Here is a 71245-nt window from a genome sequence, read left to right on the forward strand (position 1 = left end):
AAGTAAAGTGTGATGTTGCCTGATAAAGCTGCCGGCCAAAACTGTGTCAGGATGAATCTGCGACGTTTACAATTAAATTTAAGAAAGGAAAAGTGATCAAATTGTGCACGGGGACTCGGGTACGGTACGGTACGGTACGGCTCACGTGGGCATTAAAATAACACCAAAATTGTTTGTTATGAATTGTTTGTTAGTGTTACAGTACCAAGTTGTCCAGTGGAAAAGGGTTATAATTAGAACATTTACATTTTCAGCCCTCCCATGCCTGCCTACACACACACACACACACACATCAACAGTGACGCACTCGTCACCCCCCTCATCCCCCAATCCTTCCCAGGAGTGTGTGTGTGTGTGTGTGTGTGTGTGTGTGCGCGTCTCTCTCCAGATGTCCCAGGCTCTTTGTTGCCGTGGAGATTCAGCTGGCCACGGCTCCCTCATTAGTGTCCACTGATCCATATGTCATACTGAAGATAGCCTTTGATCAGCACCGAACGCGGGAACGTTCACCCGAGTCGTGTTCACAAAACTACGACACAATCCTCTCCGTGACCAGCTGAGGAATAATAAACATCGTCAGACATGCTCAGAACAAGACGAAAAAAGAGCATGTGTTTGTTTTGGACTCGGTCAGCACTTTACAGACTAAAGCTGGACAAGTTTGGTTTTTTATTTACACTCCCAAGAAAACGCATCTAAACGGTACAGAGAACGATCTTCTGCTGAGATACACCATGGAGTCCTGTGGTTTGTTTACAGTTCCAGTGAATAAAACGTGATTTTGAGCTTCATTAGGTTTTGCTTCTCGGTATATTCAAACCAAAAAAACTGATTTATGGGGTTTTTTGTGACTTTAGAGTTTTATGATTTTAAAGTTTTTCCACACATAATCAGTTTGTCCGATTCACAAATTCATAATTAAACAAACAAACAAAAGAAAGAAAAAAGCCTTGGATGTCAAGCATCCAGAGCTGGAAACGTCCTCAGAAAGTTCTTTTATTCGTTGGTCAGTTAAATGGAAATGGAACAGTGTAAAACAAAGCTTTACCAAGTGAGCTTAGAAATCACAAAAATCTCCTGAGAGATCTCCTGAGATCTCTTGAGAAATCTCCCGGCTCTAAATAAATGTTAAGATACTTGTATAAATATCTAGTTTAAAATATTTGTTGTGTCACACACAGCATATTCTTTTTTTTGTTTATCAGTTTGAATCTCAATCATTCATGGCATTTCTGTAGTACTACAGCTCTGTGCTTTGGCACAGTTTAGCAGCTCACATCTGATTCACTTCCTGTAGGTTAGTCGATTCAGAGTCGTTCGAATTCACAGAACGAATCACGAAGAGCTTTGGACCAATCACGTTTGATATGCAAATTAAACAGAATAATACATCATACATAACCACAGAACATACGCAATATACTATCTAATAAACTTAGCTCCCAAACAAAATTGTGGTTGCCATGGTAACATATTATTTTGACTAAGATACTAAAAAATCCAAGTTCTTAGGCAAGCTAACTAGCGGTGTTCTAGCCAGCTAGTTCATCCAGGACATTTTTTTTTTTTTAAATACCATCCTCGTAAATATTCATATATCCTCCCAGGTCGGTTTAGTAGTTTAATGGTTATTAACGACATATTAATCATTAATTAACGATTATGAATGATTTAAACTCCCAGGAACCATGGGAGCTGTAGTTACTAAATTATTCAAAGTGATTAGTAAATAATGCTTTTGAGATGAAGAATCGGGTTAACGGTTTAATTAACGTGCAGGGAAACTTCTTGAAAAATGTTTAAATATTTAATTATGATATTAAAATATAAAATATAACATTGACTGCTTTAATGTGAATAACTGAATATTATTATTATTAATAATAATAATACTAAAAAGGTCAGTGTTTAAAGGATTAATTGGTTTTAAAATGTATGGGTTAGAAGCTTTTTTGTTTTTTGAGTAAAAGACAGGAGAAACAAGTCGATTATAAAGAGTCTCAGACGTTATGTAACTTGCAAACTACTACAGCGACAGTGAAATATCGCTTTGGCACGGCACGATCCTGAACCCGATGCACCAAGAGAAGCCTTCTTTAAGGATTTCCAGAGCCACGATTCTCGACAGTTTTTCCAGTTTCTGCTCATTTCTGTGGCCGCGAGGCTGCGGCCTCCTCGTTTCCACCCTAAAAAGCAGGATGACTTCGCGGTGAAGGAACACAAACGGAGCTGCACTTCCCTCACAGAGTCAACGGCAGCCTGCAGGGAGGGAAGACTGGAACATATGTGGCCTGGCACGTACTAAACCACAAAATCCATACACCAATTGCCGGACACTTGTACTCAGCATGAGGCAGGGAGGGATAAACAGATAAATTGGTCGAGAAAATGAATGAAGGGGGGAGAGAGAGAGAAAAAAAAAAGAAATGACGAAGTTCCATGAAAAGCCGGCGGGATCATAAGAGCGCCACCCGTTCCAGGCGAGTTCCCATGGAGACAAGGGGCCTGGTACACAATGTGAGGTGAGAAAATGAGGGAGAGAGAAAGGAGGGGAAGTAAAGAGAGGGAAAAAAGAGAGGGGACTACGTGGACTGGGATGTGTGCGTGTAATGAGGCACACTTGAGAATTAAACGGAAATAAAAATAGGTGATAGATGTCCGGAGAGGTGAGGAAAGAGAGAGAGAGAGAGAGAGAGAAGCCAGGAAAAGAAATTTTATCTACTTCCTCTTTATTAAAAATGTTTAATCACAATGTAGACCAGACATAATTTTAGTTACTTCATCTCTTTTCAATTTTTAATTTCAATGAAATGAAAAACTCTCTCTTACAACTCTAGATATTTCACTACAAAATAAAATCTATACAATTTTTAATTTGTCACTTTCAGGAGAATGAGTAACATTATTTCGATGACTCATCCTGTTCTAGTCTTGCGGTTGTCCAATCAAAGGCTCCCCAGACTGAATATGCCCCGCCCCCGGTGGTGTCCCTTGCTCTACAGTAGCAGCTCATTAGCAGTAAATGGTAAAATGGTTCATTGGTGTGTTTTTGTGGCACTGAGACCGAGTCTTCCAGCACTTTACAAAACCAGGTCTTGGAGTTAATTCATGTGGAAGGGGGCGGAGTTTGTGCGAATTGATTAATGAATTAATTATAGGTAGTGTTTGTTCAAGGGTGCTACTTCAGACTGAGTCTTTATATGCCACTGAAGCTTCTCTAACAGTAAGCCATTATTTTATTTAGCATCTAGATCTAAATTTTTAGATCTCTAGATCTTTGTTGTTGTTGTTGTTTACATTTGGAGGGAGTGTGGTATATAATTTTCCTTCATTTTTATTGGTTTCAGTAATGTATTTATAGTTCATTAAGTCGTATTATTATCACTAGCTGCTCTGTAAATCAGTCAAGTTCTTCAACACACCCATTACTTTGACTTCCTGTTCATAAAGGAAATACATTGACATACAAAATCAAATCCCAGCTCTCCAGCTTTAAACTTAACACAAGTTAATCAGGAAGTGAACTGAAATCAAAAGTCAGAATACAGAGAAGGTCAATACACCGAGGTATCAGGAAGTAGGAAGAGACCTAGTGTCATTTCCAGGAAACTATCACGAGGTGTTGATATGTATGTTCCTGGAAATGACGCGTGTCTGAACACAACAAATCATTACCAGGAAAAAGGATAAAGAGATATGTGTCCTTCGATTTGAAACATTAGGGCGGTGAAGAGATATCAGGAGATATCGGAAATTCCGATTCCGTTGCCGGAGTGACCATCCAGGTCTCGATCCTGCTTCGGTGTAAAGTTTGTGAGTCCGGCATTCATCTGAACACTTACTCATATTTAGCTCTAATTATCTAAGTGTATTTTATCCTTGTGTGCAATATTACAGCTCTACACTAGTATTTGTACAGTATTTGTATTTATTTATTCTTTTTTACAGTTTATAAAACAGTGTTTATATTTCTTTCTTTTTCTCATATTTTATTTTCATGTTTTTATATTTCTTTCTTTTTCTCTTATATTTTTATTTTCATTAGAGCAACTGTAACATGGCAAAGGTATTTCCCCCTGGGATTAATAAAGTTCTTTGAATCTTGAATCTTGAATCTTAAGCTACTCAGTCATTATTGTCCCTTGTCAGATTTTCCAAATTCCGAGTGTTACTTCCTGATTGTTTTCCTGTTTGGAACCATTCCTCATTACCCACCTTTGCTTTATTTGTCCACAATTCTACTTCCTGAGTCGGATTAATAAAATAAAAAATAAAACCCGACCGTTCTCACATGTATATCCTCCAGCCTCTCTTTCATGCAGGAAAGAATTCAGGAAGCACGATTTATCGATTTTATTTGTACCCCCTTTTTCAACAGTAGACACCATTTCCGAGCTGCTTTACAGAAAATCCGGATGTAAATTTAGATCCCTAATGAGCAAGTCGCAAAAGTCGTGCTGAGACAAGAAGAAGAAAGCTTGAGAGGAACCAGACTCAGAGGCAAGAACTTCTCCTGTGTGACACCAGATAGCGGGATTATAATAGTAACAGTAGAGAAGCAGTATGCAAATGAGAGAAAACCAGTATGAATAGGGGGCTTTAGAGGAGGATAGCAGAACAGGTTATGATCACAGCTACAACGATTTCACCGGATCGTGCGTCTCGAATAAAATACAGAAAGGTTATGCAGATACGTCCAGTTTATTAAAGACTTTTATTTATTATATTCTTGTGTAAATCCACAAGAGTCTAAATTCTCTCTCTTTCTTTCTATGTATATATATATATATATATATATATATATATATATATATATATATATATGTTTGTGTGTATATGTGTGTGTGTGTGTGTGCTGTCCTGCGCCCGCTCCTGCGGGAACTTCAAAATGTTTACTTGGCTCTTTTAGCACCACTCACCATAAACCTCCAGGTCTTTATGGAGGGCAGTAAACGGAGAAGAAAATGGAAAACAAAGAGCATGTCCATGCGTAAGTCTTCCCCTCTTTGATCTCTCTATCCTTTCAACTACTTCAGTTCATTTAAAGAGTTCTGCTTTCAGAAAAGTATTATCTTCCCCCTCTCTCTCTCTCTCTCTCTCTCTCTCTCTCTCTCACTCTCTCCACTCTTCTCTTTTACTCTTTATCTCCTTTCCCCTGTCTATTCTGTGCCCAGTTTTTTTTCCTGTTGGCATGGCTCCTGTTTGTTTTCAGCCATTTTGGGGACTGGCAGTGCTCGTAACAAACTGCTTAAATGGCGTCCTCTTGCTCTCCCTCTCTCTTTCTCCCTCCCTCGCTTGCTCCCTTGCTCGTTCGCTCGCTACGCTATCACCCGGCTTTGTGTAATATGGGCTACGGCGAGTGCGTGAGTGTGTGCGTGTATGAAGAACAATATTAAAAAAGCAAAAGGGAAAAAAAGGGGGGACTGGAATTAAAATGATGAGAGAGGGGTGGGTGATAAAAAGGAGAAAAAAAAAACAAAACAGTGGGATAGCTGGTGAAACGAGGGGAAAGAAGGAACACCCTGGAATCGTGTGTCCGAGTCAAAGTGAAGTGCGAGAGGGAGAAAGACTGTGTGGTGCGAGAGCAGGCGAGAGAGAAAAGAAGGAGAGAAGGAGGGGGAGATTCGGGAGTGCGAGAGTCGTCCCTGCCCTCCGTCTCTACATAGTGCTGCCTGTGTGTGCGCTGCCTGCGCTCTCTTGTTCACGCGCACACACACACACACAGGCGCAGACAAGCATACACACACACACACACACACACACACAGAACGAGGGAGGGCGAGAGAGAGAGAGAGAGAGAGAGAGAGAGAGAACAGATCGCAGCAGAGATGCAGCAGGAGGTTTTTCGAGGTACGTAGTCTTGTTGTGTGCTTGCCTGGCGGAGAAATGAAGAGACCGTCAGACTCTTTTCTCTTTTCTCGTTCTTCTCTTCTTCCTGTTCCTCCGCGCTCTTCATCTTCACCACCATCCTGTCGAGTGTTGTTGTTGTTGTTGTTGTTGTTGTTTGGGTTCTGCGTAGGACACGAGAAGGGAGACGAGAGGAGTGTTGTCCTGTTTGTGTGTTCACGAGCATGCCTGTGTGCGTGCGTCTGTGCGTATGTGGAAGTGCGACTGTGTGTGTGTGTGTGTGTGTGTGTGTGTGTGTGGTGCTAAACAAGGCCTGCCTCCCTTATCCTCTCCTCTCGCGGCTCAACCACGCAGTTCTTTTTCACGGCCGATGAGTCACTCCGATTTAACAGAAACTAAGATGTGTTTTTTGTTTCTAGAGAGATATATTCTACAGATTTTACTCTCTTCGTTATTTGCGTTACTTTGTGTTTTATAGCAAGTGTATGGTTAGTTGTTAATGACTAAAATGGTACAAGTTTTTGGTATGTAAATATGTGAATGTTCAGATGTGAAAAATAAGATTTATAAAATGGCCACGCTGTGTTTCCCCCCTTGTGTTTCTTTTTCTCATTTTCTGGAACGTACAAATGCTTCAAAAGTACACCGGGTTCCTGGTTTTTTTGTTTTGTTTTGTTTTGTTTTTTTTGTCCATACAGCCTGAGTGAAATGGGCTGAGGGCTCAGAGGGATCATGATGTAGGAGTGAGCAGTTTGCTCATTTACTAAACATTTCTCTGGGTGTGTGTGTGTCTGTGTGTGTGTGTATGTGTTGGGGTGGGGGGGTGTTTTTGGTTGCGTTTGAGCTCGTCATTGCTTAAATGGTGACGAACATTTTTTGCATTTTGTCATTATCTAGTCCCCAGATTTTCATCCTAACATGATGACGAAGTGTTTGTTGGGATTCCCTGCCAAGTTTATTCTAAACCACAAAGATAGCTAGAACACTATTGGTATCGTTCTTCATCTTCTTCCTATCTATTTTGTTTGACTTTTGCAGTTAAAGAATTATGTGAGTCATTTGTAGACCATGTCGAGCGTGGCTTTTTCCATGGGTACAGCCACTGGAGCGTGGCCTATCGAGATACACGTTCAGCACCTGAGCATCTTAAAGATATAGGACAAGATTTGATGCCTCTTCCACTTCTTAACCCATCCATACCTCTCGCTCTCACTCTGTTCTTTTTCACCCCTCACTGCCGATCTACTCCTTTCCACCATCTCCCCTCTCCTCCCCTTCCCTCTGGCTGGCTCAACCATGTTTTTTGGCCAGGGGGGTTGTTCAGAGTTCAGGATCTAGTCACAGCCCCCTTTTCACAGTCCGGCTCTGCCCAGTCCGGAGTTTGCAGGCCTGATGGAAACCGAAGGCCTTCACTTGTCCAGAGTGCTCTTTTTCTTCTTAATGTCTAATAAAAAAATACGAATACATCCGCAGTATAGAGAACATCTAGGAACGAGTCTTCTTTACGGACATGACATCACAGATTTCCTTCTCTCCAAACCTATTCCGTTTAGTTTATAACGAGTTGCGTATGACAAAGATAGAGACAAATGAATGTTTGTTTTGCTTCATTACTTTTTCAGGACGTTTTAAGGGTGGTACAGACAGTCCCTCGAATGTTTGTCTCTCTAACAGTTTCAGGCGGTTGCATATTCGAGTAGAGGGGGAGCTGGAGCGCTGGGGATGAAAGGGAGGGTGGCAGTAAAGCCCCTGTCACGCTTGGCCAGCCTCTTGAGCTAAGGATGGCTTGTTGAGAGGCAGTGTGTGCGTCATGCACAAAGGGTGACGGAAACAGGGACAGATGCATTTCCTCATCCATAGCACAAAACAAATTTTGACATGTGGAACCCCTTGTAAGCATTTCCCTCCCTGTTCTAAGCCTGTCGCGTTTACATGGATTGAAACAGGTGCAATGTTGTGCACTTTTTCTTTAATATTTAATATATATCATTGATTGGATTGATCAAAATTTTACTGCTAGCCCTGACCAGTTTTGCTTTTCTTCTTGAATACTTCCTGTCACTGTAGATTATGTAAGATGTATAATTGCAGCCCTGTTTTTTGGTACTTCCTTTGCACTGTCAGTGGCTATGTTTGTGATGTTTGGGTGACACTACCTGTCAGGTGGCTTGTTTACATTCAAACCGGTTGGAATGTGCCTGCAAATGTGCTAGGTGTGTGCATGGCTGTGGTAGAGAGTATGTGCTTGTGTGTGCTTGTCCCTGTTAATGTGTGTGTGTGTGTGTGAGTGAGCGTGTATGTGTGTGTGCGTGTGTGTGTGTGTGTGTGTGTGCGCGTGTGTCTTGTGTGTTTGGCTGTTCCTGTCTCTGGCCTGGCTCTTTTTCACCGCCTCTCTCCGTCTCTCTCTCTCGCTCTCTCGCTCTGCAATAACAGTGCTGACCTAGTTTCAGTGTGTTCAGGGCTGCTTGTGGAATTTTACAGAGGCCTGCCTGCCTGGCTAAAACACAGGCAGAAAATCATGACTGGGGATTTTTCATGTGTAACATAAGTGCAAATACTTAAATAAAGTGTCCATGGTTTTTTAAAAAATATATACAAAGACAGAATTTACCCAGCTAACGCATATATTTTGATGAAAAATTCCAGATTGCTATTAAAGTCTATGCAAATCGTTCTGGTTATTGAACTTGGGGTTTCTGCACCAAATGATATAGAACGGGTGGATTAGAGGTATTATCCCTCCAATTCCCCCACCCCAACACGCCACCGCCATTCTCTGTCATGTCCTCAACATGCGGCCTAGCATGTATTTATCGAAATATACTATCGATGCCTTTAGTTTTTAAGCTGGGGAATGATAAAAATAACTTTGTTTGAGAAGAAGAAGAAGCGAAAGTATTGCTGTGAAGTGTTACAGATTGCTACGACTCTTTCCAACATTGTAATAATGAAACTTAAAATGAGGATGACTAAAACAAAGATTGACACTGTCTATTTATAATTTAATTGAAATGCATGATTTATACTGCTTGATGACATTACTCATGATAAACTTTGGCTCTCCAGTTGCAATGTTTTTGTCATCTTTATACCTTTAATAGATTCTTGCATACAAGCTTATTTAAACACTTTTCTGTATGTTTTTCAGGTTTGGGGGCGGGGTCATGGTGTCCAGAATGGACGGCTGGCACCCACTCCACGCCAGCGTCATACCCTTGGAGCTAAATGAACAGCACCTGGCTGGCCCTGCTTCAATTAATGAGAAGACTCGATTTTACATCCATTTAAAAATCATCGCTGTGTACAACATCCACATCCAAGGATTGAGCTTTTCTCGAACTGACACTCCTCCTTTCTTGAATGCCTGCCAATCTTCCATTCCAGTGGTGGACACAGTTCTAAGTTTTACCTCGCTCTGTTCAGTACTTCTGAACTTGCTGAACTGCATTTACGTGTCTTGCTTCCTTAAGGGTCTGTTTGAAGTGGGTGGCCTGAAAAAGTGTCTCAAAGGACTAAAGGAAAAGACTCAAATGAAACACAGAAATAAACAGATGAGAGCAGACAGGATGGGAGAAGGGACAGATGAAGTGGACGGTACCAAAACGACAAGGATCTCTCTTAGTTTTCCGATCAGCACTGGACTGCCTAGTTTCTCTGCACAAAAGCACTGTCCAATAATTCATCCCCCTTCATCTTCTATAGCATTTGATCGAGATGCTTCGAACAGCACTGCATGGAAGGAGGAAACTCTCAGAGACAAACCATTGTCCAAAGGATCAAAATCAGACTACCTATCCTGCTCTTCCTCCTCCACTCACCCCATAGATTTGACTGCACCTGTCAGTAAGAACTGCAAATCCACTATGTCTTTTTCTGTGGCTGGTAGTGGCCCCCACTTTCCAACATCTGCATTGCACACATCTGCTAAAATGGACTACTCAAGAGACACATCTGGAGTTAGTCTACCTAATGACTATCCAGAACACTCAACAACCGAGACTGCACATATCTTGTTCAACCTGAGCGCGAGAGCCTACCAAGGTCAGGTGACAAAGGACCTGGAAAGTGCAAAAGGCAAAAAACGCAAAGGAAACAGCCTACACGTTGAACTGAGCCTCCCTCTTCCCAGTATAAACCCACCATCATCTTCATCAAGCCCTCCTCCTCTTTCACCCTCTTCTGTCTCTCCAATGACCCTCCCTCCTCCATCCTTCCATGACTCCTATCAAGCAGTGCCAAAACCGGAGCTGCTGTGTGGGGTATGCCACCGTCTGTTCAGCACCGCCTCGTCCCTCACTGTGCACATGCGTCTTCATCGGGGTGGACGACTCCTCAGCTGCCGCCATTGTGGCAAAGCCTTTATCCATAATAAAAGACTGCAGTCCCATGAGGCCACCTGTCGGCAAGCACTGCCAGCGTTCTCCATCCAGCCCAAACAGGAACCTTTGGAGGAGGGGACCGTGGAGAAAACAAATGAGGTAACAGAGCCAGAACAGCTTGGAGAAGAAACAGGACCTGGACGACCCATAAAGAAAGGACGAGGCCTCCAAGGACATCATGCCAGGGCAATGTCTCACAGTGATGGCCTCAGGGATGAGGATCACTTTGTGAAGATTGTTGATGGACATATCATTTACTTCTGTTCGGTGTGTGAACGCTCCTACATGACCCTGTCAAGTCTCAAGCGCCACTCTAATGTGCATTCATGGCGTCGGAAGTACCCGTGCCACTATTGTGACAAGGTTTTTGCTCTTGCAGAGTACCGCACCAAACATGAAGTGTGGCACACTGGTGAAAGACGATATCAGTGCATATTTTGCTGGGAGGCCTTTCCTACGTACTATAACCTTAAGACACACCAGAAGGCATTCCATGGCATTAGTCCTGGCCTCATATCAAGTGAGAAGACAGCCAATGGTGGCTATAAACAAAAGGTTAATGCACTTAAACTCTACCGCTTGCTACCCATGCGCTCTCAAAAACGGCCCTATAAGACATACAACCAGGCTTTGGCTGATGGACTGCTCAAACCTGACCCAGCAGCTACCTTGCCTTTGTCTCTAGGCTGCAGCCTCCCTCCAAGTCTGGGTGCCGGTAAACTGGACACTTACCTTAAGGACATTCATCCCCAAGACATTAAGCCGGACCCTGAGAGTTTGCTGATAAAGATGGACACAGAGCAGTGCAGGAAGCTGGCAACGGCCCAGGCAGAGGTACCAGCAGAGGTCAGTGAAAAGGAAAGGTCAGATTTACATCTCTCTGGCAACAGCAGCGTCAAAGCCAAAAATGTCAAATGCCCAGAGACAGCAGTTTCTTCTGTCATTACATTTGGACATAGCAAACCCTCGGTCATTATGCATAGCACAGCACTCCCATCCTCTGTCATTGTTCAAAGAGATAAGACACCCTCTGGGGATGGAAAATGTCCTCCTGAGAGCAGTCATTCATCGGATAAGGCTTTGCAAAAATCACTTAAAAAGCATACACAAAAAAATCATCCACATAGTAAGTGGGACACAACCAGCACACGTACAGAAGTCTCAAAAATCCAACAGCCAGCAGAAAAGATTCACAAAGGTCGAAAAGCTCATACCAAGAGTGAGTCGAGTAAGGTGGTTCCCATATCTGTGGGTTCAGAGGTCAAAGGGAGTGGGCCTCTTTGTCAGATCACTGTACGTATAGGGGAAGAGGCTATTGTCAAAAGGAGTATATCTGAGACAGACCTCATGAGAGACAAAAGTCCACCAAGTAAAGACAAAAAGGGCAACTTCCTGCATGGAGACCAGAGAGAACCACGGCATACTCATCACCACCACCGCAAGCACCATGGTCATCGCAGTTCCAGCCAGGAAGAAAGAGATTCTAAATTGCCAGGCAAGGTGAGGAAGTATTTCTTCCGACAAGAAGTCAGGGAAGACAGGAATGATCACGATGGAGAAGACAACCTGTGGAGACCCTATTATTCATATAAGCCCAAGAGAAAGGCATTGCATATGCAGAAGATCAAGAGCTGGCAGCGCAAAATGCACTACAAACGATCACTGCGGCTGATGAAGAGAGCAGAAAGACTAATGAGTGATGTAAATAAAGAGGGGGAGGCTTTAGAGGAAGAAGAAAAAGATGAAGTAAAAGAGGAGGAAAAGGAAGTTTTTCATCAAAAGGAGATCAAAGATGACACTCAACCTCCTTGTGTACCCACAATAACGGAAGAAAAGGAGGAAGAAAAAGTGGGTCCTGGAAAGCGTGACCTCTCTTTCTCCACAGCTTTATCCCAGTCAACTCTGAATTCTCAATACACAGTTTCCTCTACCATCAAACAACGTTGGTCTGGGGATCAAGCCTCCGAATGCGGATCTTGTGGCCGCTGGTTCTCCAGCTCAAGGAAGCGAGACAAACATGAGCTAACACATCTATTTGAGTTTGTGTGTCTACATTGCAGAGCTACTTTCCCTTCTCAGACCAAATTAGAGGAACATCAGAGAACCAGCCACCCAAAAAATAAACCTCTGCCTACCTCTGCTTCATGTAATTCAGAATCATCAAGCAAGGAAAATTCATTGGAATTAGAGGAGACAAGCAGTGTATTAAACAGGCGGTTCTTAGAAAAGGGGAGTACTGCTCGCTTGGGAAGGAGGCCATTGACTAGATATACCTGCTCACAGTGCGATAAAGTTTGTAAGACTGCAGCAGCGCTAAACTGTCACCTGAAGAGGCATGAGCTAGGCAACACTACAGAGACTATGCAGCCAGTGCTGGACATGCAGAGTCATAATACTGTGGTATTAACCGAGGTAGACAAGGTTCAAAGGGCAGATTTGGACGTTACTCCTAGGCATGCACAGCCCATCCCAGTTATAAACTATCTGAAATCAGATTCTCAGCACACACAGAAACAGGCAGGTGAAAGGATTGAAGAGCACCAAAGAATAGCCACTGGTGAAAGTCCAAAGTTAGCAGCTATTGACAAAATCCAGAGTTCGCATTTGAGCACTGTATCTTCCCCAGTTAGACTCAGCCCAACACCAGAAAGGTCAAAGGTCATCTCCCCTAATCTGCCCAGTGTGCTGGTAATGAATGGAGCAGAATGCCTGGATTTCCGAACTCCTGAGAAAAGGAGTCTAGATGCACACGATCAGAGGAGAAGAAGCCTCACACCCACTGACAGGCCAAACCAAGTCTGTCAAGTCCAAATGGCAGAAAAGGTTAGAAGTGATGCAGATCCATCTATATCCCCTGCATTACAATCAGTCAAAGAGAGTGCTTTGAGTGCTCAAGAGGTAGAAACACACCAACACAGGGATATTCACGTCAGTGATCCTTCACAAGAGGCTGCACAAGAGGCTGAAGATCTTAGAGTATCTAGAACGGCTTGCAGCATCCAAGCAGAGGATTTGTCCATGCCAACGATACTGGCAAGGGAGAGGGAGTTTTCCCAGCAAGCTGCATACCAATATTCGAGCAACAAAATTCGATCCACAGAAGACGTGATGCTCATAGTGCCCAAAGAGGAGCCACTGAGCCCTGTGCCCTCTCCCACCTGCTCTGTCATTCAAACGACTCTCAAAGCACCCCCACAAAGGCACCCGCAGTCCCCTAGTCACTCTCCAAGACCTTTGAACCTACAGTTGCGGTCACATTTAGAGACACACCAAGCACACCAAGGCATGCACTGTGTTGAGAAACAAAGATCTGTGCTTCCAACAGGTTCAGATCACAGCAGTGAGCCCCCCTCTACTCGTTCTGCATTGCACCCCCAAGTGCCCCATTCAGAGCCAGAGACAAAGGACAGCACAGCTTCAAGAGATCCCTGTAGAGAATCTGGCTATCCTGTTCAGGAGTATGCACTTCCCTTAATCATACCAGGAGGATACTGCTCTGGTAAGAAACAGGAGGACCAGATGCTCATGTCATACCCTTCTGCACCCTTGTCTTTTGGTGCGCTGGGAAAGATGGTACCCCATGCTGACTCAACAAAACTGCCCTTTTACCCCGATCCCTATCAACTCCTCTATGGCCCACAGCTACTACCATACCCGTACAACCTCGCCACCCTGCCTATGGCTCTCAATATGATGGCACCAGGGGACAAGGTAGAGCCCTTGCCCTTTTTACCCACTCTTTTCAACTATGCTGCAGTAGGAGCCCCTTTGCCCCACCCTTTAGTAGTCAACCCCAGCTTATATAATAGTGGCAGTAGCACAAAGCGAAACAGTGACAACCCGTGAGAGAGTATGAGGAGTTCACAGCACTGAAGGAATTACTGTACAGTTTAAAAGAGGACCAGACCTTAGAAGGAAGATGTGTTGTTGCTGTTTGATAAACGAACTACTTGCACAGACATTTCAGTCTCTTTGGAAAAGTAGCAAAAACCATAGGTGTATGTACAAACTTAAATATAGTGAAGTAATGGAGCGGTGCCTTGGAGGTAGGACCTATGGGTAAAAGGGAGGTCGTGATCTGGTGATCTGGTGATCTACTGGTACAATGTGGACCTCTTCCCTTTGCCAGTGGCAAAACACACCTCTGACACACCACTCCTCTCCCTCTTTAGAAGAGTTAGAGCTTGGTTATCCGTCCTCTCAGATTTGTTGTAATAACTGTTATAAATAATACATCTGGACAGCTAACAGGGTGTATTTTCTGGAAAAAAAAAGACAAAAAAAAAATAGTGTGCTTTCCACTAGTGACAGTATACCAGTAACGATCATATTTGTAGGTCCGATATAGGCTTTTATTACCGCAAATAGAAATAATATAGGGGCCAAGCTCTTCATTCTAAAATGGAAAGATACACACTCAATTCAGTGAAGGAAATTAATAGCATATAAGCAGTTTTCTCTCTCTGTGTGTGTGTGTGTGTGTGTGTGTGTGTGTTTCAACTTCTCATCATGCATGTAGTTTGGGGTAGCTGTCTTTTTACAACATTATGTAGGTTCTGTTGTGTGTATTTTCAGTACTGGCTTCGATGTGAGTGTCTACGCCGTGTGTGTGGGTGTCTTGAGGGTGATGTGTGCATGCACTGCACAGTTGTAGCCAGCAACGTTTGTGCTATATCCGCCTCGTTCAGCTAAACGGATATTGATATCGATGCGGACATATGAGCATCATTCCTAGACAGGCTGTTACAACTTTTTTGTAGATCAGCAAGTAGAAAACTTAGATGAGGTTCTTCCTTTGTCGGTCACTTCTTAGCAGCTTCGATAGCTTACCTACATGTCATATTGGATAATGGAGTTTGTTCATATGTGAGCTTTCTGTTGTTTTTTTTTTGTTTTTTTTAACTAACCAGCATCATGGTTGCTTGGTAAATTAATGGCAATTCAGGATGGACTGCATTTTGCAATGTCATGTACACAGTATGTTTGTAGATGTCTTTGGAATGATTGTTAGGAGGCTCGAGTAAAGAACTGGACACAAAACAATTTTTTATTTTTGTTTTAAAAAAAACACACAAAAAAACGTCTGAGTACTCATCAATTACCTTATCGTCGTTTCTAGAAATGAAAATAAGTTTAGTGGCCTTCTCCTCCCCAGTGCCCCCTGGTGTCCACCAAAGACACTCCATTTACTTGACTGAAATCTGAGAGAGACCGAGGTAAAAAGGCAGATGAGAGCGACAGAGAGAGTGGGAGGGAAGTGGAGCAAAGTGCAGCGAGTCTGTTATCGCCAGTAGAACTTCCATTACAAAGTCGCAGAAAATAAAGCTCTAAGCAGCTGGTGAATACCGTTTTTCAGGCAGACGTGACCTAAGGAAGCCTGTTACGTGTGAGCCGGGGGTTATGTTGGTTAGCCAACCATCTCTCTCCACGTCTCCTCTGCAGTGCACAGAAACAGCAAGAGTTGACGTCAGCTCCTCCTGACGTCCGCGCATGGTCTGAGTTGCAATGCTTAAGACTTAAAAAAAAGAAAGAAAGAAAGAAAGAAAAAAGAAAGAAAGAAAATTTGCTCACTGACCTGGAGTGGCCTGAACACTCCTTTAGGACTTTCCTGTTTTTTTATATATATATATGTATACATATATATAAATATATATCTTTTTAAAAACAATATAATTTGTTTATTTTACCTATTTTCCCTTTTTGATAGAGAGATTTGTGAGGACTGTGCTTGAAGGTGGTCTTTCAAGTGCACAAGAATATGAATGTAATTTTAGTCATGAGGTTACAACAACAACAAAAAAACATGAACAGTATGGTAGATGTTTTCTGACTTGAAAAAATAACATGTAATAACGAACCGCTATGAGGTATTCACATATATACAGTAGTCTTAGAAACATGTCTAGGAACTTGGATTCAATATAATCATAACGCATGAGCAGCACTCGCTTCTTTATTATCCTCTGGTATCGACATAACAGTCATCACTCTGCTTTCTTTCTCATGTGTGGTTCTTTTTATTTTTGATTTTTGCTTTACCTTTCTTTTCTCCGCTGACGGTTGGCTTGAAATACTATCTGCTGTAAAGCTGTCTATTTTCAATTAATCTTTTTTCCTTTTGTTTCCTTCTATCGTTTTAACTTAAAACTGAAACCAAAAAAAAAGAAAAATGAGCGCTCCCCGACGCTGAAGCTGTGCTTCATGACTTTTACACAGTTACGGCACATGCTGTCCACTTATAAAAGTCCCCATAAACACAAATCACTCACACTGTGATTTTTTTTCTCCTCTTCCTCTTCCCGCTATCGAACGTTTTTTTCCTGTCCTTTTTGAAGTGAGTGCATTGAAGCCGCAGCACTGTTCGTTTCCGAATACAACGAGAAGATTTGTTGCTTTTCTTGGGTGTAGGTACTTTCACGTAGTGTGTGCGTGTGTGTGTGGTGTGTGTGTGTGTGTGTTAGAGCACATTTGAGGAAAAGGAAAACCAAAACAAGCACCATATCCCTTGAGGCTTGCCACCAAATCAGAGTTTGGTTTTGGACCCCGACCAACTTGCTGTTAAATTCTCCTCACACACTTTCCTCATGAGCAGTGTTGGGTTGGAACAGACTTACAGGCGATCTGATTAATCAGAGTAGGATACGTTTGGAAAAATCTGCTGTTATTTATTTTTTTTATAGATTACTTCAAATGGGATTTTCGAGACCACTGAATCTGCCTGTGAACTGCATAACTGCGTCTCCGTGATCGAAGTACGACTTGGGAGTTGCTCCGCTTAACGTTTTCATTTGAATCAAATCATTCCAGCTGTTACAAAAAAATCATTCCAGCTGTTAAAGGAACAGTGTGTAATTTTAACCAGCTCGGTCCTAGGCAGGGGGTGGAGCTTGTTTCAGGGCCGGAAAAGAATGCGAACAGAAGCCTGACACAACAAAACGAGCGTGACTGAATGCAAAGCAGAATTGTGAGTCACATTTTCTTCAAGATTTCTTAGATTATTTTTTTTTTCTCTCATATTTCTCATTGAAAATTACGAACTGTTCCTTTAACAAAATTTGACGACTGTTACATAAACATAAAGATAAATAAACCTTTAACGACTTAGTACAAAGATGTGTTTTGCAGCACACACACATACATATATATATATATATATATATATATATATATATATATATATATATATATATATATATATATATATATATATATATATATATAAAATTAATAATGAGACACGTTCGGAAATAAATAATCAAATAGTTATATTATTCATAGTTTCATTTAGTCCGAAAAATACATTTTGTTGCTTAAACCATTTCATTGTGCAATTTTTAAATTGCCTTATTTACCCAACACTGCTCGTGAGTAACACAACATGTCAAACAAACATTTTGCCCAAAAAGCCGTTGATATTTATGATGTCAAAAAAACCCAGATAACTTGCAAGTAAAGCAACTAAAACATCCCTTAAAGTCTTTTAAAAAATAAGCCACCAAGAACAGACGTTATGTTAATTTATGATCATGCACTTTACCAAAATTTTGATTACCAAAATTAATTTGTAATTTCATGTACAAGTGTATTATTATTATTATTATTATTATTATTATTATTATTATTGTTATTATTGAAAAAAATCTCACAATGTGAATGTTGAATAATTTAAGGACCTGTTCTACTCTCCTGCATGCAGGAAAATATTTCAAGGCAGTTTGTTTGCTTGAAATATGCCACCAAAATACGGTCCTTGCAGGAAAAAAAACGACAGAGCGAGTGTAGGTGGATGCACCTACATACTGTATCAAGGGTCACACACCCCACACTGTTTGTTTTTAGCTGTTCCTAAAATGCAAATACTAGCAACACAACCAAGCAATTACAGCCAGATGAAACCAGCAGAAGACCCCACATCGATATTCACTCCGACTAGCTAACGATTTAGCTACGTGTGTGTGTTCAGCAGGTGTAGTCGTAGGCATGTGATGGATTTCGTCCCGGTATTGTGAAAAATGTACAAGCTACAATTGTGCCATTGTTTTAGAGGTTCACATATTTGGCCTGAAATTTGTTTCCTGAAATGTTTTGGTTGTTTCTTGTTGACTTTTGTCTTCACACAAAGGGTCTGTTAACACATTGCCAAATCAAGCCTTGTAATAATCTTTATGTTTTTGTTCACTTTTCTTGATTATTTTTTTTTCGCTCTAGTTCTTCAGTCTCCCTCTGTCCATGCTACAACCATTCAAATAAAGTATTAACCTGATGACCTACTAAAGAGTTTTGAATCAGTTCCATGGGCCAGATGATGAAAGTATCGCAGTTTCTGGTAACTGAAGCAAAGACTGAAAAAAAAATAATAAAATAAATAAATAAATAAATAAATACAATAAAGTAAATGCAAATAATAATAATAATAATAATAATAATAATAATAATAATAATAATAATAATAATAATAATAATAAATATAATAATAATTGTATAATTATAATTATTACCCATAACATTATGGGATTTAATTCAACATTAATAAGTAAAGAAGTGCAGAAAACAAATATTCTGCAGTCAGACTGTATTTTATTTCTTCATAATATTTAATATTAAAAAAACCTGCATCATCTTTTTTAATTTCAGAACAGATTCTTCACAAAACAAGTTATTTCCTGTTGCATGTTAGAGAAGCTCTTTTCATATTTTCACTAAAAGTCAATACAATAAAAAAAATAATGCAGCTTGTTATTATTATTATTATTATTATTATTATTATTATTATTATTATTGTTATATATTATATTATTAGTGTAAGTCCTGTGAATGAGCTGTTACTATAGAACAATAACATTAGAATCTGAACCTTAATAATAAACCTGCGGTTAGGTGTGTTACAGATTTTATCTCAAAATGATTCTACACCTTCTGACCAATCAGATTCAAGAATTCAACACTGTGGAATAAAAACAATCAAGCTTGAGGATGAGTTGATGATCACAAAACTGATTCCAGTTATCTAGATAAATATCATGGATACATATAAATATATATTTAAAGTTTATGGTAAAAATTCGATTTAATTTTTTTCATATGCAGATTTTATTATTCATTAGCAGCATTTTTCTGTTTCAGCAAGTCTGAAAATAAAGCAATATGAAAACATCATGTGACATTTCAACACTTCGAGGAAGATCCACGAAGAAGATAAAGGGATTCATAGTGACACTTCATAGGGATTCATAGTGACATCGTTTTGTTTGAAAACTCATCGCCATGTTGAACACGGATCACCTCAGAGAGCTATGCCCACCCACATATAACACGCTCGCACACACACACACACACATATACACACACACACACACATACCGTGCATCTGAGTTCACTGGAACGGGCAAACAAGCATCAATCACCTCTCAAAGGTCATCCACCGATCAGACACGGACTAACAGGGCGGCCTACACCTGTCAATAACCAGCTGCTTTCAAAATCTGTGTCAATAATCTCTCATATTTCACACACATGTGGCTCTGTAACATGTGATCACATGTCAGAGAAACGTGACGCTGCTTTTTAAACACGTCATGCCCTGAAATGTGAAATCATCCAATCAGGAGTCAGATAGTAAGCTGCGAGAATTAATAATATGAGGAAGAAATTAACACGAAACATGAGAATACGTTATTTGTGTGATGAATCACATGTGAATATAATAAAACCTGACCTATGTAGTGTGTAAAATGAATCAGGTGTAAAACTCACACAGTAAACGAATCATTTGAAAGTCATCATGAAAATAAATGAATCAAGGAGTTTAAAAAAATCACATGAACATAAACGAATCATTTGACAAGAGAAATGTAAAAATCGATTTTATGTTTTTCCATAAGCAGATTTTCTTATTCATTAGCAGCATTTTCAAACTCTGAAACAAAAAACTCTAAAACAAAAAAATTAAAAATTAAATTAAATTAAGTTAAATTAAAAATAAAATTAAAATAAAATAAAAATAAATAAATAAATAATTTAAATAAATGAATCGTGTAAAGAATAACATGAACATAAATGAACAATTTCAAAGAATGAAAATGTGAAAATAAATACATGTAAATAAATTAATATAAAAGTAAATGAATTATGCAAAAATCATTATGAAAATAAATTGTTCTGGTAAGACAAACATGAAAAAATTAATCTTGTAAAATAAATCATATTAACATAAAGAATTCATTTGAAAAAGAAATCCATATGAAGTTACATGAATCATTTGAAAAAAAAAAACATGAAAAGAAATTAATCAAAATAAAAATCTTAAAAATATATTAATCTTGTAAAGAAATCACAGGAAAATAAATGAATCAATTTAAAAAATAACACAAAAATAAATATAAAATCGTGAGAATAAATGAATCGTGTAAAGAATCATCCATCCATCCATCCATTTTCTATACCCGCTTTATTCCTAATCAGGGTCACGGGGATCTGCTGGAGCCTATCCCAGCACACATAGGGCAAAAGGCAGGGGTACACCCTGGACAGGTCATCAGTCCATCACAGGGCCACACATATAGACAGACAACCACACACACTCACTCCTATGGACAATTTAGAATTACCAATCAACCTAATGTACATGTTTTTGGACTGTGGGAGGAAACTGGAGTACCCGGAGTAAACCCACACAGGCACGGGGAGAACATGCAAACTCCACACAGAAAGGCCCCTGCCTGTTCGTGTAAAGAATCACACATCACAATATACAATTTATGTGCAGAAATCATGCTTTATGAAAACAGTGTTTGTAACAGATCATGAGAGACGTCGAAAAGCCTCATTTGTACAGTTTATGTGATTTTTCCATAAGAGATGATCCATTGTCATTAAAGTGTCTTTACCATTGACTGAAAACTGATGACAGATGATTATTTTATAGGATGTTGCATGTTCCTTCCCATCCATCACATCAGCAGAGTTATTTTCATTATATAAGAAAAAACAGATCAGCATTTACATTCAACACAGGTTTCCTAAGGACACATTTTTCATCAGTGGCCTCGCGCAGAAACTCGGCCAATCCCGCCGAAAACAAACAGATCGATGCGTGATGTAAATACGACTGTTGTCTGATCTCTCAGAGCTGCACCTCAGTCCCAGAGTAAAGTCAGTCAGCCGTTAGTCCCTCGGCCGTTTCACAATCGGTGAATTTAATAAGCGCTCACGGCAGTCCCGAGCTCCTTCTTCAGCCCAGGATTGTTCTTCTGTCCAGCTCAGGGTCAGCTGAAGAATGGACTACCTGAGGAGAGTGAGCGTGTTCCTGGGGTTCTGCCTGAACCTCAACTGGCTTTGCCTGGTTTCAGCAGTAAAGGTCAGTCTGTTTTTTTTTTTTTTTTACATGGAAACTTGTTCCTGCTTGTGTGTGTGTGTGTGTGTGTGTGTGAAAATTAAATGCAGATGTTACAGTTCAGGATCAGTGTTGCTTTTTCAAATGACAAAAAAGTAAACAACTTTTGCAGCAATTTTTAAATAATTTCACTGTAAATGTAAATTTTTTAAAAATGTAATTTTTATTGTAAAGTTGCTTTTTGTATCCAGGAATCTTTCTATTCTTGTTTAATCTCCATTTCTATAACCAATGAGGTGTGAATAAACTTAGAAACAACTTCCAGAGTTAACCCTTTCATGCATAAATATATGTAGTTTTTTTAAATTTATCAAATTTTTCAAGCATATTAAGATGATTTTTATAGGTTAAAATTTTTTCACCCTGAGTAAAAAATGAATTTGATATAATACTGAAGTTTTAAAAAATTATGAAAAAACCCCATAATATTTAAAGAAAATTGTTACATAAAATTATTTGTGATATTATATTAAATGTATGCATTTTAGGAATGTTGTATGATGCAGCTGAATTACACTGAATCACTGCTGAATTTTCAGTACCTTCTGATTTCCCAGACCCCACAACCTTTTAATTTACTGTTCTATAAATTATTTATTAAACTCCTAGTGTTCCAACCTGGAACTGAGCTGGAATTCAGTGAGATTCTTTTAAAAATAACTCAAAAAAAAAAAAAAAAAAAAACTCTGAAGCTCTCACGCAACCAGTTTCTATGAAAAGTCACATAATTAGCTGAATAGAGTCGTTGTGTGAGCAATTAAAGAGTCACATGATCCCAGTATATTAGATTACATTCAGCTTCAGTTTCTTCGTGCACTAAAGAGTACTAAAGGTTCTGTACAGGAAATGCAGGTTCGTATCTTTATGGATGTTTTTTTCTGGAAGACCTCAGCATCATGAAGACCAAGGAGTTATTAAAACAAGTCCTGGATGAAGTTTGCAAAGTGTTAATCATTCATTCATCCATCCATTCATCTATCCATTCATCCATCCATTCATCCATCCATTCATCCATCCATACATCCAACGTTTATTCTAGACAGACTTGCACAAACCCACACACACACACACACACATTCACACACTATAGACAATTTAGAGATGCCAATCATCCTAAAAGATCCTAAAAAATGTCTTTGGACTGAGGGAGGAAACCGGAGAACCCTGAGGAAACCCCTGAAGCACATGTGTTAAGGTGTGAAGCAAAAGTTCTAACCATTAGACCATCTCATCCAGAGCGATATTAAATCCGTTATTAAACAACAGGAAGTATATAGCACAGCCACAACTCTAGACAAAGATGTTCACCAAAGGCAAATTGGTTCTCCAGGGTTCCTGGCTTGTTCCTGACCTCCCTGAAGGATTTTGCCAGTCCATCCTGACTGGTATCTGATCCAAGATGTAATCCTGCTTCCTTCAGTGTTCCTACTTACAGATAAATAAATATACTTTACATACAAAAATCGATTTTTTTTTACTGATATTGGGGCTGTAATTAGTGTAATTAGTATTCAGCATATTCTGCATAGTTTTTAGTCACCTCGGATAAAATTATCTACCAAATAAGTTATTTTTTTTTTAAATGCATTATTTATCGCAAACCTTTTATGTTTCTACATAACCTGCATTTCATTCCGTGCAACTCTTCCATTCGTTAATGGATTCCTCTAGAAAAAAACGATCTATCACTTTTTATTGAACTCACCTTCATGCCACCTCCAGCACCAGACCTTACTATACATTACTATAAAACATATTAAACAGGTCAAGGACTTTTTTTAGTTATGAAAGGTATAACATGGAGAGAGCTGTTCACCGTAGTCACGTATATATCCGCTCAGAGACGCTCGTAATGCTTGTTGAATCATTTTTTATGTAAAAGAGATTTCATAGTAAAGACCAAAAATACCAGAGCTTTAGAAAAGATTCTCGAGTATACAACAAAGCCTGAAGTCTGCATGAGCCCATGCACATGTGACTAACAGATTTCTTTTGTCTAAGCTATCAGGAAGTGAGGTCATCAACCTTGGACACAAATCAACAGCCTGGGAGCCTTTAATGAACATTTCTGCAAATCTCTCCTCCATTTCCAGGTCAGTCTGCAGGATCTGTACAGGATAATTTGGGTTTTTCTTTTGAAAGTGATGTTGTTATAAGTGTTTTTATTGAATTTATTAATTTATTTTGAAATTCTTTATCTTTAGACATTAATATGAAACTACTTATAGTGATAAAGTTGCAGAAATAATTGCTAAATAGCTGAGAGCTAGCTAGTTTGAGTATACACTAACTATACTAGCTAGAACATTAGATAGAATAACTTACATGTTATCTATCATGTGCTTTAATAGCTATAGTTACTGTTTACACCCTAAAGTCGATTATTTTTCTATAACAAGTGTTTTTTAATCCTCTTTTACCTCAGAAAATGACCAATAATTACAAGTTTCTATTAAATACATTGCAACACATCATATCACGTACTATCTGTTCATACAGTAATGTTAAATGTCCAAAAAATCCTAACTTTAGGTAATCCCTCATCTATAAAACTTTGTTCCTTCTGTCCTAATCATCCCATCTGTTAGAAACCAGCGACACTGGAGACTCCTTCTGTAAGCGTCTCCATATCAGCAATCGAACACGATTTTTAAGAAATATTACACATTTTAATTTGTGTATATATTCTTAGGTAATTATGTGGTTAAGTAAAGATGCCTTTAAAAAATAATTTAAACGTTTTCTACATAAAATAAAATTTGGTGTCAGGAGTGGGTGTGTCCTTTGGAAAAAAAATCCAGGCCCAAATGCAGGATAAAATGAGAAATGGTGGATTTATTAATAAAATAGTAAATACATGGAAACACTAGGGAAAACTGGACAACTAAGTACAAGATAACAAACAGCAGAAATGAGGAGGCAAAACCAGTTACAAAAAGACAAGGACTCTGCAAAAGACAAGCACAAGACAGCAGGTATATATCGGGATGGTAATTATTAGACATAAGGGAATGGTATGCAGAGGCAGATAAAGGGAGGAAGGATCAGACGGGGCAGGGATATGTGCAAACACAACGTAAACAGAACCACATGTGAAAATAACATAAACGAAACCCTGCCAGACCGCCCTCTGGTGTTCTGGGAGAGAAATGTCCAGCAGTCCATGACACTTGGATTAAGAGATTTATCGCTAAACTAAACAAAAAGTCAATATTTGGCATAGTAAACCTTTTTGTTTGTCAGTATCAGTAGTATAAGATACATGTGTCGTTTTATATGGCAATTGGCTTGTAGATTGTCTTGAAGGATGTGACAGTTCTTTTGGAGATTTTGCCTGTCATCCTAACTTTTGCTGGCAGTTAGCACTCACGTTTTTGCCTAAAAATTACATCATATCTTATACAAAAATGTGTGTATACCGTATATACACCTGTGATTTGTAGCTGTAAATGTAAAGACAATCCAACAGCAGGTGATATTCCATGTGTGGCTTCCCCTGCAGCATCACCTCCACCTTTGAGTTCCGAACCCTCGATCCTGAAGGCATCGTCTTCTACGGAGACACCAAAGAGGGTCAGGACTGGTTTGTGCTTTCTCTCCGCGATGGTATTCCTGAAGTGCAGATCGGCAAAGCGAATATCCTGGTCAGTGTGAAAGGAGGACCGAAACTGAACGACGGAGTTTGGCACAAGGTAAGACGTCAGTGTCAGTGTCTTCTAATAAATCTTATTATCTAACATCTAAAGGGAGAAATGAACAGGAAACTTTATATAACTTTATATACACATGTGGATTAAAGGATAAATACAGTGTGAATATTCAACTAAGGTTTTTTTAAAGGGTGTGTCACAATTATTGGCACCCACATGAATTCCGAAAGGAGAATAGTCTAAAAATGAACCTTCTAATTATTAATTTAGGAAATTTAAGCGGATTTAATGTGTAGTCGTCCATCTCAGGAGTAAATGTGACGTAGAGGGATTGACAGACAGGCCGCAAGTGGGGAAAACCAGCATGTAATTAATCCGAGAATTATAGTGAGTGCATGTCAGGGGGTCAAAACACTCAGAGAGCTTTAATCAAAGAGCAGGCTATAATCAAGAAACAGGAAAAACAAGCGAGGGAAATGAGGAAAAACTACTGACAACATCAGAAAGAAACAAAAACACAAGAGAATATAAACAGACAAAGTAATCAAGAACTAACACAAAACTCATACAAAAATCTTATTTATTTTTGGGTTGTTGTGGGCGGAGACAGGATCATAACTGAAATTAACATACACTTAAACATTCTGTATGGTTCTTGTTGACATGGAAACCATGACAGTAAAAATTATTCCTTATATCCATCTGAAAAAGACAAACAACCGCAAACAATCTCCCAAAAAATGTCCTGAGAATAACAGTCTAACTATCATAATGAAAATTACGAATATGAATCCAAGCTTAAAGACATTATCTTTAAGTTTTAGTTCCCACCTACTGGTTAACTGTCCAACACACAACATGTCCAGCGTGCAGATGAAGACGTGTGTTCTCTCGGCACTGCATCTTTTCAGACTACTGCTCATAGGAAGAGACGTTCATTTCCTTCCTCCATGTGCACGACTTAAAAGAAGCCTGTTATTGGCAAGAGAAGAAAGTTATCCTTTCACCTAGACAATAAGAGCCGGTTCCGCTTTGCTGAAACACAGCCAGGGGCGGAGCTACAGATCAAATCAACTCAACATACAGGAGAACCTGAACAGACAAACAAATAAACAAACAAACAGATGATAAATAAATAAATAAATAAATATTTCTTTTCTTTTCTTCTTTTTTTTAAAGCTTTGGGCTTTATTGGAGGATGGATCAATTTTTTATCCTGTTTTTGTTTTTCTTAGCACAGACTTCAGGTTTTCATTTATGTAAAAATTATTAAGAAAATCATGAAATGTTTTAAAACATGGAATCTGTTAATCAATCAATCAATCAATCTATCTATCTATCTATCTATCTATCTATCTATCTATCTATCTATCTATCTATCTATCTGTCTGTCTGTCTGTCTGTCTGTCTGTCTGTCTGTCTGTCTGTCTATCTATCTATCTATCTATCTATCTATCTATCTATCTATCTATCTATCTATCTATCTATCTATCTATCTGTCTGTCTGTCTGTCTGTCTGTCTGTCTGTCTATCTATCTATCTATCTATCTATCTATCTATCTATCTATCTATCTATCTATCTATCTGTCTGTCTGTCCATCTATCCATCTGTCTGTCTGTCTCTCTGTCTGTCCATCTATCCATCTGTCTGTCTGTCTGTCCATCTGTCTGTCTATCTACGTTAAAATCCATCTTCTTCTATTCTGTTTTCATAAACCTCAAGAGAAACCAGTGATGCACATTATCAGAAATTAACTTTCGGTGATTTAAACAGTCTGAATTTGGAAAATTTGGAACATCTGGAAAATCCAGTGGATTTTTTAGAATGTCTTCTTTAATGAAACGCTCTTGTGTATTGTATATCTGTCTATCTATCTATCTATCTATCTATCTATCTATCTATCTATCTATCTATCTATCTATCTATCTATCTATCTATCTATCTATCTGTCTGTCTGTCTGTCTGTCTGTCTGTCTGTCTGTCTGTCTGTCTGTCTATCTATCTATCTATCTATCTATCTATCTATCTGTCTGTCTGTCCATCTATCCATCTGTCTGTCTGTCTCTCTGTCTGTCCATCTATCCATCTGTCTGTCTGTCTGTCCATCTGTCTGTCTATCTACGTTAAAATGCATCTTCTTCTATTCTGTTTTCATAAACCTCAAGAGAAACCAGTGATGCACATTATCAGAAATTAACTTTCGGTGATTTAAACAGTCTGAATTTGGAAAATTTGGAACATCTGGAAAATCCAGTGGATTTTTTAGAATGTCTTCTTTAATGAAACGCTCTTGTGTATTGTATATCTGTCTATCTATCTATCTATCTATCTATCTATCTATCTATCTATCTATCTATCTATCTATCTATCTATCTATCTATCTATCTATCTATCTATCTATGTTTTAAATCTTAAAAAATAAACATGGTTAGTATCTAACTGTTTGGACTGAAATCAACCTGAGCCATGAACCATCTGAGCTCCTTAATTTTGAGATTTACTTCAAAATCATACCAATTTTAGCTCCAATAGTTTAACAATAAATCCATCAAGAACAACAGCAAAAAGATACACACTACAAGTATTATTCAATTAGTTAAACTATTAATTCCAAGGGTTAATGGTTACCAACACAGCACTTTATAGCACATTCATAAGCCATTTAATTCTATAGCATTTCTGAAGAACTCATGACAGTCTTATGTCAGTGTTTGTCAGGTGACATTAGAAGTTTTTAAGTGATTTTGTCTTTATGTGAAAGGGAGGAATTTTACACATTTTTTTGGAACATTTTTAGTCGTGCAAAATCAAATTCACATGAAATTCAAATAGAAATTTTTATTTTTTCCAATCATACATGGTATGACATGCAATGAAGTGCTTTAAGTTAGGTAAAATAAATAGTCAAAAATGGAATTAAAAATAAAATAAAATAATAAGGAAATAAAACTTTTTTGCTGTGCAAAAAAATAAACAGAAAAATAAATAGTAAAAATATATAAAATATAATAAATATATAAAATATCCATCCTTCCATCCATTTTCTATACCCACTTTATTCCTAATTAGGGTCACGGGGATCTGCTGGATCCCAGCACACATTGGGCGAAAGGCAGGGGTAGACCGTGGACAGGTCGCCGGTCCATCAATATATAAAAAATAATAAATATTTAAAATATAAATAATATATAAAATATAATAAATATAGCATATGAATACAATGACTGATAAGGTGATAAATATTATCATAGTGTTGCTTGTGTGCAGATTTTTTAGTGCAGTTTTGCAAAGTGAGCTGTGCAAAAAGTCCGGATGAGGTTGAGAAACACAAGGTGTAGCTCATTTATCCTGCATAGTGCTTTATAACAGTGTTATAAACGCAGCTTTAATTAATAACCACTTCATTTTGGCATTATAGCGTTTAATATAATTTTTAAAGCACATGGGTAAAGGGCATTTAATAGCTTTCTTCTGTAAGATGCTGATACAGTTAAAGTAATATGACTTTCTTGGTACTGCAGGAATGTGTTTTTAGTTCAAACAAAAACAATTTTCTACAGATTGAAGATCCACGATGGTAAAATAGAGATATACTTTATAGAAACTTCTATGTCATCTAATTTAATAGGCATGTCATCTAGGATTTAATATAATTCTAATATATAAATCCCGCAGTATTTCTTTCAAAAATGTGTGTGTCGTGTTATAAAGACCTGAAAGTACACTTCACACTCCAAATCATTTTATGGAAAACAAATATTATGAACATAGTCATCAGTATGTTTTCTTTTTAATCGATGTTAATGAGCTGTGTGACTTCAGTCCTGTTCTGCTTCCAGAAGCTCAGGGATAAATGGACTATGTCACGCTCTCTGTCCAGAAACTGAAGATGAACATCTAGCTCTCTCTGATGAGAAGCTTAAATCATACGTATTTGGGTCATCTAATCCAAATATGACGCAACTTTTTCCCCTGCTCTCTCTCTCTCTCTCTCTCTCACACACACACACACACACACACAGGCACACACACACACACATACACACACAGGTTTCCCACATCACAGAGTTGAGCCTGTAAAATTTCCAGTGCACATTGTGTGTGAACCTGTGAGCTGAGATGGATGATGAGCGCTCAGAGGGATGCTGGACGGAATCCAAAGGTCATAGACAAACAGTCTGTAGCAAGAATCAACACAGTGGGATTAATAATCATTCAAACAGACGCAGGCCCTAGGCAAGGGTCACAACCAGGAAACCGTATGGAAAACAGACGCTATTATGCGCCTGTGTACTGTATATGGAACAAAATCTACATCTTCCTTCTTGGAAGGAAGCAAGAAACGATTAGCGGGGACACACAAGTATATCTTCATTTCTGTCAACAAACAATAAATCATACAATAAAGACTACTAAAATGTTAATTTATAAAATAGCTTAATAAAATAAAAAATAAAAGCAAATAAACTCTGTTATGTATTTATTTAATGTTTTGTTACTCTGAGGCCACCGCATTCAGACACAACCAAACTGTTGCCGTGGTAACCAGCTGAGAATGCGAATGAGTGACAAAATGGCTGAACGTCCTGTACTTGTGTATCATGATGACGATAGTTTAATGAGCAGTAAAGTTTTCTATCCTCCTCGTGTTAAAGAGTCAACAATATCCTTGTATGAAAGTCAATAATGAGCCATCAGGTGATGTGTGGAATACAGCTCATGTTGGACGTTTGGGGGACAAAGTTAGGGAGGACAGATTAAGACGGTTTAGACATGTTCAGAGGAGGGAGAGTGAGTATATTGGTAGGAGAATGTTGGACATGGAGCTGCCAGGCAGGAGGAAAAGAGGAAGGCCAAAGAGGAGGTATATGGATGTAATAAATGAGGATATGAAGCTAGTGGGTGCAAGTGTTGAGGATGCAGAAGATAGGGATAAGTGGAGAGAGATGATTCGCTGTGGAGACCCCTGAAGGGAAAAGCCAAAAGAAGCAGAAGAAGATGTTTGTTGTGGTTTGTGCTAAACTAGCTCGATCCTCACTGTTACCATTACACAAACAGTGAAACCTACAATATGGTCAAATTTCCCTTATAGGTTGCAGGGTGTTTCTGGCATCCCTTCTCCACTTCCTTACAGGAAAGAGCTAAGAAGTGAAAAGATGTGATGCAATTATGAAGAATGAAAAGACTTATGACACACTTTTGTTCTTGTTTTTGTTTTTGTTTTTTTAGAAAATTTCTATTTGTGTTAAATAAAAGGAAATTTTTGATGCAAGACCAAACTGATCTGTTTTACTTCTTATTAAAGAAATTTTTGTTGATTACAATAGAAGGTGCCAAAATGTTTCTTTTTACTACAGTGCATTCTGTAAAATGTCTATTCTGTATTGAAACCTTGTCTGACTTTTTAAGAATTTGTTTATCCTTTGTTTTGTCAGCTGGAGTTGCGAAGCGAGGGGAAGTATGTGGTTGTGGAAATCAACAACAAGGTGGAGCTGGTGGTGGGAATGGAGTCGGATCAGACAGAAGACGTGCTGACCGGGAAAATACGCCTGGCTCTGGGAGGCATGCTGGTGGATCCAAAGAGGCTCCTGCATCCTGTCAGTCAGACAACGTTACATATCTCGTTCTTCTTCGTTATTTTGGTGTAAGGTTTTCGCTTCTGTGAGCTCATTCCTCGCTCCTGCTTTTCAGTTTAATCCTGAGATGGATGCATGCATACGGGCAGGAACCTGGCTGAACCTGAGCACTCCCTGGGATGCAGAGCCGGACTGGAAACCGTTGCATTGCTTTCCGGAGATCAAGAAAGGCAGCTACTTTCCTGGAAGTGGATTAGCTCTGTTTAATACATCTGGTGGGTGTTTAATGTCGGTCACTTTATTTGTAAAGCACCTTTTGTGTATTTAAAACGCAGTTCCAAGGGATTAAAACTGATTAAAAATCAGAAAAATAAAGGGGAAAAAAAGGTATTTCTACTCATTGAAATGATGAATAATAATACATTAAGTGTATTCTATAGTGAAAAAATATTTTTTTTAATAATTTTTATATTTAATTATATTGTTCCATATTTATATTTATCATATTTCATTATTAATGGGAATTCACATCAAATATTGTTTCAGATAAGCTTAATTTTTTAATTTTTTTCTTGCAGATAAATATTAGTTAAAATGACACTTAGTTTAAATTAATTAATGAGCCACGGTGTAAAGAGTTTGGAGGCGGCTATTAAAGTTTAAACATGTAAGTTATAAAAAAACACATTCAGAAAGGCAGATGCAAACTATTAAACTGATATCATTTAGAAACTTTTGGGGTTTTTATTTTTATACCCAGTACACAATACACATTCCTTTTTTAAAACCCTTCGACTCCTGGCTGTGTTAGAGGGTTGTGCTGTTAATAATATTTTCTCTCTGTATTGCTGCAGATCTTCCCGGAGTGGAGACAGAAGAGAGAGGCGTTACGATTGAGGTGTACGGATCGTGGCATGGGACCTTGTTGAGTCTTCAGAGCCTTGATTTCCAGTACATTCTGCCCAGGGATAAGGGAAAGGAGAACAGGGTATGATGGCTCACCATGAGAATTATCTAACATGCAGGAGATCCTTCATAACCAGGCATAATTAGGCAGGAACCTAAGGAGGAACCTCCTCCATGTGCTGCTACTTATTCTTTTATTTTACATCCATCAAGACATGTTTAGGTGTGTTGTATTGTAGTCCATCCTTTTTCATCCCTTCCATTATCTCACTCTGTAACTCATTCACTGTGTTTCCACAAAAAGTATGTGCCCCCCGACGCACACAGTTATAGAGAATATCTCTGTATTCTGTACTGTTTAAAATTTTTCTAAACTGAAACTACAAACACTGTTCCAGCATGACAATACCCCTGTGTATAACACAAAGCCAGCTCCATGAAGACATGGTATGGAGGTTAAGGTTGTAGTGGAAGAACTCGAGTGTCCTGCACTGAGCCCTGACTCTGACTCAACCCCGCTGAACACCTCTGGGTGAACTGGAACTGGAGTCTCCTCACCATCTCAACATCAGAGTCTGACCTCACTAATACTCTTGTAGAATGTGTGAATGATCCCAAATCCACACAACCTCAAGAGAAGAGAAGAGGTGGAGAGAATAAGAGGAGGGGCGGAGAGGAGAGGAGAAGAGAAGAGAAAGGGTGGAAAGAAAAGTAGAGAAGAGACGAGACAGGGCGGAGAGGAGAGGTGAAGAGAAGTGGAGGAGAGGAGCAAAGAAAAATAGGGGCGAAGAGTATAAGAGAAGAGAATAGAAGGGGCGGAGAAGAGAAGAGAAGAGAAGAGAAGAGAAGAGAAGAGAAGGGGCGGAGAGGAGAGGAGAGGAGAGGAGAAGAGAAGAGAAGAGAAGAGAAGAGAAGAGAAGAGAAGAGAAGGGGTGGGGGGTGGAGAGAAATGTACAGAAGAGACGAGACAGGGTGAAGAGGAGAGGAGAAGAGAAGTGGAGGAGAGGAGCAAAGAAAAGAAAAGAAGGGGCAGAGAGTAGAAGAGAAGAGAAGAGAGGAGAAGAGAAGAGAAGAGAAGAGAAGAGAAGAGAAGAGAAGAGAAGAGAAGAGAAGAGAAGGGGCGGAGGGAAGAGAAGAGAAGAGAAGAGAAGAGAAGAGAAGAGAAGAGAAGAGAAGAGAAGAGAAGAGAAGAGAAGAGAAGAGAAGAGAAGTTCTTAATTGAAAGTCTAATCATTGTATATGTTATCAATAGATTCACAGTAGACTGAATAAGTTGCACTTCAGTAAGAGGTACTTTACTGAATTCTGTGATCCAGGCCTTCGCCGTGGAGCTGAAGGAAGAATCGGGTTCGAGCAACGCTGCTGACCCCACCAAGCTGACGCTGACTTTACTCAAACATTCCCTGGAGTTGAACGGTGAGACCGCGCTGGAGAACGAAAGTATCGACTTCCTCTCGAGGTGGAAGGAAGGGATGAGCTTAGCGTTCGGTGGAGTGCCAGGTAAAGCAACCGGTAAAATCATCACCTTTTACCTCAACTAATATATATGTATATATATATATATATATATATATATATATATATATACATATTATATATCAGGGTCAATTCATTCTTTCCTTCCTAATTCTTTTTAACTTTTCTTTATCCCTTTGCCTTTCTGTGAGCTCCAATAAAAAGAGAAAATATTAACTTTATTTCAAATTAAATACGTTTTCTGTTCTGTGAGAAACTGAGGAAGTAAATTTGGTGGTAAATCAAGTCATCAAAAATGTCTAAAAATAAAAAATAATAAAATAATAATACATTACAGAAAACTAAGAAATATATACAGTAAATAAATATATAAAATATATAACATTTTGTGTATAAAACTGACACTGCACATAACCGTAAAATCTTCCAATTAAATAATGTAAAAAAAAATAGACATAATAAAAACAGGAATAATTCTTTTTTAAAACGTTATATTGAATCATATGGAAAATGCCAATAATTTTGAAACCAGTATTTTATGGTTTTAAAAAATCCTCTATTAATTGAAATGAAATTGTGAGCGTTAAAATAAAAAATAAAAAAATCACCAAAAATAAACTAAAAAAAGATATATTTATGTAGATATGGACATACAAAAGGTGACTAGATTTCTGATCTGAAACATCCGGGTAAACTGTAAAGATTTTATGAAGACATGAGTGGTTAGTACTACCAGAAAGATAATATTAATACTAATATAATACACTATAACCTTTAATATATCTAAGAATATAGCTCTGCATGGACTCTGAGCTTCATTATGAGGTTGTTGGCATTTTGTATGATGTGACACACTTTTTCAGGTGAGAGTGAGGACTCGACGAGCTCGCACCACCTCCAGGGCTGTTTGGAAAAAATTCTGATTCAGGGACAAGACATCGATCTCGATCAGGCTTCCTTCAAGCACACGTCTATCTCATCACACAGCTGTCCTTCAAAAGCAGTGAATGAACTCACGGAGAGTTAGTACATCAGAGCTGCTGTTTGTCAATCATAGAAAAGGGGCGTGGCCACACCTCCACCAACCAGCTTCCACCAAACAAATTAAATTCAGTTACATCATCATTCCAGTTCGACTAAATCCTACATCATTACAGTAGAAGTGTCATGCTGGCACACCTTTGCCACCCCCATCCTTAAAATCCTAGACTCATGATTTAGTTTAAGTCATAACTCATTGCTTCAGATTATTTCATCTGTCAATGAAGTAAATATCCTTCTAACAAATAATAGTCATGTTACATTATCACATGATAAATTCATCCCAGGACATTAACCTGCCTTGTTGTTTTGTGCTTTATTTCCTTTGTGTTCATACCGTGTTCAGGTCACAGAAGATTGAAAGATAATTAATGAGTGTTTTCTAACAAAATTGAATAAAACATCCCACTTTATCCAGCTTGTCTAAAGGCTTTTGTGTTACAAATTTCAGATCTCTGTATATGAAATTCAGCCGGTAGTACCACAAGACCTATATCATGGTGTAATTTAGAGTTTGTATTTAAAATAGTTTTAAAAATCATTAGTCTTATTACATTTGATAACAAATAGATAAACAATAATAAGCACGTCTGTCGTCAAGAACGGCATTGTAGAAGGTAAGTCTAAGACCAGAACTACCTGAGATCGAGTCAGGACCAAATGAAAGCATCAAAGAGTCAAATGAAAGCGTCAAAGAGTCAAAGATCAAGAGAATCGAATCCTTTTTGAGGTCTACACTTCACATCAACTAGTTGGCTTCATTCGTACATTGCTCAGCGATTAAGCAGTTTCACTTCTTGACAAACATTTTGCAAAAGAAAAGACAACACAAAGAATATTTTTTATAATAAATCAAAGGTCAAGACTGAAACAAGCCCAAGTACAAATACAAATAAATCTTACTCTTTTAGAACCACATACTCTAATGACATTGTACCTGATCTAGGATGGTCAAAATGAGAGTTGATTCTGATTCTGATTTGAAAGAATCTGAACCATTTGAGTCGATTCTGCACAACAATTCATGGAAAGACAGGAACGAGAATTAATAAAATAAACATTGCAATGTTAATTACATATACGTATAATACAGCTTCTAACCGTTAAGTTCTAGCTGTGATGTCTTTCAAGTCGAACATCTCCAGACTAGCAAAATTTCCGAATAGCGTCACTGTGAGTAATCGATTCTGAATCTGATTCTGAGTCGACTCTTGAATCCCAACTGCATTAAGTCGAGTTAATATAGTGGCTCTTTTTATAACCCAAACATAATCCTTTTTATGAAGTACTTTTTTGTTTAAAAAAAAAAAAAGAAAAAGAAAAAAAACCGGGGATTTCTCTTCATGATGCTTTATCGAAGGAAATCGAGAAAAAAGAATCAAACAGATTTAAATGAATAATGCAAGCTAGAATTTGTGTACTCTAGTGCCATCTAGTGGACATAGTCTTTTTTAACAAATAAAACGACCTGGACGTTAGTGTGATTACTTGATATTCAAATATTCATTCAAAATATTTTAATTTAATTTTATTCAGTACTAAACACACAGGACAATAATACAACAAAATAAAAGCTAAATATTAATTCATATCTTCGATTAAATCTGGATCAGTCTCTGCTTTCTCATACAGTGCAAATGATGAGGAACAATCCTAGTAGCACATGCAGTACTGAAACTTGAGCGCTGTTGTTGGTTGTGAATTGTTGTAGCCCTGGATAAAAAACAACAACAATTAGATTATTTATTAGGAAATGTTCAAAGCTGTAGACTGAGAAACTGTAGATGCGTCAACACTAAGAGGGATTTTTTGTGTCTGTTTGGATGTTAACACGCTACCTGACATGCATGGAGACTGACTATACAGTACATCAGTACAAAACAGTACAAAGTGGGACTGTATTTACAAATAAACACTAGACTGGAATGTTCACTCAGTTCACAGTAACTTAACAAAACCTTTAACTTACAGTGTACAAGGTCTGGAAGTATCATTAGAATAAGAGATCCATTTACCTTCTACCTTCAGTAAAACAGCTCCTGGTTCTCCGTCCTGAGATTCATCATGGATGAGACACTGATATAATCCTGCATCAGACGGGTGAACTGGACTGATGTGGAGAGAGAGATCACCGTCTAGAAAGCCTTCTACTGACATCGTAAATCTGCATTCAGTAGTCACCGATCTGTTAGCAGGAGTGTACAGCAGAACCCTGTGTCCATCTTTCATCCATTTTACATCTTTAACGTCATGTTGAGTGTCTCCGTAGCACGGGAGGGTGACGTTCTCCCCCTCCAAAGCCTTTACAAATGTCGGAACTTCCGGGTAAACAAAAACAAATCACCTTATTACTTTTAGCATTTAGTGTGGCTGGTCATACTTTACTACAGACATGTTAAGAGTGACAGAATTTTCTGCTGATGACAGCAAGCACACTTACCGATAACTTTCAGCTTTACTTCAGTAACTGATTGTCCATTACAGCTGCACATGTAGGAGCCGGCATCATTGTAGGCTACTGAACTGATGGTCAGGGAGAAATCTCCTCTGCTTGTATCTCCTGACACTGAATATCTGCTTTGTGAATGCTGTTGTTTGGGACACATCCCACTCTGAGCAACGATGGTTCCATCAGGAACAAAGCGGATCCACTGAACCTCTGGACAATTTCCTGAGCAGCTACACGGGAGGGTCAGGGGTTTATTCACCATCGACTCTCTGAAGATGAAGGCTTGGCACTGCTCCATCAGCAGGTAAACTAACAGATCAGAGAACAGATCAGAATAGACATTTTGAACATGTGACACACTCCAGTCAGAACAGTTTCCTGTCCAGAATTTACAGCTGTTTCTTTTGGAAATCGATCCTCGTTCAGGTGATCTCGTTCAGGTGATCTCGTTCAGGTGATCTCGGCCTGAGTGTTTTGGTGTGGATCTGAGCGTGATTGCTGTGTTTGTATATGTTTAAACAAACAGAACCAAGGGACAAAACTCACCAGGTTCCAGAAACAAACACTGCAGACTTTTGAGAATGTTAAAGAAAGATCTCACACTAGTGACTACAACTTTCTCTGAAAGAAGCACATGTACACTGCTGCTTAGGTGATACTCTGAACTTTACTCCATCAGTACCTTGTGTGTAATGAAATGTATACACCTGAAACTAGAATATCTTTCAGTAAACAGGGCAGGTCTACTGTGGAGCTGGACTATTGGATTAGACTTTAGATTAGACTGATGAAACATTTAGATGTGAACACTAAGACATTACAGTGTGATTATTGGACCAACATGACTTAAATATTTTTGGATGTCATGTAATTTTACATTATCTTAATATAACACACACCTCTAAATTGAGCAGCTGCTTGAATTCATTGATATTCCTGCATGAGAAAAATATTAATTCATACATACTGTAAGTGAACTCTACATTATGGGAGGAATCTCCCTTCTGTCCAAAATGAAACACAGAAACTCTGATTAACGCGGTGTCTCCTTCAGTCCCCAGAATAAAATGCTACTATAAATTTAATCAATGTAGTAATCACTGTACATTATGTGTTAATATTCACAAAGAATTACTGCAAATATAAACCCCTTCAAACCAGTGGACAGTCCAGATTTCTTGATGATATCCACTGAAACTGGAATCTGGTCTGAATCTGATCTCTAGCGGTAACATCAGTGTATTACACAGAGGTGGGTAGAGTATCCAAAATCTGTATTCAAGTAAAAGTACAAGTACTTATAGAAATATTTACTCAAGTAAAAGTAAAAGTAACAATCTTAATAGTTACTTGAGTAAGAGTAAAAAAGTATCCAATGAAAAAACTCCTCAAGTAGCTAGTTACTTCTGATCTGATTGATATGAAACGAAAACCCAGAATTTCAAACTCCTTGAAGAGCTTTCACACACCTCTCCATGTTCTGCTTATATAAAACACAGGTTGAAGTAAAGTAGCCTATCTCAGTCCAGTGAAGGCCACATCTCAGTCCAGTGATGGGCACATTAACATTACATGACCTGTCATTTGCAATAAAATCTCAAACACACCCAGGTGATTTTCTAACAGTTCACTCTGTCTTTATTTTCACATTCACATTTAGTTTTGTGGAAAATGGGTGTGAAATTGTTCAGACTTTTAGAACGAACATTTCTTCATCAACCTGTGCTGTTTGTAGGGTTCACAAGATATTGGTCATTTCCTGCACGAGAGGGCATATGAAGAAAAACATTCGGACAGTGTGTGAAATCTGGTATTAAAATAAGGTCAGTGTGCCCATAGTTACCAAATGACCATTAATAGTGTTGAAATAGACCTAACTGTGACACTGCTCCGTGTTTTTCAGGTTGGAGCTGGAATTCTTGGACTCTGGGATGTCAGTAGGTTTTGGTGAACACAGCATGCATCGCATTATGAAACTATTCTTTTTGACATCTTGGAGTGAAAACATAGACTGAACTTGAGGTCATGGCTGATCTTCCTCCGTTAATTCGCACACGTCTTCCTCTGCTTCAGCTTCATCATCTTCCTCTAAACGCGCTAAACGTAAGCAGGAGATCCGTAACAGACTCTCGCGAAGCAGCCTCTCCAAAGTCTCGCGAGACTTGCGAACAAGCCATATAAACTAATTATCTTAAAAATCTCATATTAATTATTAACATTTGACAGTAACGAAGGAACGCCGCCAAATGTAGCGAAGTAAAAGTAAAACTTTTTCACTAAAATGTACTTGAGTAAGAGCAAAAGTACACATCTTTAAATATACTCTAAAAGTACAAGTTACCCAAAAAACTTACTCCAGTAAATATAACGAAGTAAATGTAATTCATTACCCACCTCTGGTATTACAGTCTGGTAATCACAATACTCGAACAGAAACAGAGAGGGTGTGAGACTTCTCTGTGGTGTGTAGTGGACTTTCCTATCAGCTCTCTTTATAGAGAATTATAAACAGTATCACTTACTCATCACAGGAAAGACAGGACTTAAAAACCACTTCATGATGTAGTTTCAGAACAGCAGACCTACAGAGTTATTTCACGCGCTGTAAAGAAAAACAGAAACTTTATCACTAATGCTCTATGAGATAACTGAGAGCTTCTTAAAACAGTTAAATACGGATTTTTACAATATCACTACACAGGAAGATAACTAGCGATAACAATTTTTTGGCCGTATTTACTTGTTAAGTGTTATTATTATTTAACAAACCAAACATGAAAAGAATAAAAAAAACTTACAGTTTCACAATGTAAGGTGTAAAACGTGGCAGGAAACATTGCTGCTCCCACTGGGGTATACGAGTAAAACTAGAGGGGGAAATTTGCGCTTCTTCTTCTCTAAACCTTCACCGCTTTCAGTAGAACAGTAAATAGGTGGCGGTATTTAAACAGACTCCTTTTCCGGACCGGTAAAGAATCACAGAATATTTGATCAGTGTTGTTGGATCATTCTTCTAGTTGATGTAAAGCAGATTAAATTAAAAACTCGAATGTTTTAAATGTTTTATTTTTTTTTAATGTTGAAAGACATATTAATCAATTATAATTAAAACTCTGCTGAAGGAAGTCATTTGTGGCGGTGATTTCAACACGGTTCTTAATGGGAAACAGGATAGATGAACAAAATAAATAATTCTCTGTAATCATGTATTTATTGTTTGCCATTATCGAGCGTTTAAATTACTTTCTGAAGAAAAACAGCCAAAATAATCACTGATTTTGATCATGTTTAATACCTTCTACCTGTTCAATATCACTGAATACTTTATAAAAGTCAATAAGTAACATCATAATATCTTCTGAGATAAGAAGTCTATAGTCAATTAAATCTAAAAGTAATCTAATATTATTCTTAATGTAAAGCCCGTTTAAGGTGCTTTCCCACTGGCAGAAATCATTCTTGCAGCATTAACATCCATTAGACAGTTTTAGTGCCCTAAATTCAAGCAGCTGATCAATTTAGAGGTGTGTGTTGATTGTTGTATTATTTGCCTGTCTTAAATAAATAAAAGAGAGAAAAAAATAATGAACTCGATCATGAGACTTCTCCTGCTTTGGACTTCTCTATCACCTCCTAAAAGAGAGAGAAAAAAGTGTCACAAGGAAAATGTAAAATTACATAACATCCAATAAAAATTAAAAGAAATAGGTCTGATGGGTTAAAAGATAAAATTTTGATGGACTGTACAAGGGGCGTTTCTAGGATTTAAAACATCAGGGGCTGAGCCAGAAACATCAGGGGCTAATTAGGGAGAGAGGATAAGCAAGAATAACACGTTTCACAAGAGCATTTTTATGTAATGTTGTTTAATAATAAACACTAATTCACATAAATAGTATGCAACTTTATAAAATCCTATCGTTTTTCTGACTCCTCCCATCATTTCAGAGTCTTGTTACTAAAAAAAGAGTTCATTAAATTTATTATATTTTCTTTCTCACTCAGGTTTGCCAGGATGCTCTCGATGGTCCCTCTGTAGAAGGTGGTCAGGATGGGAGGTGGAAGATAAGCCTTGCTCAGCCTTCACAGGAAGTAGAGATGCTGTTGGACTTTCTTGGTGATGGAGCTGGTGTTGAGTGACCAGGTGAGGTTCTCTGCCAGGTGAACACCAAGGAATTGACGATCTCCATGTTGGACCCGTCAGTGTTTAGTGGAGAATGGTCACTCTGTGTTGGTGGTGGGGATCTCAGTTAACGATTTTGAAAATTTTCTCAGATCTGAGATTTGCATTGTTGAAATCTCCGGAGATAATAAACAATCCGTCGGGATGAGCATTCCGATAGTAGCCCCAAGAGTTCACAAAGTGCCTCCTTAGCATTAGTGCTGGGGAAATGTACACAAACACAATTTAAAAAAAACAGTGTTGAAATCCTCTGGCCCTCTTGACCCATTTTCCATTCCTCGAGCATCTCGTCTACTAAGCAGTCAGGACTGAGTAATGTGTATTTATATTCAGTGTTGAGTTCTGTGGGATGTTGTGCTACACCTTGAGTTTGATCTTTTTGTACCAGAGTATTGTGACTTGGGGAGGCGAAGCATCATGAAGATAAATCACCTACTCCTTTATTTCATATTAAAAACACTAAATATCATTTTATAAACCTAAAATCTCAACAGACTATATCATTGGAAAGCTCCAAGTATCTCTAAGGAAAAAGTTCTGTTTTTCATATTTCACACAGATGTAGCAAAAGCATAGCATGAGTTCTGGCCTTTTTTATGAAAAGTGTTACAGACACAATTGTGTAAACTTTGTTTTTTATGCTAGTGATTTATAACACGGTATCCATTCTAGTATTTGTCCAGTGGTTGATGCCTTGAATAAAAAGGGCATCTAAATGTATGTTTTGGTGTAAAATCAAATCGTAATCAACTGCCCTTCAGTCAACAATGACCCATGCTGATGATGAAACATGTTGTCTATCAAAACATTTTTTTTTTGGTATATTCATATATGTGCTTGGTAAAATGGCAGCGTGATTCACACTCAGTGTTAACTGGAGCCACTAAATGAGTAATTGTAGTTCCCCAAGAATTCACACAAAAGAAGGCTTTTGTGTTACAAATTTCAGATCTCTGTATATGAAATTCAGCCGGTAGTACCACAAGACCTATATCATGGTGTTATTTAGAGTTTGTATTTAAAATAGTTTTAAAAATCATTAGTCTTATTACATTTGATAACAAATAGATAAACAATAAGCACGTCTATCGTCAAGAACGGCATTGTAGAAGGTAAGTCTAAGACCAGAACTACCTGAGATCGAGTCAGGACCAAATGAAAGCATCAAAGAGTCAAATGAAAGCGTCAAAGAGTCAAAGATCAAGAGAATCGAATCCTTTTTGAGGTCTACACTTCACATCAACTAGTTGGCTTCATTCGTACATTGCTCAGCGATTAAGCAGTTTCACTTCTTGACAAACATTTTGCAAAAGAAAAGACAACACAAAGAATATTTTTTATAATAAATCAAAGGTCAAGACTGAAACAAGCCCAAGTACAAATACAAATAAATCTTACTCTTTTAGAACCACATACTCTAATGACATTGTACCTGATCTAGGATGGTCAAAATGAGAGTTGATTCTGATTCTGATTTGAATGAATCTGAATCATTTGAGTCGATTCTGCACAACAATTCATGGAAAGACAGGAACGAGAATTAATAAAATAAACATTGCAATGTTAATTACATATACGTGTAATACAGCTTCTAACCGTTAAGTTCTAGCTGTGATGTCTTTCAAGTCGAACATCTCCAGACTAGCAAAATTTCCGAATAGCGTCACTGTGAGTAATCGATTCTGAATCTGATTCTGAGTCGACTCTTGAATCCCAACTGCATTAAGTCGAGTTAATATAGTGGCTCTTTTTATAACCCAAACATAATCCTTTTTATGAAGTACTTTTTTGTTGTAAAAAAAAAAAACAAAAAAAGAAAAAGAAAAAAAACCGGGGATTTCTCTTCATGATGCTTTATCGAAGGAAATCGAGAAAAAAGAATCAAACAGATTTAAATGAATCATGCAAGCTAGAATTTGTGTACTCTAGTGCCATCTAGTGGACATAGTCTTTTTTAACAAATAAAACGACCTGGACGTTAGTGTGATTACTTGATATTCAAATACTCATTCAAAATATTTTAATTTAATTTTATTCAGTACTAAACACACAGGACAATAATACAACAAAATAAAAGCTAAATATTAATTCATATCTTGGATTAAATCTGGATCAGTCTCTGCTTTCTCATACAGTGCAAATGATGAGGAACAATCCTAGTAGCACATGCAGTACTGAAACTTGAGCGCTGTTGTTGGTTGTGAATTGTTGTAGCCCTGGATAAAAAACAACAACAACAATTAGATTATTTATTAGGAAACGTTCAAAGCTATAGACTGAGAAACTGTAGAAGCGTCAACACTAAGAGGGATTTTTATACAGTACATCAGTACAAAACAGTACAAAGTGGGACTGCATTTACAAATAAACACTAGACTGGAATGTTCAATCAGTTCACAGTAACTTAACAAAACCTTTAACTTTCAGTGTACAAGGTCTGGAAGTATCATTAGAATAAGAGATCCATTTACCTTCTACCTTCAGTAAAACAGCTCCTGGTTCTCCGTCCTGAGATTCATCATGGATGAGACACTGATATAATCCTGCATCAGACGGGTGAACTGGACTGATGTGGAGAGAGAGATCAACTTCTAGAAAGCCTTCTACTGACATCGTAAATCTGCTTTCAGTAGTCACCGATCTGTTAGCAGGAGTGTACAGCAGAACCCTGTGTCCATCTTTCATCCATTTTACATCTTTAACGTCATGTTGAGTGTCTCCGTAGCACGGGAGGGTGACGTTCTCCCCCTCCAAAGCCTTTACAAATGTCGGAACTTCCGGGTAAACAGAAACAAATCACCTTATTACTTTTAGCATTTAGTGTGGCTGGTCAGACTTTACTACAGACATGTTAAGAGTGACAGAATTTTCTGCTGATGACAGCAAGCACACTTACCGATAACTTTCAGCTTTACTTCAGTAACTGATTGTCCATTACAGCTGCACATGTAGGAGCCGGCATCATTGTAGGCTACTGAACTGATGGTCAGGGAGAAATCTCCTCTGCTTGTATCTCCTGACACTGAATATCTGCTTTGTGAATGCTGTTGTTTGGGACACATCCCACTCTGAGCAACGATGGTTCCATCAGGAACAAAGCGGATCCACTGAACCTCTGGACAATTTCCTGAGCAGCTACACGGGAGGGTCAGGGGTTTATTCACCATCGACTCTCTGAAGATGAAGGCTTGGCACTGCTCCATCAGCAGGTAAACTAACAGATCAGAGAACAGATCAGAATAGACATTTTGAACATGTGACACACTCCAGTCAGAACAGTTTCCTGTCCAGAATTTACAGCTGTTTCTTTTGGAAATCGATCCTCGTTCAGGTGATCTCGTTCAGGTGATCTCGTTCAGGTGATCTCGGCCTGAGTGTTTTGGTGTGGATCTGAGCGTGATTGCTGTGTTTGTATATGTTTAAACAAACAGAACCAAGGGACAAAACTCACCAGGTTCCAGAAACAAACACTGCAGACTTTTGAGAATGTTAAAGAAAGATCTCACACTAGTGACTACAACTTTCTCTGAAAGAAGCACATGTACACTGCTGCTTAGGTGATACTCTGAACTTTACTCCATCAGTACCTTGTGTGTAATGAAATGTATACACCTGAAACTAGAATATCTCAGTAAACAGGGCAGGTCTACTGTGGAGCTGGACTATTGGATTAGACTTTAGATTAGACTGATGAAACATTTAGATGTGAACACTAAGACATTACAGTGTGATTATTGGACCAACATGACTTAAATATTTTTGGATGTCATGTAATTTTACATTATCTTAATATAACACACACCTCTAAATTGAGCAGCTGCTTGAATTCATTGATATTCCTGCATGAGAAAAATATTAATTCATACATACTGTAAGTGAACTCTACATTATGGGAGGAATCTCCCTTCTGTCCAAAATGAAACACAGAAACTCTGATTAACGCGGTGTCTCCTTCAGTCCCCAGAATAAAATGCTACTATAAATTTAATCAATGTAGTAATCACTGTACATTATGTGTTAATATTCACAAAGAATTACTGCAAATATAAACCCCTTCAAACCAGTGGACAGTCCAGATTTCTTGATGATATCCACTGAAACTGGAATCTGGTCTGAATCTGATCTCTAGCGGTAACATCAGTGTATTACACAGAGGTGGGTAGAGTATCCAAAATCTGTATTCAAGTAAAAGTACAAGTACTTATAGAAATATTTACTCAAGTAAAAGTAAAAGTAACAATCTTAATAGTTACTTGAGTAAGAGTAAAAAAGTATCCAATGAAAAAACTCCTCAAGTAGCTAGTTACTTCTGATCTGATTGATATGAAACGAAAACCCAGAATTTCAAACTCCTTGAAGAGCTTTCACACACCTCTCCATGTTCTGCTTATATAAAACACAGGTTGAAGTAAAGTAGCCTATCTCAGTCCAGTGAAGGCCACATCTCAGTCCAGTGATGGGCACATTAACATTACATGACCTGTCATTTGCAATAAAATCTCAAACACACCCAGGTGATTTTCTAACAGTTCACTCTGTCTTTATTTTCACATTCACATTTAGTTTTGTGGAAAATGGGTGTGAAATTGTTCAGACTTTTAGAACGAACATTTCTTCATCAACCTGTGCTGTTTGTAGGGTTCACAAGATATTGGTCATTTCCTGCACGAGAGGGCATATGAAGAAAAACATTCGGACAGTGTGAGAAATCTGGTATTAAAATAAGGTCAGTGTGCCCATAGTTACCAAATGACCATTAATAGTGTTGAAATAGACCTAACTGTGACACTGCTCCGTGTTTTTCAGGTTGGAGCTGGAATTCTTGGACTCTGGGATGTCAGTAGGTTTTGGTGAACACAGCATGCATCGCATTATGAAACTATTCTTTTTGACATCTTGGAGTGAAAACATAGACTGAACTTGAGGTCATGGCTGATCTTCCTCCGTTAATTCGCACACGTCTTCCTCTGCTTCAGCTTCATCATCTTCCTCTAAACGCGCTAAACATAAGCAGGAGATCCGTAACAGACTCTCGCGAAGCAGCCTCTCCAAAGTCTCGCGAGACTTGCGAACAAGCCATATAAACTAATTATCTTAAAAATCTCATATTAATTATTAACATTTGACAGTAACGAAGGAACGCCGCCAAATGTAGCGAAGTAAAAGTAAATTTTTTTTACTAAAAACGTACTTGAGTAAGAGCAAAAGTACACATCTTTAAATATACTCTAAAAGTACAAGTTACCCAAAAAACTTACTCCAGTAAATATAACGAAGTAAATGTAATTCATTACCCACCTCTGGTATTACAGTCTGGTAATCACAATACTCGAACAGAAACAGAGAGGGTGTGAGACTTCTCTGTGGTGTGTAGTGGACTTTCCTATCAGCTCTCTTTATAGAGAATTATAAACAGTATCACTTACTCATCACAGGAAAGACAGGACTTAAAAACCACTTCATGATGTTGTTTCAGAACAGCAGACCTACAGAGTTATTTCACGCGCTGTAAAGAAAAACAGAAACTTATCACTAATGCTCTATGAGATAACTGAGAGCTTCTTAAAACAGTTAAATACGGATTTTTACAATATCACTACACAGGAAGATAACTAGCGATAACAATTTTTTGGCCGTATTTACTTGTTAAGTGTTATTATTATTTAACAAACCAAACATGAAAAGAATAAAAAAAACTTACAGTTTCACAATGTAAGGTGTAAAACGTGGCGGGAAACATTGCTGCTCCCACTGGGGTATACGAGTAAAACTAGAGGGGGAAATTTGCGCTTCTTCTTCTCTAAACCTTCACCGCTTTCAGTAAAACAGTAAATAGGTGGCGGTATTTAAACAGACTCCTTTTCCGGACCGGTAATGAATCACAGAATACTTGATCAGTGTTGTTGGATCATTCTTCTAGTTGATGTAAAGCAGATTAAATTAAAAACCCGAATGTTTTAAATGTTTTATTTTTTTTAATGTTGAAAGACATATTAATCAATTATAATTAAAACTCTGCTGAAGGAAGTCATTTGTGGCGGTGATTTCAACACGGTTCTTAATGGGAAACAGGATAGATGAACAAAATAAATAATTCTCTGTAATCATGTATTTATTGTTTGCCATTATCGAGCGTTTAAATTACTTTCTGAAGAAAAACAGCCAAAATAATCACTGATTTTGATCATGTTTAATACCTTCTACCTGTTCAATATCACTGAATACTTTATAAAAGTCAATAAGTAACATCATAATATCTTCTGAGATAAGAAGTCTATAGTCAATTAAATCTAAAAGTAATCTAATATTATTCTTAATGTAAAGCCCGTTTAAGGTGCTTTCCCACTGGCAGAAATCATTCTTGCAGCATTAACATCCATTAGACAGTTTTAGTGCCCTAAATTCAAGCAGCTGATCAATTTAGAGGTGTGTGTTGATTGTTGTATTATTTGCCTGTCTTAAATAAATAAAAGAGAGAAAAAAATAATGAACTCGATCATGAGACTTCTCCTGCTTTGGACTTCTCTATCACCTCCTAAAAGAGAGAGAAAAAAGTGTCACAAGGAAAATGTAAAATTACATAACATCCAATAAAAATTAAAAGAAATAGGTCTGATGGGTTAAAAGATAAAATTTTGATGGACTGTACAAGGGGCGTTTCTAGGATTTAAAACATCAGGGGCTGAGCCAGAAACATCAGGGGCTAATTAGGGAGAGAGGATAAGCAAGAATAACACGTTTCACAAGAGCATTTTTATGTAATGTTGTTTAATAATAAACACTAATTCACATAAATAGTATGCAACTTTATAAAATCCTATCGTTTTTCTGACTCCTCCCATCATTTCAGAGTCTTGTTACTAAAAAAAGAGTTCATTAAATTTATTATATTTTCTTTCTCACTCAGGTTTGCCAGGATGCTCTCGATGGTCCCTCTGTAGAAGGTGGTCAGGATGGGAGGTGGAAGATAAGCCTTGCTCAGCCTTCACAGGAAGTAGAGATGCTGTTGGACTTTCTTGGTGATGGAGCTGGTGTTGAGTGACCAGGTGAGGTTCTCTGCCAGGTGAACACCAAGGAATTGACGATCTCCATGTTGGACCCGTCAGTGTTTAGTGGAGAATGGTCACTCTGTGTTGGTGGTGGGGATCTCAGTTAACGATTTTGAAAATTTTCTCAGATCTGAGATTTGCATTGTTGAAATCTCCGGAGATAATAAACAATCCGTCGGGATGAGCATTCCGATAGTAGCCCCAAGAGTTCACAAAGTGCCTCCTTAGCATTAGTGCTGGGGAAATGTACACAAACACAATTTAAAAAAAACAGTGTTGAAATCCTCTGGCCCTCTTGACCCATTTTCCATTCCTCGAGCATCTCGTCTACTAAGCAGTCAGGACTGAGTAATGTGTATTTATATTCAGTGTTGAGTTCTGTGGGATGTTGTGCTACACCTTGAGTTTGATCTTTTTGTACCAGAGTATTGTGACTTGGGGAGGCGAAGCATCATGAAGATAAATCACCTACTCCTTTATTTCATATTAAAAACACTAAATATCATTTTATAAACCTAAAATCTCAACAGACTATATCATTGGAAAGCTCCAAGTATCTCTAAGGAAAAAGTTCTGTTTTTCATATTTCACACAGATGTAGCAAAAGCATAGCATGAGTTCTGGCCTTTTTTATGAAAAGTGTTACAGACACAATTGTGTAAACTTTGTTTTTTATGCTAGTGATTTATAACACGGTATCCATTCTAGTATTTGTCCAGTGGTTGATGCCTTGAATAAAAAGGGCATCTAAATGTATGTTTTGGTGTAAAATCAAATCGTAATCAACTGCCCTTCAGTCAACAATGACCCATGCTGATGATGAAACATGTTGTCTATCAAAACATTTTTTTTTGGTATATTCATATATGTGCTTGGTAAAATGGCAGCGTGATTCACACTCAGTGTTAACTGGAGCCACTAAATGAGTAATTGTAGTTCCCCAAGAATTCACACAAAAGAAGGCTTTTGTGTTACAAATTTCAGATCTCTGTATATGAAATTCAGCTGGTAGTACCACAAGACCTATATCATGGTGTTATTTAGAGTTTGTATTTAAAATAGTTTTTAAAATCATTAGTCTTATTACATTTGATAACAAATAGATAAACAATAAGCACGTCTATCGTCAAGAACGGCATTGTAGAAGGTAAGTCTAAGACCAGAACTACCTGAGATCGAGTCAGGACCAAATGAAAGCATCAAAGAGTCAAATGAAAGCGTCAAAGAGTCAAAGATCAAGAGAATCGAATCCTTTTTGAGGTCTACACTTCACATCAACTAGTTGGCTTCATTCGTACATTGCTCAGCGATTAAGCAGTTTCACTTCTTGACAAACATTTTGCAAAAGAAAAGACAACACAAAGAATATTTTTTATAATAAATCAAAGGTCAAGACTGAAACAAGCCCAAGTACAAATACAAATAAATCTTACTCTTTTAGAACCACATACTCTAATGACATTGTACCTGATCTAGGATGGTCAAAATGAGAGTTGATTCTGATTCTGATTTGAATGAATCTGAATCATTTGAGTCGATTCTGCACAACAATTCATGGAAAGACAGGAACGAGAATTAATAAAATAAACATTGCAATGTTAATTACATATACGTGTAATACAGCTTCTAACCGTTAAGTTCTAGCTCTGATGTCTTTCAAGTCGAACATCTCCAGACTAGCAAAATTTCCGAATAGCGTCACTGTGAGTAATCGATTCTGAATCTGATTCTGAGTCGACTCTTGAATCCCAACTGCATTAAGTCGAGTTAATATAGTGGCTCTTTTTATAACCCAAACATAATCCTTTTTATGAAGTACTTTTTTGTTTAAAAAAAAAAAAAGAAAAAGAAAAAAAACCGGGGATTTCTCTTCATGATGCTTTATCGAAGGAAATCGAGAAAAAAGAATCAAACAGATTTAAATGAATAATGCAAGCTAGAATTTGTGTACTCTAGTGCCATCTAGTGGACATAGTCTTTTTTAACAAATAAAACGACCTGGACGTTAGTGTGATTACTTGATATTCAAATACTCATTCAAAATATTTTAATTTAATTTTATTCAGTACTAAACACACAGGACAATAATACAACAAAATAAAAGCTAAATATTAATTCATATCTTGGATTAAATCTGGATCAGTCTCTGCTTTCTCATACAGTGCAAATGATGAGGAACAATCCTAGTAGCACATGCAGTACTGAAACTTGAGCGCTGTTGTTGGTTGTGAATTGTTGTAGCCCTGGATAAAAAACAACAACAACAATTAGATTATTTATTAGGAAACGTTCAAAGCTATAGACTGAGAAACTGTAGAAGCGTCAACACTAAGAGGGATTTTTATACAGTACATCAGTACAAAACAGTACAAAGTGGGACTGCATTTACAAATAAACACTAGACTGGAATGTTCAATCAGTTCACAGTAACTTAACAAAACCTTTAACTTTCAGTGTACAAGGTCTGGAAGTATCATTAGAATAAGAGATCCATTTACCTTCTACCTTCAGTAAAACAGCTCCTGGTTCTCCGTCCTGAGATTCATCATGGATGAGACACTGATATAATCCTGCATCAGACGGGTGAACTGGACTGATGTGGAGAGAGAGATCAACTTCTAGAAAGCCTTCTACTGACATCGTAAATCTGCTTTCAGTAGTCACCGATCTGTTAGCAGGAGTGTACAGCAGAACCCTGTGTCCATCTTTCATCCATTTTACATCTTTAACGTCATGTTGAGTGTCTCCGTAGCACGGGAGGGTGACGTTCTCCCCCTCCAAAGCCTTTACAAATGTCGGAACTTCCGGGTAAACAGAAACAAATCACCTTATTACTTTTAGCATTTAGTGTGGCTGGTCAGACTTTACTACAGACATGTTAAGAGTGACAGAATTTTCTGCTGATGACAGCAAGCACACTTACCGATAACTTTCAGCTTTACTTCAGTAACTGATTGTCCATTACAGCTGCACATGTAGGAGCCGGCATCATTGTAGGCTACTGAACTGATGGTCAGGGAGAAATCTCCTCTGCTTGTATCTCCTGACACTGAATATCTGCTTTGTGAATGCTGTTGTTTGGGACACATCCCACTCTGAGCAATGATGGTTCCATCAGGAACAAAGCGGATCCACTGAACCTCTGGACAATGTCCTGAGCAGCTACACGGGAGGGTCAGGGGTTTATTCACCATCGACTCTCTGAAGATGAAGGCTTGGCACTGCTCCATCAGCAGGTAAACTAACAGATCAGAGAACAGATCAGAATAGACATTTTGAACGTGTGACACACTCGAGTCAGAACAGTTTCCTGTCCAGAATTTACAGCTGTTTCTTTTGGAAATCGATCCTCGTTCAGGTGATCTCGTTCAGGTGATCTCGTTCAGGTGATCTCGGCCTGAGTGTTTTGGTGTGGATCTGAGTGTGATTGCTGTGTTTGTATATGTTTAAACAAACAGAACCAAGGGACAAAACTCACCAGGTTCCAGAAACAAACGCTGCAGACTTTTGAGAATGTTAAAGAAAGATCTCACACTAGTGACTACAACTTTCTCTGAAAGAAGCACATGTACACTGCTGCTTAGGTGATACTCTGAACTTTACTCCATCAGTACCTTGTGTGTAATGAAATGTATACACCTGAAACTAGAATATCTTTCAGTAAACAGGGCAGGTCTACTGTGGAGCTGGACTATTGGATTAGACTTTAGATTAGACTGATGAAACATTTAGATGTGAACACTAAGACATTACAGTGTGATTATTGGACCAACATGACTTAAATATTTTTGGATGTCATGTAATTTTACATTATCTTAATATAACACACACCTCTAAATTGAGCAGCTGCTTGAATTCATTGATATTCCTGCATGAGAAAAATATTAATTCATACATACTGTAAGTGAACTCTACATTATGGGAGGAATCTCCCTTCTGTCCAAAATGAAACACAGAAACTCTGATTAACGCGGTGTCTCCTTCAGTCCCCAGAATAAAATGCTACTATAAATTTAATCAATGTAGTAATCACTGTACATTATGTGTTAATATTCACAAAGAATTACTGCAAATATAAACCCCTTCAAACCAGTGGACAGTCCAGATTTCTTGATGCTATCCACTGAAACTGGAATCTGGTCTGAATCTGATCTCTAGCGGTAACATCATTGTATTACACAGAGTAAAAGTAAAAGTAACAATCTTAATAGTTACTTGAGTAAGAGTAAAAAAGTATCCAATGAAAAAACTCCTCAAGTAGCTAGTTACTTCTGATCTGATTGATATGAAACGAAAACCCAGAATTTCAAACTCCTTGAAGAGCTTTCACACACCTCTCCATGTTCTGCTTATATAAAACACAGGTTGAAGTAAAGTAGCCTATCTCAGTCCAGTGAAGGCCACATCTCAGTCCAGTGATGGGCACATTAACATTACATGACCTGTCATTTGCAATAAAATCTCAAACACACCCAGGTGATTTTCTAACAGTTCACTCTGTCTTTATTTTCACATTTCACATTTAGTTTTGTGGAAAATGGGTGTGAAATTGTCCAGACTTTTAGAACGAACATTTCTTCATCAACCTGTGCTGTTTGTAGGGTTCACAAGATATTGGTCATTTCCTGCACGAGAGGGCATATGAAGAAAAACATTCGGACAGTGTGAGAAATCTGGTATTAAAATAAGGTCAGTGTGCCCATAGTTACCAAATGACCATTAATAGTGTTGAAATAGACCTAACTGTGACACTGCTCCGTGTTTTTCAGGTTGGAGCTGGAATTCTTGGACTCTGGGATGTCAGTAGGTTTTGGTGAACACAGCATGCATCGCATTATGAAACTATTCTTTTTGACATCTTGGAGTGAAAACATAGACTGAACTTGAGGTCATGGCTGATCTTCCTCCGTTAATTCGCACACGTCTTCCTCTGCTTCAGCTTCATCATCTTCCCCTGAACGCGCTAAACATAAGCAGGAGATCCGTAACAGACTCTCGCGAAGCAGCCTCTCCAAAGTCTCGCGAGACTTGCGAACAAGCCATATAAACTAATTATCTTAAAAATCTCATATTAATTATTAACATTTGACAGTAACGAAGGAACGCCGCCAAATGTAGCGAAGTAAAAGTAAATTTTTTTCACTAAAAATGTACTTGAGTAAGAGCAAAAGTACACATCTTTAAATATACTCTAAAAGTACAAGTTACCCAAAAAACTTACTCCAGTAAATATAACGAAGTAAATGTAATTCATTACCCACCTCTGGTATTACAGTCTGGTAATCACAATACTCGAACAGAAACAGAGTGGGTGTGAGACTTCTCTGTGGTGTGTAGTGGATTTTCCTATCAGCTCTCCTGCAGTTTCTGTTTGAATCATCATCATGTGTTTTATAGAGAATTATTAACAGTATCACTTACTCATCACAGGAAAGACAGGACTTAAAAACCACTTCATGATGTTGTTTCAGAACAGCAGACCTACAGAGTTATTTCACGCGCTGGAAAGAAAAACAGAAACTTTATCACTAATGCTCTATGAGATAACTGAGAGCTTCTTATAACAGTTAAATACGGATTTTTACAATATCACTACACAGGAAGATAACTAGCGATAACAATTTTTTGGCCGTATTTACTTGTTAAGTGTTATTATTATTTAACAAACCAAACATGAAAAGAATAAAATAAACTTACAGTTTCAAAATGTAAGGTGTAAAACGTGGCAGGAAACATTGCTGCTCCCACTGGGGTATACGAGTAAAACTAGAGGGGGAAATTTGCGCTTCTTCTTCTCTAAACCTTCACCGCTTTCAGTAGAACAGTAAATAGGTGGCGGTATTTAAACAGACTCCTTTTCCGGACCGGTAATGAATCACAGAATACTTGATCAGTGTTGTTGGATCATTCTTCTAGTTGATGTAAAGCAGATTAAATTAAAAACCCGAATGTTTTAAATGTTTTATTTTTTTTAATGTTGAAAGACATATTAATCAATTATAATTAAAACTCTGCTGAAGGAAGTCATTTGTGGCGGTGATTTCAACACGGTTCTTAATGGGAAACAGGATAGATGAACAAAATAAATAATTCTCTGTAATCATGTATTTATTGTTTGCCATTATCGAGCGTTTAAATTACTTTCTGAAGAAAAACAGCCAAAATAATCACTGATTTTGATCATGTTTAATACCTTCTACCTGTTCAATATCACTGAATACTTTATAAAAGTCAATAAGTAACATCATAATATCTTCTGAGATAAGAAGTCTATAGTCAATTAAATCTAAAAGTAATCTAATATTATTCTTAATGTAAAGCCCGTTTAAGGTGCTTTCCCACTGGCAGAAATCATTCTTGCAGCATTAACATCCATTAGACAGTTTTAGTGCCCTAAATTCAAGCAGCTGATCAATTTAGAGGTGTGTGTTGATTGTTGTATTATTTGCCTGTCTTAAATAAATAAAAGAGAGAAAAAAATAATGAACTCGATCATGAGACTTCTCCTGCTTTGGACTTCTCTATCACCTCCTAAAAGAGAGAGAAAAAAGTGTCACAAGGAAAATGTAAAATTACATAACATCCAATAAAAATTAAATGAAATCGGTCTGATGGGTTAAAAGATAAAATTTTGATGGACAGTACAAGGGGCGTTTCTAGGATTTAAAACATCAGGGGCTGAGCCAGAAACATCAGGGGCTAATTAGGGAGAGAGGGTAAGCAAGAATAACACGTTTCACAAGAGCATTTTTATGTAATGTTGTTTAATAATAAACACTAATTCACATAAATAGTATGCAACTTTATGAAATCCTATCGTTTTTCTGACTCCTCCCATCATTTCAGAGTCTTGTTACTAATAAAGGAGTTCATTAAATTCATTATATTTTCTCTCTCACTCAGGTTTGCCAGGATGCTCTCGATGGTCCCTCTGTAGAAGGTGGTCAGGATGGGAGGTGGAAGATAAGCCTTGCTCAGCCTTCACAGGAAGTAGAGATGCTGTTGGACTTTCTTGGTGATGGAGCTGGTGTTGAGTGACCAGGTGAGGTTCTCTGCCAGGTGAACACCAAGGATTTGACGATCTCCATGTTGGACCCGTCAGTGTTTAGTGGAGAATGGTCACTCTGTGTTGGTGGTGGGGATCTCAGTTAACGATTTTGAAAATTTTCTCAGATCTGAGATTTGCATTGTTGAAATCTCCGGAGATAATAAACAATCCGTCGGGATGAGCATTCCGATAGTAGCCCCAAGAGTTCACAAAGTGCCTCCTTAGCATTAGTGCTGGGGAAATGTACACAAACACAATTTAAAAAAACAGTGTTGAAATCCTCTGGCCCTCTTGCCCCATTTTCCATTCCTCGAGCATCTCGTCTACTAAGCAGTCAGGACTGATTAATGTGTATTTATATTCAGTGTTGAGTTCTGTCACTTCTGTCCAGTGGGCAGAGATCGGATGTTCCGTCGAAACTGGAATTAATATGCATTAGTTTTTCCTTATCATATCATATTTCATAAGTCATGTTTTGTTGGGGAGAGGAGGTGCGTTCCACAGTGTTTCCACTGGTGCATCCAGCTAGTCTTTGAGGAACATTTTTCAACTTGCATTGTGAATCGGTAACCCTTGGAGATAACTCAGTACTTCTTAAAACAGTTAAATAAGGATTTTTAAAATATCACTAAACCGGATGATAAAATATCACCAGACAGGAAGACAACTAGGCTGAAACCGCATTTACAGTTAGTTTGTGGCTTTATTTACAGTGTTACTACTATTTAACAAAACAAACATAAAAAATAAAAAAATTCACAATGAAATGTACAAAACTCTTCTCAAAAATGGAGTTAGGAACGACGATAAAAGATCACATATGACAGTGCGTGGGTAGTTTGTGTGGTTTTATCTGTGTGGTTTCCCTCCTCACTTGTTAGTGTTTTGTGGTTTTGTACAGGGCTGGGCCTGCATCAACACTTAGCCTCCTTTGTGTAGGTGATCCCTGTGGGGTGGCGCTGGCTGTGTTGTGACGGTTGGCACTATAGTGGTGAAGATAAGATTTGTTTGGTTGCAGTGCATGCTGTGAGTGTTCTTTCTTTCTTTTCTCTCTTACAGGTGGTGCATGTGAGCAGGCCCAACCCTTCTGAGTCTTGGAGATTTCTTACTTTTATGGCTTTTTACTACTGACACACAGATGTTTTAATTAGTGTTTTTTAATTCTGAGGGTCCATGCTAGGACAATAAAATTGGGATGTTGTGCTACACCTTGAGTTTGATCTTTTTGTACCAGAGTATTGTGACTTGGGGAGGCGAAGCATCATGAAGATAAATCACCTACTCCTTTATTTCATATTAAAAACACTAAATATCATTTTATAAACCTAAAATCTCAACAGACTATATCATTGGTAAGCTCCAAGTATCTCTAAGGAAAAAGTTCTGTTTTTCATATTTCACACAGATGTAGCAAAAGCATAGCATGAGTTCTGGCCTTTTTTATGAAAAGTGTTACAGACACAATTGTGTAAACTTTGTTTTTTATGCTAGTGATTTATAACACGGTATCCATTCTAGTATTTGTCCAGTGGTTGATGCCTTGAATAAAAAGGGCATCTAAATGTATGTTTTGGTGTAAAATCAAATCGTAATCAACTGCCCTTCAGTCAACAATGACCCATGCTGATGATGAAACATGTTGTCTATCAGAACATTTTTTTTTTGGTATATTCATATATGTGCTTGGTAAAATGGCAGCGTGATTCACACTCAGTGTTAACTGGAGCCACTAAATGAGTAATTGTAGTTTCCCCAAGAATTCACACAAAAGAAGGCTTTTGTGTTACAATTTCAGATCTCTGTATATGAAATTCAGTCGGTAGTACCACAAGACCTATATCATGGTGTTATTTAGAGTTTGTATTTAAAATAGTTTTTAAAATCATTAGTCTTATTACATTTGATAACAAATAGATAAACAATAAGCACGTCTATCGTCAAGAACGGCATTGTAGAAGGTAAGTCCAAGACCAGAACTACCTGAGATCGAGTCAGGACCAAATGAAAGCATCAAAGAGTCAAATGAAAGCGTCAAAGAGTCAAAGATCAAGAGAATCGAATTCTTTTTGAGGTCTACACTTCACATCAACTAGTTGGCTTCATTCGTACATTGCTCAGGGATTAAGCAGTTTCACTTCTTGACAAACATTTTGCAAAAGAAAAGACAACACAAAGAATATTTTTTATAATAAATCAAAGGTCAAGACTGAAACAAGCCCAAGTACAAATACAAATAAATCTTACTCTTTTAGAACCACATACTCTAATGACATTGTACCTGATCTAGGATGGTCAAAATGAGAGTTGATTCTGATTCTGATTTGAATGAATCTGAATCATTTGAGTCGATTCTGCACAACAATTCATGGAAAGACAGGAACGACAATTAATAAAATAAACATTGCAATGTTAATTACATATACGTATAATACAGCTTCTAACCGTTATGTTCTAGCTGTGATGTCTTTCAAGTCGAACATCTCCAGACTAGCAAAATTTCCGAATAGCGTCACTGTGAGTAATCGATTCTGAATCTGATTCTGAGTCGACTCTTGAATCCCAACTGTCTTAAGTCGAGTTAATATAGTGGCTCTTTTTATAACCCAAACATAATCCTTTTTATGAAGTACTTTTTTGTTGTAAAAAAAAAACAAAAAAAGAAAAAGAAAAAAAACCGGGGATTTCTCTTCATGATGCTTTATCGAAGGAAATCGAGAAAAAAGAATCAAACAGATTTAAATGAATCATGCAAGCTAGAATTTGTGTACTCTATTGCCATCTAGTGGACATAGTCTTTTTTAACAAATAAAACGACCTGGACGTTAGTGTGATTACTTGATATTCAAATACTCATTCAAAATATTTTAATTTAATTTTATTCAGTACTAAACACACAGGACAATAATACAACAAAATAAAAGCTAAATATTAATTCATATCTTGGATTAAATCTGGATCAGTCTCTGCTTTCTCATACAGTGCAAATGATGAACAATCCTAGTAGCACATGCAGTACTGAAACTTGAGCGCTGTTGTTGGTTGTGAATTGTTGTAGCCCTGGATTAAAAACAACAACAACAATTAGATTATTTATTAGGAAACGTTCAAAGCTATAGACTGAGAAACTGTAGAAGCGTCAACACTAAGAGGGATTTTTATACAGTACATCAGTACAAAGTGGGACTGCATTTACAAATAAACACTAGACTGGAATGTTCAATCAGTTCACAGTAACTTAACAAAACCTTTAACTTTCAGTGTACAAGGTCTGGAAGTATCATTAGAATAAGAGATCCATTTACCTTCTACCTTCAGTAAAACAGCTCCTGGTTCTCCGTCCTGAGATTCATCATGGATGAGACACTGATATAATCCTGCATCAGACGGGTGAACTGGACTGATGTGGAGAGAGAGATCAACTTCTAGAAAGCCTTCTACTGACATCGTAAATCTGCTTTCAGTAGTCACCGATCTGTTAGCAGGAGTGTACAGCAGAACCCTGTGTCCATCTTTCATCCATTTTACATCTTTAACGTCATGTCGAGTGTCTCCGTAGCACGGGAGGGTGACGTTCTCTCCCCCCAAAGCCTTTACAAATGTCGGAACTTCCGGGTAAACAAAAACAAATCACCTTTTTACTTTTAGCATTTAGTGTGGCTGGTCAGACTTTACTACAGACATGTTAAGAGTGACAGAATTTTCTGCTGATGACAGCAAGCACACTTACCGATAACTTTCAGCTTTACTTCAGTAACTGATTGTCCATTACAGCTGCACATGTAGGAGCCGGCATCATTGTAGGCTACTGAACTGATGGTCAGGGAGAAATCTCCTCTGCTTGTATCTCCTGACACTGAATATCTGCTTTGTGAATGCTGTTGTTTGGGACACATCCCACTCTGAGCAATGATGGTTCCATCAGGAACAAAGCGGATCCACTAAACCTCTGGACAATTTCCCGAGCAGCTACACGGGAGGGTCAGGGGTTGATTCACCATCGACTCTCTGAAGATGAAGGCTTGGCACTGCTCCATCAGCAGGTAAACTAACAGATCAGAGAACAGATCAGAATAGACATTTTGAACATGTGACACACTCGAGTCAGAACAGTTTCCTGTCCAGAATTTACAGCTGTTTCTTTTGGAAATCGATCTTCGTTCAGGTGATCTCGTTCAGGTGATCCCGTTCAGGTGATCTCGGCCTGAGTGTTTTGGTGTGGATCTGAGCGTGATTGCTGTGTTCGTATATGTTTAAACAAACAGAACCAAGGGACAAAACTCACCAGGTTCCAGAAACAAACACTGCAGACTTTTGAGAATGTTAAAGAAAGATCTCACACTAGTGACTACAACTTTCTCTGAAAGAAGCACATGTACACTGCTGCTTAGGTGATACTCTGAACTTTACTCCATCAGTACCTTGTGTGTAATGAAATGTATACACCTGAAACTAGAATATCTTTCAGTAAACAGGGCAGGTCTACTGTGGAGCTGGACTATTGGATTAGACTTTAGATTAGACTGATGAAACATTTAGATGTGAACACTAAGACATTACAGTGTGATTATTGGACCAACATGACTTAAATATTTTTGGATGTCATGTAATTTTACATTATCTTAAACACACACCTCTAAATTGAGCAGCTGCTTGAATTCATTGATATTCCTGCATGAGAAAAATATTAATTCATACATACTGTAAGTGAACTCTACATTATGGGAGGAATCTCCCTTCTGTCCAAAATGAAACACAGATACTCTGATTAACGCGGTGTCTCCTTCAGTCCCCAGAATAAAATGCTACTATAAATTTAATCAATGTAGTAATCACTGTACATTATGTGTTAATATTCACAGAGAATTACTGCAAATATAAACCCCTTCAAACCAGTGGACAGTCCAGATTTCTTGATGATATCCACTGAAACTGGAATCTGGTCTGAATCTGATCTCTAGCGGTAACATCAGTGTATTACCCAGAATAAAAGTAAAAGTAACAATCTTAATAGTTACTTGAGTAAGAGTAAAAAAGTATCCAATGAAAAAACTACTCAAGTAGCTAGTTACTTCTGATCTGATTGATATGAAACGCAAACCCAGAATTTCAAACTCCTTGAAGAGCTTTCACACACCTCTCCATGTTCTGCTTATATAAAACACAGGTTGAAGTAAAGTAGCCTATCTCAGTCCAGTGAAGGCCACATCTCAGTCCAGTGATGGGCACATTAACATTACATGACCTGTCATTTGCAATAAAATCTCAAACACACCCAGGTGTTTTTCTAACAGTTCACTCTGTCTTTATTTTCACATTTCACATTTAGTTTTGTGGAAAATGGGTGTGAAATTGTCCAGACTTTTAGAACGAACATTTGTTCATCAACCTGTGCTGTTTGTAGGGTTCATAAGATATTGGTCAGTTCCTGCACGAGAGGGCATATGAAGAAAAACATTCGGACAGTGTGAGAAATCTGGTATTAAAATAAGGTCAGTGTGCCCATAGTTACCAAATGACCATTAATAGTGTTGAAATAGACCTAACTGTGACACTGCTCCGTGTTTTTCAGGTTGGAGCTGGAATTCTTGGACTCTGGGATGTCAGTAGGTTTTGGTGAACACAGCATGCATCGCATTATGAAACTATTCTTTTTGACATCTTGGAGTGAAAACATAGACTGAACTTGAGGTCATGGCTGATCTTCCTCCGTTAATTCGCACACGTCTTCCTCTGCTTCAGCTTCATCATCTTCCTCTAAACGCGCTAAACATAAGCAGGAGATCCGTAACAGACTCTCGCGAAGCAGCCTCTCCAAAGTCTCGCGAGACTTGCGAACAAGCCATATAAACTAATTATCTTAAAAATCTCATATTAATTATTAACATTTGACAGTAACGAAGGAACGTCGCCAAATGTAGCGAAGTAAAAGTAAATTTTTTTTCACTAAAAATGTACTTGAGTAAGAGCAAAAGTACACATCTTTAAATATACTCTAAAAGTACAAGTTACCCAAAAAACTTACTCCAGTAAATATAACGAAGTAAATGTAATTCATTACCCACCTCTGGTATTACAGTCTGGTAATCACAATACTCGAACAGAAACAGAGTGGGTGTGAGACTTCTCTGTGGTGTGTAGTGGACTTTCCTATCATCTCTCCTCCCCATCTCTCCTGCAGTTTCTGTTTGAATCATCATCATGTGTTTTATAGAGAATTATAAACAGTATCACTTACTCATCACAGGAAAGACAGGACTTAAAAACCACTTCATGATGTAGTTTCAGAACAGCAGACCTACAGAGTTATTTCACGCACTGTAAAGAAAAACAGAAACTTATCACTAACGCTCTATGAGATAACTGAGAGCTTCTTAAAACAGTTAAATACGGATTTTTACAATATCACTACACAGGAAGATAAATAACTATTTCGTAAATAAATATCTATTTACTTGTTAAGTGTTATTATTATTTAGCAAAACAAACATGAAAAGAATAAAAAAAAACTTAGAGATTCACAATGTAAGGTGTAAAACGTGGCTGGAAACATTGCTGCTCCCACTGGGGTATACGAGTAAAACTAGAGGGGGAAATTTGCGCTTCTTCTTCTCTAAACCTTCACCGCTTTCAGTAGAACAGTAAATAGGTGGCGGTATTTAAACAGACTCCTTTTCCGGACCGGTAAAGAATCACAGAATATTTGATCAGTGTTGTTGGATCATTCTTCTAGTTGATGTAAAGCAGATTAAATAGAAAAAAACCCGAATGTTTATTTTTTTTTATTTTTTAATGTTGAAAGACATATTAATCAATTATAATTAAAACTCTGCTGAAGGAAGTCATTTGTGGCGGTGATTTCAACACGGTTCTTAATGGGAAACAGGATAGATGAACAAAATTAATAATTCTCTGTAATCATGTATTAATCAGCAGACCTACAAAGTTATTTCACGCGCTGTAAAGAAAAACAGAAACCTTATCACTAATGCTCTATGAGATAACTGAGAGCTTCTTAAAACAGTCAAATAAGGATTTTTACAATATCACTACACATGAAGATAAATAACTTTTTTGGCCGTATTTACTTGTTAAGTGTTATTATTATTTAACAAAACAAAACATTAAAAGAATAAAAAAAATTACTGATTCACAATGTAAGGTGCAAATCGTGTCTCAAAGACTGACCGCGGGTTCACTTGTTGCTCAGACTGTGACAGTATCAGTAACACGCTTCTGGCCTACTGAGATCAGATCAGACATTTGTGATTCATACCAGAAACGGCTGTTAGATCAAATGTCTCTACTCTGCGGGGATACTGCCACTGAGCATACGAGTTAAAACCACAGGGGAAAATTTGCTCTTCTCAAAACCTTCAGTTCTTTCAGTTTCTTTCATTTTCAGGACCGGTAATGAATCACAGAATACTTGATCAGTGTTGTTGGATCATTCTTCTTGTTGATGTAAACCAGATTAAATTAAAAACCCGAATGTTTTACCTTTTTTATTATTTTTTTAATGTTGAAAGACATATTAATCAATTATAATTAAAACTCTGCTGAAGGAAGTCATTTGTGGCGGTGATTTCAACACGGTTCTTAATGGGAAACAGGATAGATGAACAAAATAAATAATTCTCTGTAATCATGTGTTTATTATTTGCGATTATCGAGCGTTTAAATTACTTTCTGAAGAAAAACAGCCAAAATAATCACTGATTTTGATCATTTTGACTCATTTTCAGGATGGGTAATGAATCACAAAAAGAGTCATTTGTGGCGGTGATTTCAACACGATCATTAATGGGGAAAGGATAGATAAAAAAAACATGACAGTAGTGTTAATGAATTAAGCATTAATGGGGATAAATCTTTTTTTTTTTTGCCATTATCGAGCGTTTAAATTACTTTCTGAGGAAAAATAATCACTGATTTTGATCATGTTTAATACCTTCTACCTGTTCAATATCACTGAATACTTTATAAAAGTCAATAAGTAACATCATAATATCTTGAGATAAGAAGTCTATAGTCAATTAAATCTAAAAGTAACCTAATATTATTCTTAATGTAAAGCCCGTTTAAGGTGCTTTCCCACTGGCAGAAATCATTCTTGCAGCATTAACATCCATTAGACAGTTTTAGTGCCCTAAATTCAAGCAGCTGATCAATTTAGAGGTGTGTGTTGATTGTTGTATTATTTGCCTGTCTTAAATAAATAAAAGAGAGAAAAAAATAATGAACTAGATCATGAGACTTCTCCTGCTTTGGACTTCTCTATCACCTCCTAAAAGAGAGAGAAAAAAGTGTCATAAAGAAAATGTAAAATTACATAACATCCAATAAAAATTAAAAAATACGTGTGATGGGTTAAAAGATAAAATTTTGATGGACTGTACAAGGGGCGTTTCTAGGATTTAAAACATCAGGGGCTGAGCCAGAAACATCAGGGGCTAATTAGGGAGAGAGGATAAGCAAGAATAACACGTTTCACATGAGCATTTTTATGTAATGTTGTTTAATAATAAACACTAATTCACATAAATAGTATGCAACTTTATAAAATCCTATCGTTTTTCCTGACTCCTCCCATCATTTCAGAGTCATGTTACTAAAAAAAGAGTTCATTAAATTTATTATATTTTCTTTCTCACTCAGGTTTGCCAGGATGCTCTCGATGGTCCCTCTGTAGAAGGTGGTCAGGATGGGAGGTGGAAGATAAGAGACTATACAGTACATCAGTACAAAACAGTACAAAGTGGGACTGCATTTACAAATAAACACTAGACTGGAATGTTCACTCAGTTCACAGTAACTTAACAAAACCTTTAACTTTCAGTGTACAAGGTCTGGAAGTATCATTAGAATAAGAGATCCATTTACCTTCTACCTTCAGTAAAACAGCTCCTGGTTCTCCGTCCTGAGATTCATCATGGATGAGACACTGATATAATCCTGCATCAGACGGGTGAACTGGACTGATGTGGAGAGAGAGATCACCGTCTAGAAAGCCTTCTACTGACATCGTAAATCTGCTTTCAGTAGTCACCGATCTGTTAGCAGGAGTGTACAGCAGAACCCTGTGTCCATCTTTCATCCATTTTACATCTTTAACGTCATGTCGAGTGTCTCCGTAGCACGGGAGGGTGACGTTCTCCCCCTCCAAAGCCTTCACAACTGTTGGAACTTCTGGATAAACAAAAACAAATCACCTTATTACTTTTAGCATTTACATTTACAGACATGTTAAGAGTGACAATTTTCTGCTAATGACAGAAAGCACACTTACCGAAAACTTTCAGCCTTACTTCAGTAACTGATTGTCCATTACAGCTGCACATGTAGGAGCCGGCATCATTGTAGGCTACTGAACTGATGGTCAGGGAGAAATCTCCTCTGCTTGTATCTCCTGACACTGAATATCTGCTTTGTGAATGCTGTTGTTTGGGACACATCCCACTCTGAGCAACGACGGCTCTTTTAGGAATGAAGCGGATCCACCGAACCTCTGGACAATGTCCTGAGCAGCTACATGGGAGGGTCAGGGGTTTATTCACCATCGACTCTCTGAAGATGAAGGCTTGGCACTGCTCCATCAGCAGGTAAACTAACAGATCAGAGAACAGATCAGAATAGACATTTTGAACATGTGACACACTCCAGTCAGAACAGTTTCCTGTCCAGAATTTACAGCTGTTTCTTTTGGAAATCGATCCTCGTTCAGGTGATCTCGTTCAGGTGATCTCGTTCAGGTGATCTCGGCCTGGGTGTTTTGGTGTGGATCTGAGTGTGATTGCTGTGTTTGTATATGTTTAAACAAACAGAACCAAGGGACAAAACTCACCAGGTTCCAGAAACAAACACTGCAGACTTTTGAGAATGTTAAAGAAAGATCTCACACTAGTGACTACAACTTTCTCTGAAAGAAGCACATGTACACTGCTGCTTAGGTGAGGTCTACTGTGGAGTTGGACTATTGGATTAGACTTTAGATTAGACTGAAGAAACATTTAGATGTGAACATAAAGACATTACAGTGTGATTATTGGACCAACATGAGTATTTCTGGATGTCATGTTATTTAACATTATCTCAATAGGGTTAGAGTAGGGGAAAGCCGGCTGCATTCTGCATGTATAAATGCAGTTGGCCATTATCTCTCCTGCAGTTTAAATCTCTCATCATTATGTGTTTCATAGAGAATTATAAACAGTATCACTTACACATCACAGGAAAGACAGGACTTAAAAACCACTTCATGATGTTGTTTCAGAACAGCAGACCTACAGAGTTATTTGACGCGCTGTATTGCTCTTGAACGCGTTTCATCTTAACTGAGAACTTAACTTAAGAAACTGCTTGCCCTCTTGCGGTCCACCCACTCTTCATGACTAAACAAAGAAGTTTCAGAAATGGAGCACTTCTAGACCCCGCCCTTCTGTGTAAAAAGTTGAGTTTAAAACCTATGGAAACTGATTGCCTCGAATTTCTCAAGCAATTAGTTCATCACTTTTAAGTTGATAAAGCTTACTAAAACTTTGTACAGGTAACTTGTGTATTTGTAGAGTTTACTAGAATCCAACTTACAAATGTAAAATAAGCTTAGTACAGCCATGGCTAAAAGTTTTGAACATGACACAAATATTAATTTTCTGCTGCCTCAGGTTTTATGATGGCAATTTGCATATGCCCCCCCCCCCCAAAAAAAACAAACAAACAAAGAAAACAACAACAACAACAACAACAACAAAATATTTCCTTTGCATTTCAGCCCTGCCACAAAAGGACCAGCTGACATCAGGTCAGTGATTCTCACGTTAATGATCATGAGAGTGTTGATGAGGACAGGGCTGGAGATCTCTCTGCCATGCTGCCTGAGTTACAATAACAGACTGGAAGCTTTAAAAGGAGGATGGTGCTTGAGATCATTGTTCTTCCTCTGTTAACCATGGCTTCCTGCAAGGAAACACATGCAGTCATTGGTTTAAACAAAAAGGCATTCACAGGCAAGGATATTGCTGCTAGCAAGATTGCACATAAAACAACCATTTATTTAAGAACTTCAATGAGAAAGGTTCAATTGTTCTGAAGAAGGCTTCAGAGCAATCAGATATACTGCCCTCTGGAAATCAAAAAATAGAAGATAAAAAGGGTCAATGTCCATTTTTTGACATTTTTAACTCTTTCCACAAAGTGTTGACAAAAAGTCTAAAACTATCTTCTAAAACTATCCTAAAACCAATCACTTAACATTGTTAAGCAAACTGACAGGTTTCCAACAGGAAACAAAATAAATTCTTCAGTACTGCTTTACTATTTTACTAACTCAGTAGTGGTCTATCATGAAAAATTATACTGAAAGTACTTCATCATGGCACAATGACGTTACGCATCAGCCGATTTTTCAGGGACTGTAGTTTAGGTTTGAGAGACTTGTGTCCAAGTGACAAAAGCACTCTTTAAATAAAACCAAAGATGTTCTTCAGTTCTGTAGGATACTTTAAATTTAAAGCATAAATGAACCCAAAAACCAGGCACATTGCTTGAGGAAGATTTTCCAGGTCATCCACTACAATTGTACCTTCCAAAATGACCGCAGTGGATGTGGCATCAAGATGCAGTGAGTAAAGTATTTCAGAGTCCTCAGGGATCACAGTCACAATTGTACTATTGTACAGTGGACTACTGTAATGCATTACTAGGTGGTTGTCCTGCATCTTCAATAATCAAGCTAAATTTAGTCCAGAATGCAGCCGCCAGATCAAGAAAATATGATCATATAACCCCAATATTATCATCCCAAGTTTAGAATTGATTACAAACTAGCACTACTTACATACAAGGCTCTAAATGGTTTAGCTCCCTCGTATCTAACCAGTCTTCTGACACGCTACAATCCACCATGCTCCTTAAGTTCACAAAACTCCTGGTAGTTCCCAGAATATTAAAGTCTACAAAAGGGGGTAGAGCGTTTTCGTAATTATGTCCTAAACTTTGGAATATCCTTCCTGACAGTGTTCGGGGCTCAGACACAGTCTCCCAGTTTAAACATAGATTAAAGACACATCTCTTTAGCCTGGCATACACATAATTCATCCTATAACCTTGTACTCCAGTACATCTGATTAAATGCACATTATCATCTAGTGCTGCTAATATTATGAACAGCAGCTACGCTAATTCCCTTCCACCTGTTCCTTTTTCTACCCATCCTGAGGCATCTAGAGATTGTGCCAGCTCCAGTAGACAGAAGCCAACCCTGCGAGGATCCTGAGGCATCCAGAGATGGACCAGCTCCAGCTGGATTTTGATTTATGAGGATCTGGGTATATCAAAGCAACGATGCTGACCCTATGTGGACTTTGACGACGACAACAACCTCCTAATTAATACACACACTAACATTATACATATGCTATATCACACTGTAGACCAGGGTTCCTCAAATCTTTCCCTGGAGGGCCAATCCACTGCAGAGTTTAGCTCCAAACCTGATCAAAACCCTCTACCTGTGATTATCAAATGATCCTGAAGACACCAATTAGCATGCTCAGGTGTGTTTGATTAAGGTTAGAGCTAAACTCTGCAGGAAAATGGATCTCGTGGGCCAGATTTGAGGATACCTGCTGTAGACTGTACATAACTGCAGAAAGGACATTGTTCATAATCACACTCTCCAGTGTTTAGAATAATTTATAATCACACTCTCTGGTGTTTAGAATAATTTATAATCACACTCTTCTGTGTTTAGAATAATTTATAATCACACTCTCCAGTGTTTAGAATAATTTATAATCACACTTTCCGGTGTATAGAATAATTTATAATCACACTCTCCAGTGTATAGAATAATTTATAATCACACTCTCCGGTGTATAGAATAATTTATAATCACACTCTCCGGTGTATAGAATAATTTATAATCACACTCTCCGGTGTATAGAATAATTTATAATCACACTCTCCGGTGTCACCCAAATGATGATGGGTTTCCCTTTTGAGTCTGGTTCCTCTCAAGGTTTCTCCTCATACCATCTAAGGGAGTTTTTCCTCCCCACAGTCGCCTCAGGCTCGCTCACTAGGGATGATTTTGTCTAACATCTAGGACTTTTTACACTAAGTTTTTTTTTGTTCCTATGTTCTGTAAAGCAATGTTCATTGTTAAAAGCGCTATAAAAATAAAATTGAATTGAATTGAACTGTGTGTAACTGTCCTCAGCCACTCCCCCTCACTGTGTGTAACTGCCCTTGGTCACTCCCCCTCACTGTGTGTAACTGTCCTCAGCCACTCCCCCTCACTGTGTGTAACTGCCCTTGGTCACTCCCCCTCACTGTGTGTAACTGCCCTTGGTCACTCCCCCTCACTGTGTGTAACTGTCCTCAGCCACTCCCCCTCACTGTGTGTAACTGCCCTTGGTCACTCCCCCTCACTGTGTGTAACTGTCCTCAGCCACGCCCCCTCACTGTGTGTAACTGTCCTCGGCCACTCCTCCTCCCTCTCCTTCTCCCCATGAGAAATCCTGTCTCTCAGGAATTTTTGTGATGTTAGTTATATATTGTGGTAAATATTAACTCTCAGAATAGTGCTGTCACTGTCCTTTTCTTGTATTAAAGGGGTCTCCAATCTTTTTTCTTCTTTTTTCCTTTCCACTGGTCCACTTGCTCAATGGAAGATAATTCTCAGTGGATTTCCCCCTATTTTAAAATAGTTAATTAAATCATATGGAAAATTTGTGGCACCCCAAAAAACATGTTACATATGAAACACCTCTTTAAAATATACAAATGTTTAATGTGGGGGTGCCAAAAATTTGAAAATCAGCAATTTATGTTTTTTTTTTTATCACAGAACGAGGTGAGGTTATAGATAGATAAAACTTTATTGTCATTGCATAGTACAGATATATAGCAACATAATAGTGATTAGCATCTACCAGTAGTGAAAATAGTAAAATTGTTGAATTCGTCCTGGACAAATTTGTTCCATTGTATACAAGCTATAAAGAAAAATGAAAATAAAACCCACTTGACTTGATGTGTTTGTTTTATTTGTGTTCTCCTACAACAGTTTGAATAACTATGCAATTAAATAATGCTTTATTTTTGTAAAGAATATTCTTTATTCTCTCAAATATAATTCTTTATGTAATGTTGTTACAAATGGATAAAAAATGAATCTTGTCAAGTATAAACAAGAGGAGGCATGGTGACTTAGTGGTTAGCACGTTCGCCTCACACCTCCAGTGTCCTGGGTTTGAGTCTTGCTCACACTCACTGTGTGTGTGGAGTTTGCATGTTCTCCCTGTGCTTGGTGGGTTTCCTCCGGGTGCTCTGGGTTCCTCCTACAGTCCAAAGACATGCTTCTAGACTGACTGGAGTCTCTAAATTGCCCGTAGTGTATGAGTGTGTGTGTGTCCTGCGATGGGTTGGCACTCCGTCCAGGGTGTATCCTGCCTTGGTGCCTGATGATGCCTAAGATAGGCACAGGCTCCCCGTGACCTGAGAATAGATCGGATAAGCGATACAGACAATGAAATGAAAAAGTATAAACAAGCTCATGTCTCTACAACACCTTTAAATAAATTACACATCTTTATATAGTATATGTTGGTTTAATGTATAATAAATCTTTAACTTACAGATTGTCCACTGTTACCATGATATTCATCATCATCATCATCATCATCATCAGTTAAATCATTATTCCAGATCGACTAAACCCCTTCAGTACTACATAATTACAGTAGAAGTGTCATGTTGGCCCACCTTTACCACCCCCATGTTTAAAATCCTAGACCCCTGATTTAGTTCATAACTCATTTCTTCAGATTATTTCATCTGTCAATGTCGACTACTGAATCTTAACTGTCTGGAATTGAGTCAAAATAATGTTCCCTTTTTGTTGCTAAAAACAAAATAATTTCATTATGATCTTCATGATGCTTTATTGAAAAGGAAATTGGGGGAGGGGGGATTAATAATGCAGGCTAGAATGTGTGTACTCTGGCGCCATCTAGTGGTTATTCTCACATTTTAGTTTATAAAAAGCCCTGCATGTTAGAGTGATTACTTTTATATTCAAATACTCATTCAAAGTATTTAATTTAATTCAAATCAGATCCAAAATATGATTTTAAATTGATTTATTTGGTTTCTTTATATCACTTGCTTATAACCAAATCACTGAAGATCAGAGTACAGTATCAGAGTTTCTCTTTCACTCAACTACAGAATTATTGGCACCCTTAAAGAACATAAACAAATATGATCATAAAGCCCAAATACACATGTTCTTGAGATCTAGTTCTCTAAATTTCAACATGTTCATTATTTGTTCATCAGTTTTTGGCCTAAACAATTTCCTGTCACAATTTCCTGTCACAATTTCCTGTACACTTCATAAAAGGTATAAAATAACGAGTAATCAATGTGCAAGCAGCCAGTTGACTTGTAAATTTAATCTACTCTATTGAATTCATATATTTGTAAATCTGACTCTGAAAGTGCAGAAGATTGAATAAGTTGCAAATACAGAACAGTACGAGATGAGCACAGGACAGTAAGAACACAGGACAATAAAACAACAAAATAGAAGCTAAACATCCCGCAGTGTTGCATTGGATCGGTCTCTGTATTTTCTCACAGTGTAAATGATCAGGCTGATTATCCCTCCAGAGATGAACAATCCTAGTAGCACATGCAGTACTGAAACTTGAGCGTTGTTGTTGGTTGTGAATTGTTGTAGCCCTGGATAAAAAACAACAACAATTAGATTATTTATTAGGAAATGTTCAAAGCTGTAGACTGAGAAACTGTAGAAGCGTCAACACTAAGAGGGATTTTTTGTGTCTGTTTGGATGTTAACATGCTACCTGACATGCATGGAGACTGACTATACAGTACATCAGTACAAAACAGTACAAAGTGGGACTGCATTTACAAATAAACACTAGACTGGAATGTTCACTCAGTTCACAGTAACTTAACAAAACCTTTAACTTTCAGTGTACAAGGTCTGGAAGTATCATTAGAATAAGAGATCCATTTACCTTCTACCTTCAGTAAAACAGCTCCTGGTTCTCCGTCCTGAGATTCATCATGGATGAGACACTGATATAATCCTGTATCAGACGGGTGAACTGGACTGATGTGGAGAGAGAGATCACCGTCTAGAAAGCCTTCTACTGACATCGTAAATCTGCTTTCAGTAGTCACCGATCTGTTAGCAGGAGTGTACAGCAGAACCCTGTG

At 37.9% G+C, this 71245-nt stretch overlaps 6 protein-coding genes across 8 annotated transcripts in view; 2 read left to right on the top strand and 4 right to left on the bottom strand.

Moving 5' to 3' along the window:
* Window positions 1-4949: 4949 nt before the first annotated feature.
* zbtb4 (zinc finger and BTB domain containing 4) lies at window positions 4950-18489 on the top strand. Of its 2 annotated transcripts, none has more exons than XM_058406549.1 (2): window positions 4950-4990; window positions 8996-18489. In XM_058406549.1, the coding sequence occupies exons 1-2, from the start codon at window positions 4965-4967 to the stop codon at window positions 14070-14072; spliced, it is 5103 nt and encodes a 1700-aa protein (XP_058262532.1). In that variant the 5' UTR covers window positions 4950-4964; the 3' UTR covers window positions 14073-18489. The 2 variants fall into 2 exon arrangements, with proteins under 2 accessions (XP_058262532.1, XP_058262531.1); XM_058406548.1 differs by lacking the exon at window positions 4950-4990 and adding an exon at window positions 5522-5850.
* Window positions 18490-21345: 2856 nt separating this feature from the next.
* On the top strand, window positions 21346-34685 carry shbg (sex hormone-binding globulin). 2 transcript variants are annotated; one of them, XM_058405423.1, is made up of 8 exons: window positions 21346-21582; window positions 23620-23711; window positions 25121-25310; window positions 30705-30866; window positions 30961-31120; window positions 31700-31833; window positions 33068-33263; window positions 34091-34685. In XM_058405423.1, exons 1-8 carry the CDS (start codon window positions 21502-21504, stop codon window positions 34252-34254), a joined length of 1179 nt encoding a protein of 392 aa, XP_058261406.1. In that variant the 5' UTR covers window positions 21346-21501; the 3' UTR covers window positions 34255-34685. The 2 variants fall into 2 exon arrangements, with proteins under 2 accessions (XP_058261406.1, XP_058261407.1); XM_058405424.1 differs by having other exon boundaries at window positions 21347-21582; window positions 33068-33251.
* A 707-nt stretch (window positions 34686-35392) lies between these two features.
* Window positions 35393-37096, bottom strand: LOC131364137 (hemicentin-1-like). Its single transcript, XM_058407232.1, has 3 exons — window positions 36709-37096; window positions 36284-36586; window positions 35393-35981 (listed from the first exon to the last, which is right to left on the bottom strand). The coding sequence occupies exons 1-3, from the start codon at window positions 37013-37015 to the stop codon at window positions 35893-35895; spliced, it is 699 nt and encodes a 232-aa protein (XP_058263215.1). The 5' UTR covers window positions 37016-37096; the 3' UTR covers window positions 35393-35892.
* A 5640-nt stretch (window positions 37097-42736) lies between these two features.
* On the bottom strand, window positions 42737-44184 carry LOC131364143 (hemicentin-1-like). The gene is made up of 3 exons (XM_058407244.1): window positions 43797-44184; window positions 43372-43674; window positions 42737-43116 (listed from the first exon to the last, which is right to left on the bottom strand). The coding sequence occupies exons 1-3, from the start codon at window positions 44101-44103 to the stop codon at window positions 43028-43030; spliced, it is 699 nt and encodes a 232-aa protein (XP_058263227.1). The 5' UTR covers window positions 44104-44184; the 3' UTR covers window positions 42737-43027.
* A 5160-nt stretch (window positions 44185-49344) lies between these two features.
* On the bottom strand, window positions 49345-51224 carry LOC131364063 (protein turtle-like). Its single transcript, XM_058407128.1, has 3 exons — window positions 50873-51224; window positions 50448-50750; window positions 49345-50192 (listed from the first exon to the last, which is right to left on the bottom strand). Exons 1-3 carry the CDS (start codon window positions 51177-51179, stop codon window positions 50104-50106), a joined length of 699 nt encoding a protein of 232 aa, XP_058263111.1. The 5' UTR covers window positions 51180-51224; the 3' UTR covers window positions 49345-50103.
* A 17693-nt stretch (window positions 51225-68917) lies between these two features.
* Window positions 68918-71245, bottom strand: part of LOC131363613 (CD226 antigen-like) — a 3969-nt gene continuing 1641 nt past the window's right edge. Inside the window, exons 3-5 of the mRNA XM_058406330.1 lie at window positions 71044-71245; window positions 70638-70741; window positions 68918-69493 (exon numbers count right to left, since the gene is read on the bottom strand). The exon at window positions 71044-71245 is cut by the window's right edge and continues 101 nt beyond it. Coding sequence (XP_058262313.1) covers window positions 69467-69493; window positions 70638-70741; window positions 71044-71245 — 333 coding nt within the window. The 3' untranslated portion in view covers window positions 68918-69466. The remainder of the gene's footprint in view (window positions 69494-70637; window positions 70742-71043) is intronic.

This window comes from Hemibagrus wyckioides, linkage group LG13 (assembly GCF_019097595.1).
Source record: "Hemibagrus wyckioides isolate EC202008001 linkage group LG13, SWU_Hwy_1.0, whole genome shotgun sequence".
In the NCBI taxonomy this organism is placed as follows: domain Eukaryota; kingdom Metazoa; phylum Chordata; class Actinopteri; order Siluriformes; family Bagridae; genus Hemibagrus; species Hemibagrus wyckioides.

Excerpts from the sequence above, each read along its gene's own strand:
- zbtb4 (XM_058406549.1), top strand. The coding sequence starts at position 4,965 with ATGGAAAACAAAGAGCATGTCCATGC. Across the intron at positions 4,991-8,995 it reads AACAAAGAGCATGTCCATGC|GTTTGGGGGCGGGGTCATGG; the intron begins GTAAGTCTTCCC and ends TATGTTTTTCAG.
- shbg (XM_058405423.1), top strand. The coding sequence starts at position 21,502 with ATGGACTACCTGAGGAGAGTGAGCGTGTTCCTGGGGTTCTGCCTGAAC. Across the intron at positions 23,712-25,120 it reads AATCTCTCCTCCATTTCCAG|CATCACCTCCACCTTTGAGT; the intron begins GTCAGTCTGCAG and ends CTTCCCCTGCAG. Across the intron at positions 31,834-33,067 it reads ATAAGGGAAAGGAGAACAGG|GCCTTCGCCGTGGAGCTGAA; the intron begins GTATGATGGCTC and ends TCTGTGATCCAG.
- LOC131364137 (XM_058407232.1), bottom strand. The coding sequence starts at position 37,015 with ATGGAGCAGTGCCAAGCCTTCATCTTCAGAGAGTCGATGGTGAATAAA. Across the intron at positions 36,587-36,708 it reads AGTAAAGCTGAAAGTTATCG|TTCCGACATTTGTAAAGGCT; the intron begins GTAAGTGTGCTT and ends TTTACCCGGAAG. Across the intron at positions 35,982-36,283 it reads TGTTTTACTGAAGGTAGAAG|GGCTACAACAATTCACAACC; the intron begins GTAAATGGATCT and ends TTTTTTATCCAG.
- LOC131364143 (XM_058407244.1), bottom strand. The coding sequence starts at position 44,103 with ATGGAGCAGTGCCAAGCCTTCATCTTCAGAGAGTCGATGGTGAATAAA. Across the intron at positions 43,675-43,796 it reads AGTAAAGCTGAAAGTTATCG|TTCCGACATTTGTAAAGGCT; the intron begins GTAAGTGTGCTT and ends TTTACCCGGAAG. Across the intron at positions 43,117-43,371 it reads TGTTTTACTGAAGGTAGAAG|GGCTACAACAATTCACAACC; the intron begins GTAAATGGATCT and ends TTTTTTATCCAG.
- LOC131364063 (XM_058407128.1), bottom strand. The coding sequence starts at position 51,179 with ATGGAGCAGTGCCAAGCCTTCATCTTCAGAGAGTCGATGGTGAATAAA. Across the intron at positions 50,751-50,872 it reads AGTAAAGCTGAAAGTTATCG|TTCCGACATTTGTAAAGGCT; the intron begins GTAAGTGTGCTT and ends TTTACCCGGAAG. Across the intron at positions 50,193-50,447 it reads TGTTTTACTGAAGGTAGAAG|GGCTACAACAATTCACAACC; the intron begins GTAAATGGATCT and ends TTTTTTATCCAG.